The sequence below is a fragment of the Toxotes jaculatrix genome, chromosome 5 (genome assembly GCF_017976425.1).
Source record: "Toxotes jaculatrix isolate fToxJac2 chromosome 5, fToxJac2.pri, whole genome shotgun sequence".
Classification (NCBI taxonomy): Eukaryota; Metazoa; Chordata; class Actinopteri; family Toxotidae; genus Toxotes; species Toxotes jaculatrix.
Window position 1 is genome coordinate 4,651,929 of NC_054398.1, and position 72,089 is coordinate 4,724,017.

The 72,089-nt window shown below is 39.2% G+C and overlaps 2 protein-coding genes across 2 annotated transcripts; both read left to right on the forward strand.

The window, feature by feature from the left end:
* The first annotated feature begins 22,211 nt into the window (after positions 1 to 22,211).
* On the forward strand, positions 22,212 to 32,410 carry pskh1 (protein serine kinase H1). Its single transcript, XM_041037476.1, has 4 exons — positions 22,212 to 22,552; positions 23,252 to 24,085; positions 24,531 to 25,454; positions 28,277 to 32,410. The coding sequence occupies exons 2-4, from the start codon at positions 24,017 to 24,019 to the stop codon at positions 28,592 to 28,594; spliced, it is 1,311 nt and encodes a 436-aa protein (XP_040893410.1). The 5' UTR covers positions 22,212 to 22,552; positions 23,252 to 24,016; the 3' UTR covers positions 28,595 to 32,410.
* A 703-nt stretch (positions 32,411 to 33,113) lies between these two features.
* mbtps1 (membrane-bound transcription factor peptidase, site 1) lies at positions 33,114 to 56,790 on the forward strand. The gene is made up of 23 exons (XM_041037471.1): positions 33,114 to 33,269; positions 37,678 to 38,260; positions 39,649 to 39,912; positions 41,360 to 41,575; positions 41,785 to 41,895; positions 42,205 to 42,314; positions 42,592 to 42,708; positions 43,324 to 43,391; positions 43,917 to 44,019; positions 45,036 to 45,187; positions 47,534 to 47,695; positions 48,604 to 48,748; positions 48,991 to 49,179; positions 49,777 to 49,949; positions 50,105 to 50,220; positions 50,362 to 50,518; positions 52,387 to 52,511; positions 52,728 to 52,805; positions 53,061 to 53,201; positions 53,310 to 53,441; positions 53,780 to 53,906; positions 54,452 to 54,582; positions 54,967 to 56,790. The coding sequence occupies exons 2-23, from the start codon at positions 38,059 to 38,061 to the stop codon at positions 55,185 to 55,187; spliced, it is 3,240 nt and encodes a 1,079-aa protein (XP_040893405.1). The 5' UTR covers positions 33,114 to 33,269; positions 37,678 to 38,058; the 3' UTR covers positions 55,188 to 56,790.
* Positions 56,791 to 72,089: the final 15,299 nt, after the last annotated feature.

Here is a 72,089-nt window from a genome sequence, read left to right on the forward strand (position 1 = left end):
TTGCACCTATAATTCACACAATATAACGGGGATAGGGATAATGTGGACAGGCCAAGCACAATACACATACTGTGTTGATTAAAATGACAAATCTAACAAAGTTAAAATCCTGCCACATAGATTTCCACCTTTAGTTAAATGCACAGCAAACTGTAAAAAAAAAAAAAAAAAAAAAAAAGGAGCTAACCATAAACTCAGTGGAGATATTTAACCCAATTGTTGTCCTCTTCTCACTGTATTGTTGTCTTTGTGCGGCAGATGGTGATGGCTTTCTGTGCTCAAGGTTGTATGTAAGTGCGTGAGAGACAGAGCGAGAAAGAGAGATCAGATGTCTCACTGTGGTGTAAATTACCTTGTTGAATTTACCGTTTATCCACACAACCCAATGCACATTTCTTTGTTACTGATTAAACTGCTCCTTTCCAGCGCTTTTCAAACAAAACGTCGCTCTCTAACCTTATTTGTTTGTAGCGATAGCATGCAGTGTTGAGCTTTCTTTGCCTTTTTACGTGTGAGAAGCAGAATAGCAGGACTAAAGCCGGCGTGTACATGTATGATCTTGTGACGTGTTAACTCCTTTCGTGACGTGTTAACTTAACATACTTACATAACACACCTATCTGAAGCTGGGAGACAAAGAGAGCGCGTTCCTGTGTATGAAAAACATCCGAGCTGGCTTTAAAGCTGCGCTGCCGTTGCTTCCCAGAGAGACCCATCAAACAGAATGGAGATCCTGACATCTGGGATCATGGATGAAGGATGGAATTTTCCAGGGATGAAAACAGAAAACTACACAGGAGACGCTCTGTGTACATACTGATCACATAGCTGTATTTTTCTGTGGACAGTAATGACAAGCTCTGTATTGTATATTAGTGCATACTGCCGGAGGTCTTTTCAAATGGTGCAGACACAGCATTTTCTGCTTTCAAAAGGAACTTTGTAAAGAATTTTTGTATTTGTCCTTGGCTGTCTTTAATTATGTCTGCTTGTGTCACACTCTTTCCTCCTCCTTCCTTCCTTCCTTCCTTTCTTTGACATTCATGTCCCAGCTCTCTGCTTCTCTTACAGGTAGTTTCTCTTCCCCTCCATGCTTATATCCATCCATGTGTAGTAGGTTTTGCTACCTTTATAGAAAATCATTAAATTGGTGCTGACTGACTGACTAATTGAGCGTGTCCATATTGCTCTCTAATATTCAAATTAATGTTTCTGGGTAGGGAATTACGTGCTTGGGATGAAAACATGGTTAGTTACACTGCAAAAAAAAGAAAAGCAAAAACAAAAAAATACATTATTTTATCTCATAAAAATGGTCTCAATAGAGAATAAAAAAACAGGTTATTTACTTTCTCATGGAAGTTGAAACCCTGGTAGAGGTTGCGTGTTGTCCAAAGCAGCTTGGGTGGTTCATGCTCAGGTCTTACAAGTTGTATTTGGAGCAGTATTGTTTTTGAGTATTTTGCCCGAGACCTTGCTACAGACATAACTTCCAGTGTTCGGATTTGTCCACATCATCTAGAGCTCTTCAGTTTGACCGCAAGGCCAAGTACGGAATTTCATGAATGACAGAACTGCTGAAAAAGCACAAGACAAATTTAAACAGAGATCACTGGACAGCAAGGACAGATGTGTGCGCACACAAAAGGTTTCGTACCAAGCAAGGCCTAAATTACATGTTTTAAGCGTGGAAGCAGAATACCAGGTGTTGTTTGTTCAGCAGAGCAGAGATTTGTTTGTTCACCACTGTCAAAGTTGTGCACTCTTTTCATAGTTTTAACAGTTTATGTCTCCTGTATACACATTCCAAGTGAGAGAACAGTAAAAGTATTTGAATGTGAGCATGAAGTGAGACTGCACAAATCAAAGAGCAATTTCAGTTTGTTACAACTCAGGTTTTATTTTGATAGCTTTGACAGTCACTCCCACTGGTAATAAAAACATTATACTTAACAAGTTAATTGCTAAGATGTGGGAGAAAACACAAGCAGTCAGACAATCAGGTTTTAAACAAAGCAAGAAAGAAGAAAAAAGGTAAACAGCAACAAAATTATTATTATTATTATATCATCAGGGTTTACAGACCAACTCCCTGGTTCACGTCTGACCTACTGTACATACTGTTGGCATCCACTCAACACTGTTTACAATCTGTCTGATTACCTGGCTGCTTGTGTGTCCAACCCCATTGTGTTTTGTTGTAGCAGATTTCTTATGGCTTTTACAAGCAAAATACATTGTGTTAATGAATGAGCTTTAGAGGTGCTGGTAGGTGGAATCTGCATCCATGTGCATTATAACCCCCCTCACCTCTCACTCTTTTTAAGAATTTTCTTGTAGTGTCAATATTTTAAAACAAAGCAGAGTAAGGCCGACAACACCACAGGTTTGAGATTTGATTACAGAAGCTGCCTCCAAAAAGTTGTTAGATTTTTCTTTTCTCTCTCTCTGACATTTCATGACTCCAGATTAAAGCAGCACCAGGCAACTCAGCATGTTTGCAGCTCCAAATGGCTTGAAGAGATAAGTGTTTGAACATTTTGAACTTCAATACCCAGAAACCCTTTAAGGTGACATCAGTAAGCAGCACAGCATTCTCATCTGTGATGCTTTACACCAAAGGAGAGCAAAGTAATGAAGGCAGAAAAGGTCTTACACTGCTGAGTGCAGCTTTTTCTGGACAAAGCAATGCTCTCTCCGCTGTGTGGGAGTCAGATTGGATTTCACTCTTAAATTTTGATTCTTCATTTCCTGTGGACAGAAAAGTCAACACGTCCAACAGTAGAATTTTATTTGGGCAGACAGGAGGAATCGGCTGCAGTTTGCAGCCACTGGACACTCTTCTTTGTAGCAGCCATACTTAATGATTTATTTTCATAAATAAGGAATGTTTGTCGCTTAAAATGTTGTCTGGTTCACCTCCACACAGAATTCTGAGGTTTTTCTGCACCAGACATCATCAATTGGATTTGGCTTAAAGTGTTTCGGAATAAATCAAATGAAGTGAACTTACAGCATGTGCCTGACAATAATGAGTACCACCAGCTGAAAAAGAAATCATTCTGCTGCTTTCTGTAACAGCAGCTGAACATGAGCTCCAAAGCTGAACACATGGCTTTATTTGACTGAATCTTCTCTCAGGTTTTTTTTGTTTATTTTTTTCTGACAACTTAAGAATGTCCCACACAACATGTTGTGCCTTTTTCTTGAAAATAACTTCTAGGTTCATAGTTTTTCCCATGGGTTAGTGATTCAGACTGGATTCCAGGAACACTATTTTTGCACATTATGGCCATTATGTGAAATATGATTCAGGACACTTACACGCTGCCTCGACTCCTCATGTTCATGTAAAACCACCACAGGGATAGTTTTACCCCTCAGGCCTCCGAAAATATCTCCTGTGTGAATGTGGTAAGAGATGTTGTCCTACAGTGGGCACGCTGCCTCCTAACCTTTTGCTGCTGTTTGCATACAATGAGCCAAAGTGTAGTATAACTCATACATAAATCTGATCTATGGACATGCATAGAAATTACATTGACAGTGTACACTACCAGTCAAAGGCTTTACAACACCATTTTTCCAGTGTTTATTTAAATTTTATCAGTTCAAGTCCAGTAAACAACCTTAAATGGCACACAGGTCAGGAGTAAACTGCCCAAGGTAAAAATAAGTAAATAAAAAAAAAAAAACAATCATGTAAATCTAATAGAAAAAAGGCTGTTTTCAGGGAAACTGCTTATATTCCAGTTTTCCTGCAGCACTGGAGATAAATGAAGTCTTGAACATTAATGCAACAATTCCTACAAGTGACCCAAACCCTGTTTGTACAAACTGTGTTACTACACTCTCTAATGCATCATGAGGACAACACTGTACTGCAGGAAGTACAGGAGTATATTACTGTCGGGAGAGAGAAAAAGACAAATAACAGAGACAGACAGACAGGCTGGTCAGGTCTTCATCCTACAGCATGATAAGGACCTAAAATGATAGAAGAAAAGAAGATGATGGCTTCACATGATGGAGGAGCTGGCTTGGGGTGAACTGGACAGCAGATGAAAGTGAAATTTCAAAACGGGGAATTCAAGCCCCAGAAATTCCCCAAGTGCTGAGATTTATTTCTGGTCATTTAGAGAAGTTTTAGAGAAGGGAGTCCTTTCCTGGGTTTGCTGCTAATGCAAAAAGAAAGAGTGAGGGACGCAGTACAGGTGTGTGTGTGTGTGTGTGTGTGTTTGCGTGTGCGTGTGTGTGTGTGTGTGTGTGTGTGTGTGTGTGTGTGTGTGTGTGTGTGTGTGTGTGTGTGTGTGTGTGTGTGTGGTGTGTGTGTGTGTGTGTGTGAGACCCTCGTTTATCCCTGCACTGTACTTCATCATCACAGTGTGGTGTGAGGGAGTGAGAGTGAGAGTCTCAGGTGAAAGCAGGAGTTGCTCCCAGTTATTTGGATGGTTTTTTTGCAGATGAATATTTTATCACTGCCGGATGCCTCAGTAAACAGAGAAGCAGCAGCAGTTTATAGAGTGAAGATGAAGTCCCAGAGCTCCTCGGGTTTGCACAGTAAGTGCGTAAGCACGTGTAAACACACACTTCAATGGTCCAGGGCACTGACACACAAATACTTAAAGACTCAAAAACTACATCTTCACTTAAAGACACTGCGAAAGTGTTTGGATTCAGTATTCATGACCAAAGGTCAATTTTCTTCCTAGAGTTTCTTCTGTGTTTTCTGCAGACAATGAGCCACAAACCTCCAGCTCCAGTGGCCCCAGCAACATATAAAGCTTCTTCTCAGTTTTCTGCTTAGAAAACTGTGGGTAGTAATCTGTGTCAAAGTTTGTTATTTATTCATTTTGACCTTGAGGTGTAAATGTTTCCAAGCTCTCCTGCATATGTACAACACAGCTGTGAAACGGGTGATTATACCTACATAATGAAAGCCAACACGCAAGCTGTACTGTAATATGAATTAATTGTGCGAGTGTAAAAGAAAGTTAAAGCATTTTCAGGCACACTCAGACCACACTATTGTAAATGATGATTGAAGGTCATCTTTGTTTTCTCTGTTTTGTCCTCTTTTACTGTATTAATTACTTGTACAGTTGGGTTACAAAAGAAAAAAAAAATCTCAGTGTATTTCCTAATTGAGGCGTGTGCTTTACAAGGGAATTCACTGCTCTGATGAAACCTTCAGTTTTTTATACTGACAAATTTGGTTTGTTATTAAGATTGGCACATGTACAAAATATCTCTTGGATGGAGATATAATTAAGATCATATACACTTTGTCACAATCATTTCATGAGAAGAGGTAAAATATATTTTATTCCAACACTCACACCAACAAGCTCTTTGTAGTCACTGATTCATTTGTCACCCTTGAGCTCTAAAATAAGAAGCTAACTAATTACCTTTGCAAAATTTCTATAACTCACTCACACACATCTGTTTTATGTTATATATTATATATTTATAGATTTGATGAATATCTGCTAGTGAAATCAGACGAATTAATTACGCAAAGGTCTGTAAGGGACACAACAAATCTAATTACCCAGTTAATTCTAATTACCCAGAAATTACTGGCTGAACTTCTTAATGACTGAGCGTACAGGAGAAACCGCTCTGTGTCCTGCTGTTACAGACACAAAGACAGTGGGTGACAAAGCTTTTGTTGTCCATAAAATTTACTGTACATAAAATGGAGTAAAAGCAGACACTTATAATCAGCATGTACATAAATGCAATGTACAGTGGACACATACGTGTTGTAAGATGTCTAAGGACATGTCTAAGATGTCCTACCAGCAGTAATAAATAGGAAATAAAATATTAGCTCTAATACTACAGTTCTGCTTCTAAAATTAGGCCACTACTACTAAGACCTCTAATATGTTTTCTATGACTAATAAGACCTCTACAGCTGTTTATTTTATTATGCTCTCCTTAAAAATGGTACTATGCTCGTACAAAAAATAGAAACACACTTTTCTACAAAGAGCACTGAGTCTCGGTGTTTTCTCTCTGACAGGTGTTCATTTCTAGCATTGTTTTAGGAGCCTATTGACTGTGAATACATAGTAAACATTACCCAGCAAACAAAGCTGCCATATTGCTTTACAGCCCTGAGTAGTGTCTGCAGGTATTTCTCTCAGGTTGCATACAGCCCCAACAGCTTTTACCAATAAGACGAAGTATAGCCTGTATTGGCTTCACGACGGACAGTTTAAAAATGCAGCAAAAATCAATGCAGCACAAGAATTGTCTTTTTTAATGCCACCCATAAACATTAGCCACCGTGAGTTAACATTAGCCACCACAGTATACTGGTCATACAAGACCAAGGAAAACTGCAACAGCAAAACGTGAATGTGCGACAGTGCGTTTTATTGCTTATAAATGTAGCCTTTAACTTCTAAGAGAGACACTGTGTTATTTCTTCTTTTTTTTCCCCAAACAATACATAGACTTGCTTTAAACTACACCAGTGGCTCCCAAAAATGGGGGGCGGGCCACATAGAGCCACTGCAGGGAAAGCATGGATGACCTTGGGGAAAATACTGAGTGCAACAAAGCTGAATGAACATGATTTATGTAGGGAAAACAAACAAACAAGAGACTGCTGATGCCATCGTGCTGACCTTTATTTCTCTAAAATTCAACTTGGATCCTTTTTTATTAGTTGTTTTCCTTGTCATTATTATTGATAAAAAATTGTGGGGTGGGCATGTGAGAACTTTTTTTTCAGAAGGTGGGCATGCCAGAAAAAGTTTGAGAAGCACTGAACTACGCAAAAATATATGAAACTGTGGCTGCTTTCAGGTTGGCACATCAATAACTTAAAGGGACCACGCTTCAGAAAGAGTCCTTTTTTCTCATTCTGAACATCAATGTTCACTACGAGTGAAAGAGAAAGTACAAAGAAGAGAAATCTGTGAAGTAGAAATAATCAGAAGGTATTAAATTTACAGATGCCAGAGAGAGAGAGAGCAGCTTCCTCACTCCTCTCAGTTTATTTGCTTTTAAAACATCATTGTTTTATTGCATAGAGAATGAGAGCGTGAAGGAAGGATGGATTGGGCGAGTGTAGTGACAGAGAAAGCAAAGGGAAAACAGAGATGAAGAAAAACACATAGTGAGGAGATCTGAGGACTTGAAGGACAGATTATGAAGATATATGCAAGGAAAAAAGAACAGAAAGCCAGTGAAGGTTATTTTAATGAATGGTTATACTGGGGAGGGCAGAGAGAGGAGGAGGAGAGAAGAAAGCAAAGAAGAGAGGGGAGCGAGGTTAGGAAGAGAAGAGCGCGAGTGTGGAATGTTTAAGGAAAGACGGTTTCTTAAGAGATGCAGAAACACACAAACACACACACACACATATAAAGTGTCAGTGAAGTTGATCTAGCAGAGTAGTAATGGTCTGCAAGTGTCATTACATATGAGGAGGATTGATCCGATGTTCAGAACAGCAATCAGATAAGCCGCAGGAGATGTTTGTGTGTGTGTGTGTGTGTGTTAACATTGGGTTTCTCAGCTTGAAATGAGTGTTATGAACATTTACGTTCTGTTCATCTGTCTCGATTGGATGCACTTGTATGTGCGATGGGTTACATGAAATCGGACATGTGTGACGTGGAAGTGTGTGTGCGCGCGTGTGTGTGTTACCACTGCAGTAATCCCAGTGACAGCAGCCTTATTGCCCCAGCTGTGGCCTGACCTTTTCTCTAATTGACTCTAATCAATTGAGCTCTATCCTTTCTTTCACTGTGTTATTCCTCTAAATTTTGTCCTTGCAAAATCCTTCAACGGAACTAATTCATTTGACAAACACAACTCAAGCTCCACTTACTCTCTTGTTGTGTGGCTTTCGGTTGTGTAATAAGGTTTTCATCCTGTTAAACATTTTAGCTAGAACTTTTTTTTCTTTTAGCTGGAATTTTCAGAATATTGGGAAGTTGAAGCCGTAACAAAAAATCCTAAACAACAAGTACAGCAGGTAAACTGTGTACTTCAGAATATCCTGGATCATGCTGTTCATCTTTTGGTGGATGCAGTGCGTCACCCACATCGGCCTCATTGTGACTGGCTTCGTCTCCTGTTGATGTTGGTTTTACTTGGTCATTCCGCCTCCTCAGTGCCCCAGACTTTCCTGAACAGTTCACTTTTTGTCGATTCACTAAATATTTCATGATCTCTTTGCCCTCACACAGGGACAGTGCTATGAATTCTTTTTTGACACCATGATTCCTCCCAGTCAACTGTAATATTAAACTTTGGGCTCATAAATAGAGATGTATCTCTTTGACGGGTTCAGGTTTGGAGTACACAGACAGAGATGTGCGATTGCCTTCGAGGCAGATCTTTTTATCCTCACCAAACCACTTTCTGTTCTATCTCAGTGTTTCTTCATGAAGTACAGGAGAGGAAGCATAGCATGTACTGTATGTTATAGATATCCTTTCAATATATTCCTCCATGTGTTTCCCTTCAATGTGCCATTTTAATTTTCTTTTTTTTGTTCATGAGAACCTGGCACATGGGACATTTTTTCTGTAGTACTGGCTTCACACAGACCCTTTGCATCTGTCCATTTTGGGTGTTTGGCACAGTGAGGGTTGTTGGAGCTGGAGCGGTGGAGGTTATGGCAGGGTGTTTCTCCCTGCACAGAGACAGGTGCTTAATAGTAAAAATAAAAGTCAGGTTTATGTGACAGGACTGGCTGGCAGTGGATGCCACTGTGGTCAGCAATCTAACCAACATCTGTGAATGGTATACCATAAAACACACGAACATACAGTTATAGTTTTGTTCTTTTATGAATATTTTAATTAAACATGTAAATTTCGAATTCCCAAAATCTGAAACAAGTATCTGGTCACCACAAACAAATCAGAGAGGGACTTCTTTGGACTCAGTGCTCAAATGATATCGATCGTAACGTTCAGGCAGCTTTTAGCGCATAGACACACTGTAACTCCATTTGCATTTCCCAAGAGAAGGTTTGCAAACTTTACCTTCATGGAGAACTGCACAGCTGAAATGGCTTTCTAAATGGGCTCTGACCTTGCTTAGCTTTGTTGGGTGGAACAAAGTCCTTGCATCATGTGGTGCCTTCTTTTAAGTTTGGAACGATTTCCCTTCTTGGACTGTTATGTGTTATAAACATCTTGAAAAAGAGAGAGTCTAATTTGTTAAACTGAACATTCTGAGGTAATTTCACAGATAAATTAAGCCTAAATCTAGTACTGGACCAAACACATTTTAAATCTTCTGTCCTGGACTGAGCTTAATCTGTGTCCATGAAATCACTTCATACAGGCTATACAGTACATGACAGAATCTAACATGTGGTAACATGTGGCGTAGGCCTGCAGAAAAGGCCTACATAATGACTGACCTTACAAAACGTCATCAAACTGAAGAGACAGAACTACACTTAATTACTTAGGTGTCTGACGTGAGGGCAGCTGTGGACTAGAGGTTAGAGAAGCAGGATTGGAACTGAAACGTTGCCAGTTCAAACCCCTGCCAACTGGACCAGCACAGAGAAAAATGCGGGGGTAGTGAATGATTAATGAACAGAGCTTTAACCTTCCTCAACATCCATGGTTGAAGTGCCCTTGAGCAAGACACCTAACGCTGTGACTGCTCCCTGGGTATGGCTGCCCACTGCTCTGGGTGTGTTCTCACACTCAGAGCATGATTTATTTAGTGCTTTTAAGACGATCATAGTTAGCTACTTACACTTCAGCTAACTTACATTAACTTTGCTGTCCAATTCAAGACACCAGAAATGTTTTTAATGTTTGAACAAACAAAATTTGATTCACATTCAGAGCTCTGATTGTTGTCCATCTACGTGTGTCTTAGGAATGCAGTCCTTGGTTGTCCAGTTTGGTAGGTGGCAGTGTCACAAAAAAACAGGGTCCTAGAAATACGCTCCCAGGACTGCTGGCTGATGATTTTCACGCTAAACTGTGTTCATCAACCCCTGGCTCTAGCTTTATATTTAGCATACATACATGAAAATACTAGGAGTTGGGTACATCAAGACAAACAGCTGGTGGCGTTAATTCTCCCATTAGGTTTCATTAACTGTTGCAGATGTGAGAGAAATATGCCTTTATGTTTGTGTAATATGTTTATTTTGGAGAATGTTACAGTCATTTCGTTGGTCCATACAATTTCTTCTCTTTTCGGTGGAACCTCATTGTGATTTTTGGACTTGAATTTCTGCACTATAAATATTTTTATGTCCAAATTGAAAATGTCCATGGACACAGGTGAATGGAAACACACTTAACGCTCTCAGTCTTCCCAGCTAGCTCTTGGCATGAAAGCAAATACGCGTATTTCCAAATATGTCACAATATCACACTGTTTCTTTTAAATAGCCATCTACATCCCAGCTTAGCTTTTTTTTTTTTTGTCTCTGTCGTCGTATTTCATGCATGTTTTGTTCATATAATTTTTACTTCATTTTGTTTATGGTTAAAGCTTGACTGTCCAACTGCTGACATATGCTTTAGTTGCAGTATGTTACACCAGAAAAGAGGCCGTTTGATCAATTTCTAATGCTCCAAATCTCTGCAGACATTCTCCTATAGCTCTGTACGGTAGTTTTGAAGCATGATGCCTCCCCCACCCCCTGCCCCCAACCCCTCTCTCCCTCTCCCTCTTACTCCTGCACACACACATATGTTAGAAGTGCTGTAAGTGCAAGCGGTGACATTCACTGTGCTCCCCATCCCTCCTCTGGCGCTCACACTTGGAGCCACTCGATCCCTGATCAATACACTGCTTTTTCCCTGTTCACACACACACACACACACACACACACACACACACACACACACACACACACACAAGGTAGTACAGCTGTCCTTGTTAGGACATTTCATTAGCTTCCATTCGTTGTGGACACGATAAACCTAACCTTAACCATAACCAGTTCATGCCTAACCCTCCTAACCCTCACCTTAACATTTTACCCCCTAACCTTAACCAGGACCTCAGAAATGATTTTACCTCATTAGGACCGGGTTTGGGTCCCCATGAGGACTTCTGGTCCCGACAAGGTCAGCGTTTATAACACAAAAGCACGTATACACACACACACACACACACACACACACACACACACACACGCACACACACACACACGCACACACACAAACACATACACTGAACTGTGCCTCTGCTGTATCCTCTCTGCTGTGCCCATTCTCCACCATCTCTTCTACTTCTCTTCTTCTTCTTCCTTCCTTTGCTTTCGTTCATCTTATCATATCAGTAACAAAAATCTTCTTCACTTCCTCTGATAAGAGACATATTCTGATGTGAAATATCTGACAGCTGTACATCATGAGAGACGTCCTTCTTATGTGTGTTTGATGTGTATATGTTGTGTGTTCATTCGTTTTCCCTGAAAATCTGTAGACTGTAGCATTCTGCGTTTATTTGAAAGGTACAACAACAGATATAATGATCACTGCTGCAATCCAGGTACTCTGCTCAGCCATGGGGGACACAGCTGATCAAAGCAAGGCTGCTGGTGTGCATGTGTGTGCATTTGAGATCTAGTGTGTAAAACAAAAAAAATGTGTGGGAAATGTTTGTATGTGCACCTCTCTAAGTGAAAGTGAGTAAAAACAAAAAGAAGAAGAGAAAGGTTGAATGACAAAAGAGAGGAAAGATGAGTGGAAAACTCTGCAGTGTGTGGCAGTTTGTGTTCATGTGTGCGTGTGTTTGTGTATGCGTCAGTATAAGGTGGCTATGATTAATTTCCCTCTGTAGCCATGGCTCTAATTCCCGGCTGAGGTGGGAATGGTCCCTGAAAGAGTCCCAGTGGAAATCACAGTAGGCAGGCAGGCAGACAGCAGCTCAGAGAAACACTGATGAATTATCCATGGACAGAGAGACAGAGAGGGGTTGGGGGGGGGCAGAAAGAGAGTCGGGGAGAGGACTGGGGTGCAAAGCGATAGAAGGAGAGAAAGAGTGAGAAAGAGCGAGAAAGAATGTGGAAAATAATCAAAATTGAGATGGGTGGAGGAGTGCGAGAAAGATGGAGAGTGAGTGAGAGAAATTTGAGGGAGAGAACTGGAGCCAGAGAGTGTGTTTGCTGATGGACGGAGGGGAAAAGTGAAAGCTGTGTTTCCCCCCCTGGAAAATTCACACTTACTGGCGATCCACCCCCTCCGAGTGTGCGAATCCCTTCACTTCTGGATCAGTGCGTCGGTTTGGTTGTATCTGTTTGGAAACATAAATCTTCAGGTTATATCTCGGTACCAGCAGCTGTTCAAATGCCTGCAGCTGCCATTGAACAGAGAGGGAAGGACCACCCTGATACAAATTCACCTCGGAGAGCAAAGGTCGCGCAAAAATTGACATGCAGAGGTCGTGCCCTTTATGGAAGGATCTGCATTCATTACATTTCTCTGCTCGTTCATTCAGGATTGTCTTTTAGTTTCTCACCTGCATGTAATAAGTCAACTGAAGCAGGTTTCCAACAGTTTGTGACAAATTATAACTGATACACAAGAAAACCAAAATCTTTTAATGAAGAAATCATCACATATAATTGCACATATTATCATATTAGCCAGGTTAAAAAGAAGCAGATTTAGTCATGTATTGTGCTTAAGTACACTTCTGAGCAGGTGTTAAAGTGGGATTTGGCAGATGGGGGAACCCGGTGAGATCTGGTGTGTGTGTGTGTGTATGTATCTCGTTATTTTGCAGATTAACACATATCCAACCAACTACAACACTAAATTCTGCTTACAGGTTAATGCATCACTATTAAATCTGCACTAATCAATATCTTTTAATTAACAATGGATCAAATGTGTGATGTGAAACTGACGAACCCACAGAGACTTATCACCTGACTCTGCAGATCCCCTCAGCTCTTTGACGTGAACTGTAACTTTACTGTGCTGGTTCATCGTCACTGCTTTCATCAACAGCCACAGCAAACATAAAGAAGTAATCCCACTGTATGCCCTCACACCAAGCAGAAACCAGTTAGCAACTATCTGGTGGAGCAACTGTCATTTCCCTCAGAAGTTGGTGCAGAGAAAAACAGTCTTGAAAGGGAATGAATATCACACTAACAGTCGTCAGGAAGCTAGAAACACAACTCCTAACAAATGCTAATGTTGATCTGCTTCTCTTAATTGGAAAATAGGCAACTGTTTGCTAACTTATTAGTCACAACAACTGTAGAATGTGAGAATATATCAATGTTGTGTTTACAGCTTGTTCTGCTGCCCCCAAATAGATCAAACATGTCATACTTTTCATCTGTATGTGAGACTGGGACTCCAGTAAAAGATTAAACAGCGTGAAAGTAATTACAGTCACGATATAGACTTTTTAATGCACAGACAGGGATCAATTATAAAACTGTGTGTGGGCGCTCCTTCATGCATGTAACATCTCCTCTGTCTCAGAACTCATCTGGAAACACACATCGACACGAGCGTTGTTAACATATCTGCTATACATATTTCATTACTGCACAAGGTCTAATTTCTGTATTTTTTTAATATCCCATGAAAAACTGGCTGCGTTGATACCCATGATGTTTTTCTGTATAAAGTATGTGCATTTGTAAGTGAGTGTGCAGCATATTCGTGCACCTGATAGCAGCTTCTGTCATTTAGCAATCATGATGCACAGTGACATGAATAGAATTAAGCCACATCATCAACCTGCAAATCATTTCAAGAAAAACTATAGTTGTTTATGGCTCTCTGGATATTTCTGTTTGACCTAGAGTCCTTGGTTTTTGCACTGAGTGCACTGTTGAGCTTCATTATTATTACATTTGAAAGTAACAGACAATTTGTCATCACACAGTAGATTATGGATCTGTAATGAGGGTGTTACCCACACAGTTCCTTCAGAAGGTGCTCGCTGCCTCAAGCTTTTAGATATTGTCCAAATTGCACAAAAGATTATTATATTACGATCATTATCCCTGTAATGAACTCATAAGCTGCTTTTAATGTCTAATGACCAGCACTTAGAAGAGAGGGGCAGAGACTTTTCCCAAAATACAGGACATAAGGTATTTAGCTCTTCTGTTAAAACTCTGCAGATGTGACAGGAAGAAACATTACTGTTTGCCGTTGGGAATTAGGGTATGTTCTTAAAATTAGCCTAGAAGCTGAAGGAAGTGGTGAGTACAGGTGTGTCAGAGTTTTATTCCAGGACTTTCATGACAAATGCTTCACCAAACTATGCCCCTGACACCTCCTTATTTTGGATGTTGTCTCTCTCAGAAGATGCCTTGGTGGCCTGCTCAAATCCCTGACCACAAGTCCTCCGCTCCCTGAGTTATGTAGATGGGAACATGGATACAAAGCCACACCAACCAGTCTGAGTTTTCAGCCTGGTCACCATACTCTTCCTTTCTTACGCCTTGTCTTTCTCATCTTCCAATGGCACAGCGAGCCCTTGAAAATAAACAATCCTTTGACTATTGTGCCAGGATACTAGGTCAAATATCAGACTGGATTTTCTTTGCTGGGACTATACTGGCCAGGATTCACAATCCGTGGTTTATCATGACTGTCCTGATGTGTGCCTACACAATGACAAATCTCATTCGACATCCAGAGGCAGTGCTTCAGGTTGGCTCTTTTAAGGGCAGAATAATTCTCTTTTGTTTATGTATGGTCATGTGTTGCTGTCAGAGGCTTCACACCTCTATCAGCAAAGATTAACTTTGCATCCTCCCAAGATATATGTTAACACATTGCTGTTGCTGAGCGTGGATCAATGGAGAATTCAGCTGCTGCCAGGTTGCTTTAGGAAGAGACTGTCCTCACCAGAAAAACCAGTGTGGTAAAAAAAAAAAAACAAAAAAAAAAAAACCAAACATATTTTGGGAAACAGGCTTATTCTCTTTCTTGCCAAGAGCTAGATCAAAAGATTGATACAATAAATAAAAATAATACTAAAAAATAAATCTACCAACCAGTAACTCAGAGGCTGTCCTCTACTACTTTGTATCCAAATGAGTGTGTGCAGTGTAGAGCTCACAAATCAACATGCCTTTTGTTTAATCTGAACAAAACCCAGAGTCTAAAAACAAAGATTTTGTGATTTGACAGGAGGTTGCATTGCTGGCTTTGCACAATTGTTTTTCCGAAAACAAAAACGTCTCTCTTTGTCATGCAACCTCCATGCAAATTGCAACAGAAAATGTAGTATTTAGTATACATTCAGTGGGAAACATAATTTGTGACCGGGTTGCATTTTCTGTAAATGTAATGAAGATATGTTGTTGATTTACATATGTGGCAAGTTGCAGATATGTTTGTACTGAACGTATCAGTCTGATGTTCACAGGCAGCTTGTTTGTTTTCCACCAAAATATCCAATCTTGCAGTACAACATCCACTTGTAGTAACTGCAGCATTAATAAACATTTTAATGGTCGTGTTTGGGCACTCAAACGTAGGACTCAGCCCTTGGTTAAGGTCTGAGGAACATCATGGTCTGGTTCACAGTGAAAGCAGACACAACATGTTTATTTACATTTTATAAACAATGCTAGCCTCCCCTAACCTTCACCAAAGTGTTTTTGTTGCTTGAACCTGAGCGCAGACGGGACTGATAAGTTAATGCTCCTGGGTTTAGGAATTTATCCAACGTCTCAGACTCACATATCTCTTCAAAAGCAAATGGATAATGTCAAAAATGCATCATCAAGCAGAAGTGATGCTTCTCTCTTACACTTGAAATGATGAATAGTGGATGGAAGGCATGTTTATTTCCTACCTTCCTCCTCTACCCACAACTCACTTTGACAATTAACAGTTACTTAGGTTTTGGAATATAATTCTGTTTTACAATGAGAGTAAGACTGGTACGTCCTGAAAGTCGACTTTAAACATATTTTTGATGGCAGTCAAAAAAGTAAAAGAGATCAAGAAGATGTCTATGAATACATTAAACATGGAAATATCTTCTGTGTTGTTTGGCTTACTTGGTCAATTAATTTTCTATCCAAGCAGTTTCAGCATTGTTCTATTACATCAAAGATTCAGAAACAACTTTCATATCGGCTTGCTGCTGAAGTGTTTTCCCATGACATTCTGGTGGCAACCTTTTTTTTTGAAACAACCTTTTTTTTCTTCGTCATGCTAATAGAAATAATAATAATGGAAATAATAATTAAGTTTCCTTCGAAACCTACTTTCTGTGGCAGTTATAATCTGGGTTGCTATATGTACACTAGACATGTTATTGGTCAGTCTTCGCTCTGTGTAGGAACGTGGAATTCTGAACTGAAAAGACTGTACCTTTGGAAATTACCCCCTAGACAGTACAGAGAGGCGATATGATGGTGCCAATGTTTACAGAGGGTTTAAAAATTCAATTAATGGCTTATCGATGTTTGATAAATTATTCACTAAGGCATAGTTGTAACAGCAACTTTTGCATTGCCAAGTTGTGGAAAATCTTCCTCCAGCCTGATGCTTTGTCTTTTTAACAAGCTCTTTAAGACCTATCCAATAGACTGTTTTACCACTTACCTTCTGGAAAAGTACCGCAGGTCATCTGGGTAAAACTACCTTCATAAGCAGTTGAGTAACATTTAAGTAACAAGTGCAAGGCTGCAAAGCTGAGTAACAACTGCAAACTGGATGGATTGTCCCAAGAATCCTATATCAACCATTCATTAACATATTTCCAAAGATGACTACTTTTTTTACTGATTGTTCATTTCCACAGTCTGACAAACCAAAAATGTTCTAATGAATGGTTTCTAACTGATCTATAAAGCATCAGTCAAAGATTTATCAGCCATTGATAAAGCCATTTGTGGCAACAATCAGTAACTCTTTCAATTTACCCATGGGCGTGTGATTACTGTATTAAAATAGACTTGGAAAAAATCTGATGGCATATCAGCTGACAGTTACACCTTACACCAAGATTTGTGTGATTTCAGTAGTGTTGACAGATAATGTTGTTCATGCTGCACCATTATCTGACCTGTTCCTTCCTTGCTGCTTTCATGAGCCTCCATAAAAATCACAAGTCATCTGGTACACTGTAGAAAGCACAGGAGATAACTCCTTTAAAGTGTTGTTCTTCGTTTTGCATCTCTTATCATTTTGAGGGGTTTGTAGGGCAGTCAAGCATACCATGAAGATTCAAATGCCCGGGCCAAAGTAACAGTTTGCTGGCAGTGAATCACATTTGCTTTTACCTGCAGTGGAGTTTATATGAAATGCTCAAAATTACTCATTTAAGCAGTAGATATATCTGTAAATATATCTGAGTAAATGTGGTTCTTCTCTGTGCCTGTGGTTTCTGAGACCCCTCTGCTCTATTTATCTCTGTCTGCCTGTGGATCCCACTGTGCCTGCCTTTCTACTTCTCTGTCTCTGAAGCTGGAAGGTAATGAATTAACATCTACCTACACTGTAATGTCTAAGGAGTTCTTAAGCACTCCATCACCACAGTAGTTCCTTATTCACTTCTACAAAAGTGGTTTATCAAGCCCTAAGTTTAACTTGTGGAACTTGCTTCTTTTGCTTGAGGGGTATCTAAAATAGTGCTTTTTCACCTCTGCAAGTCATCCCACTTTCCAGCGTTGGCATTGGGCAGTAGCTGGTCCAAACTTGGTTGCATCTGTCACTGTGACAATGTCTACCTGTCACTCTGTTTGCTGGTCTATTTGCCACTCTGCCATTCAGCCCATCTTAACTGTCAGCATACAACTCCCATCTACCTGCTGTCTACCAGTCAGTATTTCCAGTATTTCTTTCCAGTCTTCCTCTGCGTCCACTTTTTCGCTGTGGAGGTCAGGTTGTAGTTTTATATGTATCTTTAGGTCATTTCAAAAGCTACCGATGTCCATCTGTTTGTTTGTAGTGTCATCCATGGGAGACAAAGGAAAACCCAGAATAAATGAGTTAAGAAACATAACAAATGGTGTGAAACAATTAAAAATTTGCAACCCTATCTGGCTCTGTTGCATGGATGAAAACGCTGATCAAGCCCAGCTGACCTTGATTCTGGATCAGGATGGTTTGAGGAAAAATCTGAAGTGCCTTTGAAAGAGGGTTTACTATTTGTCTCCTCCAGGATGACAAAGCCCCCTTTCATAGGGCACAAAGTGGCGTGAGGAGTATGAAAATGATGTAAATGCTATTCTTTGGCTTTCAAAGTCACCAGATCTCATCAGATATTGGACCAGCATTCTCCACCACCGTCAGAACCCACCTAGTTTTGGTGGAGGCCCGGTATCTTATTAAGACCCTTAACACTGTGTTTTATTCCTTTAATTTTTAACCCATCTGTGTATATTTATCTACTATCCATGTTGTATTTTCTACCATCTATTTGCTATATCCTGATGCAGAGTCAGTTGCATTAGTTGTTAGTTGGTTCAAACTCAGCCCAGTTACAATGTAAGTGTTTATCAAGTGGCGTTTAAATGCATTAATACATTTTAAATGGACTGTACCAGACAAAGTTCTTAAGCGGAGATTAGTTGCCATTAAATATTTAGACCCAGCAACTGCAAGGTGTAACCATTAGCTAACTGAACAAGATCGCCTCAACTGACTCAACTAACTTTAGCTCGCTAATACATGCCCCGGGAAGTGTTAAGCTTAAAAGAGGTAATGATGTGGTAGACACCTGACACTTTACTGTTTAATAATGATGTAACCTGCAAAGGTTTACACTGTTGATTGCTTCTGAGCATGTCTGTTCATAATGTTTAATGGTGCAGGCCAGCTTAGTAAATTACTAGTTTGAAACTAGCTAGTAGTTACTAAGAACTTAGGAAGGACTTTACTTTCTGTAAACGTAGTGAAGGATTCAGAAATAGCTGGTATAGCCCAATCTTTTTCTTATCTGTTGTTTCACCTATTGCAACTCATACCTCTAACACCTTTTGTCTCTCTCAACCCTTTTCTGTTACTCATTCTGTTGGCTTCTCTTTTTCCATGTCTCTATACAGTATTGTTTTGATGACAGTTGCAAAAATAAAAAAAATCTACTTGTGTACCTTTCAGCTGTGGGCACCTTAAACTTGAATTTTAAGGACACCGGGGACTTTGAATATGTTATGTCAGAAAAAATATTTCGATGGTGATATTGAGAAACTTCACAAACTACTGCAATAAAAAAAATGAGACACAGCAGAAGCAGTAACTTGTGGGCCATCAGGCAGACTATAAAAGTTAGTACCACAGGTGCTTCAGACATGCACAGTTCAACTGGGGACCAAATGAAAATCCTGCTGTCCCTGTGACATCAGCCTTGTAGATGCAGCACCCTCTGACAAGAACAGAAAAATCACTGTAATGTTCTCATAATATTCCCCTTGAAACTAATAGCTTGCCTGAGGTGGTCAATAATATCCCGTTGTATTTTGTGATATTTTTAGCTCCTTCTGTGTCAGAATAATATTCATACAATATTCCTTCAGGGAATTCTGCTCCTGCGGTAATCAATAGTGAGTTTACTATGACCTGATTTTACTGACAGCATATCAGCAGTGGTCTCTCTCTGTCTCTTTTTCTATTTCTACCCATGATTCTCTAGGGGAGTCCCCTGCTAGAGTGGGGGAGGGAAGGGGGTAAGAAACAGAAATAGCAATATCCTCCAACAAGGATCATATCTGCCACAGGATGTCATTTTCTAGAGTTTCTCCTCTTTCCTCACAGCACCGACCTGCTTGTAAATGCACACACACGCAAATAAAGTTGTCCACTCACTGTAAACTTACTAGATTATTCATCCTCTGCAGCCTTTACAGAAACACACAGAAACATGTGGGCACCCACTGGTACACACACAATTTAAAAATCTTCTTTCCCACACACACACACAAACACACAAATGAGGGAGAACCATCATGGGGATATTAATGGAACCAGAGACACAGACAGAGTCAATTGAGCTTTTAATAGAGCATCTCCTCTTCCTCTCTATGGATAAATAATACAGCAGTCAGCAAATCTAGATCTAATAGATGATATTGACCTTTGGGGGTGGGAAAGGGGAGAAACAGAGCTAGCAAAAAAAAAAAAAAAGAGAGTGGAGGAGATGGAGAGGAAAAACAGAGCTGGCAGAGTTGCGATGCACACGGATACACACAAGTGTCAATAGACGCAAAGCGCTCAGACAAAGCATCTTAATCAGAATGCGACGAAGTGGTGATCAATCACGAGGATGACGATGTAGCAGCGAGTTGCAGACCCGGAGAGGCCCTGACCTCAGCTGCACTGCAGATAGAGCAGAGAGGCTGGTTGAGCAGCACTGGCCCTCAGAGACTCTCTTTCTTTGCTTTTATCCTCTCGCTTTGTCTTTTCTCGTCCCCTCCGTCCCTCCTTACTGGCTGCATTGTGTCTTCCTTTCTTCCTCTATCTTTCTCTATCTCCCTCTTTCTATTTTGATTCCTCTCTGCCCCCTCCTCCTCCCTCCCTTCCTTTCTCCCTATATTTCTGTCTCGTACCCACCATCTGTCATCCGTTGTCTTCCTCTGTCACCCCCACCCCCCTCTCCCACTCATTTTCACTCCCTCAATCCAATTCAAGGAGCTTTATTGGCATCATAAGATGAATTTTACTGTCTCTCTGTCTCTCTTTCCGGAACATTTGTCTTCCTCTTAATTCTCCACTTTTAATGCTCTCCACAAAACTCTGCTTCATCCTGTACAGGCTGTACAAGTCGTGGTTAGTCAGCAGTGGGTCCAGTATGCTCTCACATCACATCAATACTGAAGTCAAGGCCATATATTCTTTATTACCTTGCTCATGAACAAGCAGGGTGAAACTAAATGCTACTCATCCCAGGCTGTTTTACAAGTATAGTGGAGGTATTAGTGTTGGGATGTGAAGAAACAGCCAGCCAATAAAATGTCTTAAAAAAAAGTAGCCCTACAGTCTGAGATGGCCTTGAAAGTGACTTTTATGTGTATAGTGACACCATGTGGAAAAGTCCTGTAACAGATTTAAACATCATTATGCTGCAGTGTGCTGATCATTCTGCAGGAACCACAGCCAAAATGTACTTTTTGCCCCGTCCTCTCTCTGAGAATGTATATCTTTAAATGGGTCCATAATATAGATTTTGACCGCTTGAAATATATTCAAAATCAAAACATATGCGCAGAAGCATAGGCAATTTCATACAACGTGAAACACATGTCTAAACATATGGTTGATTCCTATATTTATGATGTTTTTAGATCAGAGGCAGAGATCAGAGGCAGAGTGAAGTGGCTTGGTGGTGAATTAAAATGGCTTTACTGTGTTAGGAATTACAAAAAAGTGATCCATCTGCATGTCTGCACTGAATTAAGTGCCATGGTTGATCCCAAAGTCCTCCGAAGAACACCAGGGGTTCCTGAGAGTGTCCCAGTGGGAACCCACCACATAAAAGAATAACAAAGGAATAAAATATATTACACTACAGTCTATAATTTTCATGTTTTTATTTCCATATCATTCATATTTCACTCAGATGTCTGCAGATAGATATGTAGAACTAAGCTGAAACATTACAGATTCCTTCAGATGTTGTTACTTGAGGCATGATCATACCAAAGAAGGGTCAGATAAAAGTCATCCTGTATGAAACCACTCTAACCTGAACTTGAGAGGGAGCTGGAAACGTGCCTCCCTGACTTTCTAGTACTTTTCCAAGAGAGAAGTCAGCACTTTGTCGGAGGGACTTCTCTCTGTATCCAGGAAGTGACGGTGAGGACTTAACGGGGTCGAAACACGCCGAGGGAGGTCGTCCCGTCTCTACAAAAGAAGTTGGGTGGGAGAGGAGCTCTGTGAAGCTAGCCAGAGTCAGAGGGACGCATTCAGGAAGTTCAGGTATGGACTTTCAAAATAAAAACTCACAACCTGGGTAGTTGGAAAAAGAAAGCACTTCACGTATCCTGTGGCATGCAGCATCTAGAAAATGCATACAGGCTAAATTGTCTCTCCACTCTCTCAGATACCAGAGATCACATTAACAAAGAGTTGTGTAAATGCATTCAGAATACTCTGGATAAAAACACATTTCCCTTTTTTATGGCATATTTCGTGTTTTTTCTTAAATGCGTTTTGATCTACATTGCTTGTACCACCTAGAGAATGTGGCATATTTTTTAACGCGTTTTATTTTGAAAATGTAAAACCGGAACACACGTGTCACATTGTGTAGTTTGACTTCTCTCTGGCTGTGGGAAGGTGGTCCTGGTCGAAAAACACCGTCCAGAAAAGCAACCGACGGGGCCACTTTGCATGTTTTTGTGTAGCCCCCTTCGCCCTTTATAACATCGCCAAAACAAACCACGAAACTCCGGAACTGAGACTAAATGTTGCCAACAAACGAAGTGATGGATTTGACTTGTTCGTCCTCGGGAATAAAGTTTGGAAACTCCGAGGTGAAAATGGAGAGCTCAGCTGAGTGAGAGTGGGGTGAGGAGGCTGGATTTGGCAAAGTTGGGAGTCCTGCCCTGCTGCTAGCAAGCTAGTTAGCATGCTTAGACACTTCGCTGTCTCGGATTAATTATGAGGTGAGACTGAAAGTCACTTTCACGCTTGTAATGTCGAGGTTACTTGTTAAAGTTTTTATAAACCGTCCTGAATTTACCCAGTGTTGCCGAATAAAACGGTCAAATGTGTTTTTGGCCAAAGAAAAAACATTGACATGAGTAGGGCCTGGCCATTTTTTTAATCTTTACCAAACTGAATTGCAGGTTTATATCAAGTGTCTTACATACATTCACTGTGTCATGGTTTCTTATAATGTAAAACACTTTCCACGATATTTTGATGAACGTTTCCAGTTAATTTGTTGTAATCATGTCTGACAAAGTGCAGTAAGTTTATAAACATGTAGTACTCATAACTTCTAAAATATATTAAACAGACTTACAGCTTGGATACTCAGATGTAAGTGGTCATCTGTGTCAGCGTGGTTATTTCTTTCAGTGGCAGTTTTCTTGGCCATTTCAAAACATGCCTGTGCAGCTGTGATCATATTTTAGCTGAAGATTTCACAACATGGCCTCATCACTACAACTTCTACACAAACTATGATAGGTCTGCTTAGGTCAGTTGCTGCTTATGGACGGTGTGTAACTTAAACGCTAGAAGGCTGTTTCTGTCATTTCAGTATTCAGTATATACACGGACATAGCACCCATGTATTTGGTGAGCCTCACTGTGGATTCACTCAAGTTTCATATTTCTTTGTGTGTTCTGCGTTTCAGAGCTTCCCTCTGCTGGTATCCAGCCTGCGACTCTCCATGGGAGCTGCTTTATCTGACCGCTGCTGACGCTGCGGCTTCTACCGATGGATTGAAGCTTAGTTGATGATCTTATTTTCTGTGGAAGCTCTACATGAATCCTGAAGATGACATTGAATTTCTCCTAAAGGCAACCCAACTTAAACTTGGTTTCGAGAGACTTGATGCCCCAGGCGCAACACTCGCTTCCCTCCCCTGAGCAATCCTTTTTGTGCAGTGAGCTTCCATTCACACTGTGCTCATGCACTTTTCTCCACAGCAATCAACATTTTAAGCCGTCTGAGATGGGGCCCTGCCAGCTTCTTCAAGGGGCTTGAGGTTTCCCCCCCCAGCTGTCGACAGTGCCGCCTGGCTGTGTGTGTGCAAGACCCATCGGCACAGGTCTATAAAAGGATATTGCAGCAAAAAAAAAAAAAACAGCCAATGATAAAGTACTTGCTTGAGGAGTCGCGACACACAACATGCTAGCCAAAATGCATTCATGAACGCTTCGACTTTTAAAACTGGACTTAAGTGGATTTATTGGTTGTATTCATGAACTCTTGACTGCTGATGCCAGCTCACTGGGACCTGAGCGGGTGTAAAAGCTTTATTCATGAACCCTCTTTCTCAGTCTGGGTATAGCCTGAAAGTTGGATGCCCTGATTGTGTTGAATCAGCTGTTGCGGTGATGAGGCAGGGCTCCTGGTGGCCTGTGTGGCTGGCTGGGCAGTGGCCCAAGGTGATGTGATGGGGTGCAGGAACAGTAAGGTCCTCCCTGAGCCTCCAGGGGATGTTCAGTTGGACCTGGTAAAAAAGGTCAGTAAAAGACAATATTGTAACTACTAGTCATAATTACAATAATGTTACGACCACAGATACTGATGATTTTTCTGTTTATCAGTTAATCGTGTTGTCTCTGTAATCTCTAAGTGTAGAGTAACAGTTTGTCGACTCAGAAAGTGTTTCAGCCACATTTTTCATTCATCCATCTCACGTGTGTCTGACAGATATGCTTCTATTTCTGAGTGCTTCCAAAATGCAGGTGGAGCAGTTTAATACTGCCTGAACTCCTCCTGTGCTGCAGCTGCTAACATGCTGCTCACCCTGCACCTCCTGTGTAGCATCTATACATCAGCATTTTTATATATGTCAGTCAATTTAATCTTTCATGTCTTTCTCCTCAGAAAAGGATTCAGCTGTTATTGTTCTACTGTGATTTGTAATTTCCATCTGTGATGAACTCTGTTAACGTATTTTTCAGGTTGATCCTCCCCAACCCCCTCAGACAGATATCTTTAAGCACTTCATACGAGGGGATGGCACTGGAAGCAAGATGGGTGGGGCTGGCGGAGGGGGCGGTGACAAGGCTGACTCCACCTCCCCATATCAGGCCCAGGCACAAGCTGCTACTCCCACCGCTTCCGCCCAGCCACCCAAGGACCCGTCCGAACTGTCAGACCCTCAGCGGAAGAAAGTGGCAAAATATCGAGCCAAGTTTGATCCTCGGGTCACGGCCAAGTATGACATCAAGGCTCTGATAGGGCGAGGGAGTTTTAGCCGGGTTGTTCGCGTAGAGCACAAGAGTACGCGGCAGCCGTACGCTATCAAGATGATCGAGACCCGTTACCGGGAGGGGAGGGAGGTGTGCGAGTCAGAGCTGTGTGTTCTCCGACGCGTGCGCCATACCAATATAATCCAGCTGATGGAGGTCTTTGAGACGGCAGAGCGTGTCTACATGGTGATGGAGCTTGCCACTGGCGGAGAGCTCTTTGACCGGATCATCGCTCGCGGCTCGTTCACAGAGCGGGACGCCACCCGGGTGCTGCAGATGGTGCTGGACGGTGTGAAGTATCTCCACACTTTAGGGATCACTCACCGTGATCTGAAGCCGGAGAACCTGCTCTACTACCACCCTGGGGCTGATTCCAAGATCATCATCACCGACTTTGGTTTGGCCAGCAGCAGGAAGAAGGGAGACGAGTGTCTGATGAAGACCACCTGCGGCACACCAGAGTACATCGCGCCTGAGATCCTGGTGAGGAAGCCCTACACAAACGCCGTGGACATGTGGGCGCTGGGGGTGATATCATATATCCTGCTGAGTGGAACCATGCCCTTCGAGGACGACAACCGCATGAGGCTCTACCGACAGATCCTCAAGGGGAAGTACAGCTTCTCTGGAGAGGTGAGTAGTTAGAGCGCAGTGTCACACTTCTCTCTCTTTCTCCCCCTGACACAGACACACACCACCTCCAGCAGACTTCACCCATATTTGGACTACATTCCTCACACAGCATGAGGCTTTGTCAACGGATTTCCAAGAAGTTCAGCTTTTTCTGTTAGGTGACAGGGTTTTAACACAGACACTCACTTTTTTCACACGACTAACCCTTTGCATTTAACTCCTCATCTCAGGTCTATTTTTATCTCACGTACCTTTTACCTCACCACACTCACTCTCATTTATTTGGCCTCTCTAAGTCAATATGCTTTCCGTCTGTGTGTGCACAGTAATTTATGCTCTATCTGTGTATCTAGTTGGAAGAATGCTGAGTCGTCTGTTTCTTTGTTTCACACGCGGGATGTTTATGTTGCCAGTGAGCTTTAAAAAAGAGGCCCTTGGTTAACGTTTGCCCCACATACAGCAACTCCAGTGAAAATCATGGCTGACGGGTTTTGTAATATTCAATAAGGAGCAGTTGAATCATTTCTGTTTTTATGCCTCCGCGCTGGCCACAGCTGTGGCCAGAGGCTTAAAAATGAAGTCAAAATCTTCACTGCATATATTATGAGACTGGACAGGCATACAAGTGTGTTTGTGTTCACCTGATTAATATAAGTCAAATATTAAGTCTCCTTTTGGCTCTGTTTTTAGTCTCCACCAATCCCTGAGTGAAATATCTCTCAGCTCTTCAGCAGCCAAATGCCACAGGGCTGCGAGACCAAAACAATGATCGAAAGGTAGCAATGGACACGCTTGTGTTTGAATCAGAGCACAGTGAGATATATGACATGACTGTTAAACTGTATCACCAATATTCATTTGTGGAGGAAAAAACTAGACGGATCCTAAGAGTTTCTTTTTGGTGTTTGTCTTTATTTCAGTTGCTGGCAAAACCAGCCTTTTACCTAATGTTAATGTTAGGTTAGTTTAAGTTATGGAAACAAAAGACAGTCTCAACTGCATGTTGGAACAGCATTTTTTATATGAAAAAAATTACTTTGACCGGCAGTTTTCAACAGATGAAAAGATGTTACGTGTGAATGCTGCCTAACTTTGTTTAGCTACCAAACCATGTTAAATATTAACATTAATTCAGCTAAGGTATCTTTAAGGAATGCCAACTAATTAACGTGAATAAGTTAGCTAGGCTAGCTATTTCTTTTGTTGTAAAATAGGTTGCATTTAAAATATTCTCTCTGTCTGCTACCACTCGCTGTTGTTTTTACAGTCATTCTGATGTGTTGCCTAAATGCTTTATTATGTTCACTTAGCTTATGGCGTTCTGCGAAAACACTTAGGCGCTGTGCCTAAGACTTTCTATATACCCCTCCTGCAGAATTTTCTCATAAACAAACAAAGTCATGTTAACATTCAGTGTTTCTCACCAGCATGCATTGTGCGTATTCTCAAGGTCTAATATTGAATGCATTTCAATTTTGAAGAATAGTTTCAATCTGCCGTTGTTTGTGTGTAGGTTTGCTAGCTGGAAGTCATCTTCCTTTTTGCATTTGTGACCTATAGCTATTACTGTCCCCAACTGTCAATCATTGAAACAGAGTAAAATCAAGCACTTTTAGTTTAATATTCTTAAACTGCAACATGTCTTCTTTGATTGTGGGAGGGGGCCTTTGTTGAATGTCTCTCCCACTCATCCCCGTGTTTCCTGTGGCTTTCAAATGATCCCATAAACAGAATATTTAAAAGATATTTGCTGTATTCATCTGTGATTGTTTTGCATTGATTAAGTATTTTACAGTGGTTTTTAACATATCTCATCCAGTCATAAGTGAGGACTAGAACTGTTAATTTCATAAAGGGGTAACTTTATCTGCCCGGGACAAATGTAGTACCCTAGTATACTTACTGTGTCACGATGCGTAGCAGAGAGACCTGTGATGCTTTAGTTTAGTTTAAGAAAATCCTGCCCTGTGGGTAAATGAGAGCAGGAGCTGAGGTGGAGCAAGCTTTAAAGCATTTCCCTTGAGGACATGTGTCTTTACAGCTGTGATAAATAATGTTCACATTTACAGCTGCAGTCCAAGAATGAATCACAGCCCTGGACATTGTTGTAGGCGGAGGAGAAATGTATGTCTGAGGGTTATATATGTGTCATGTATCTTTAGCCAACGCTGGTGATTTACCTGCTGTGTGAAGGAGGGGGGATAAGTTGTCTACTTGGAGACTGAAGACACAGCTGGTTGCTAAGCAGGACATAATGTACAAACTCTGTGTGTGTGTTTGTGTGTCTGTCTGTCTGTCCACACGCACGTGCATGTGGAAAGGCATGCGGCGTTGATTTTCTCAATTCCTGTCTACGTACAGGGTAGAGTTTGACTCACTACCAGTAACTGAATAGTCATACTCAACAGAGTCCATGTGAGGGAAAGAGTCAAATTTCACTACCCCACACCCATCACTGAGGCTGACTATCAAAAGATCAAGAAGACACAGTGTGTAGAATAAACCAAACAGCGTAACACAAACAAACGACCGAACTTCTTGCCTGTCGAAAGCTCAAAGCACAGTCTTTAGAGTGTCCTGCAACCTGTCAACTTTATATAGCTCTGCTGCCCTCTTGTGTCCAGAGATACAGTTGACAAACTATTCAACTCCTGTTATTTTGGTCTATTTTCCTCTCACTGTCCAACACAGACAGTTTCTCTGATTTTGCCTGCGCCTCAGTTGGGCAACCTCTGGCTTACACAATATTGAGCACTGACAAAATTTCAGTGTACTCAGTTGGTTAGTCACAGTCTTGTCTTTTGTCTGTCTCCCGTCTGTAGCCGTGGCCCAGTGTGTCCAACCTGGCCAAAGACTTTGTAGAAAGAATCCTAACGGTGGACCCCAGCGAGCGGCTCACTGCCGGCCAGGCCCTCAAGCACCCCTGGATCGTCAGTATGGCCGCATCCTCATCCATGAAGAACCTACAGCGCTGTATATCTCAGAACCTCCTGAAGCGGGCGTCTTCACGGTGCCACAGCACCAAGTCAGCCCAGTCCACACGCTCCAGCCGCTCCACCAAATCCAACAAAGCTCGGCGGGTGAGGGAAAAGGAGCTGCGCGAGCTGAACCGTCGCTATCAGCAACAGTACAATGGCTGAAATGGTGGCTGTGACAGTCGATGACTGTAGTGGACCTTATACTTATAAGGGAAACAGCACAACAGTAACTGAGCTTTTTCAGTGACTTCCACTCTTCTAAGTTGCTGCCAGTGTTGAAAGCCAGAATGGCTTTAAGTCTCAAATCACTGCCTTAAAAAAGAAGGCAATAACTGGACTAAATCAGTGGCTACAAGCAAAAGTAAAATCAAGGTTGAACAGTAACTGATGCCAGTTGAGACAATAGAAAAAGTAAAAAAATTATCCATAAAGACAGTGAAATCAAGGAATGCCTTTGGCATTGTGTCTCCAGATGAGAACACAGAAGGACACACCAGTAAAGTATTGTACTGCAACGGTTACGTCATCTCTCCATCCATTCCTTCACCTTCTCTTTGGTGGGATGGTGCCTTCCACTCCTTTCATTTTGTCTTTCAATTCCTGTGTCTCTACATATTTATTTATTATTGTTGACGTGATTATTAGTCTCCATTCAAATGGTCACTGGATAATGACCTTCCACGAGGATCTGTTGAACAGAGTTCTGGGTACTGAAGTTTCTAAGAAGAAGGGGATACTTTTAGAAGTGGGGAAACCAAATTCCCCTCACTCATTCCTGATTAAAAATTGCTGTGAATTTATTATTGTACTAGTTGTACAGACCTTGTCTGAAGATATGGGTGATGGAAACACACTGCAACATGACCACACCCCTGAAGGCCAAAATGAAGGCATATTTTTTATTATTCAGTTCTAAGCTTATCTAATCTTGCCATTATTGCTCTGTTAATATTATTGTTCTAAAGCTGTCAAAAGATTGTGAAGCTGTTTTCTGTCAGTGTTTTAATCATAAATGTATTGGATAACAGGCTACACAGCCTTACTCCCAGTTATTTTACTTCACTCATGAAGTGTCGGCTATGAGCCTGTCCTGTTGTATAGCAGTATTCAAATGATTCATTAGACTTCAGAATGGTATGTCGCCATTTGAAGTGAATGGCACATTTTCTTAGAGCAGCAATAAAGGCAGAATTTTAGTCAGAGAGAGCTACTGCTGTTGGTTGTACCAGCTCTTTGTAAGTCCAAACTTAGCCTCGTAATAATGTGAGTGTATACTTAGTGGAGATGTACGTGAGTATAATGGGTTGCACCACACAAACTAGTTCTTAGTAGAGTAGAGATTAGTTGTTAGTAAATATTTACACACAGTAACTAACAGTTTCTAACAGTAAAATACGAACTGAATGAATTAACTGACAGAACTAATGTTAGCTTGCTAACATACAACAGAGGTAAAATTGAATATTGTTGACATGCGGCTGAACACGTCGCCATGATGCTGTTTAGTAATGATATTAAATGGGAAAATTTTACAAGAAAACATCATTATAGTCAGTATTTACACCCACCAACGTCCAAGTTGAACTGTTGAGTAGCTAATCAGCTGCACTCATTGACAAAACTAAACATCTGATGGTGTGTAAAACAAATAATAGATAATAATGAATAACATTGACAAATCTGACCCAACATAATATGAAATGCAGTTTAATTGAGACTTAAAATTACATTTTACAAAAATACCTTTCATTATAAAATGTGGCAAAAACAACAGACTAGGTAACCTAATGATTTTAGCTAGGTTAGCATAATCTGACCTTTTCCACTCATTCAAAACTGCGTGAATCCCACTAGTACAAATGCTTATGACTTTACTAGCAGTTGACTTACACTTTACTAATGTCTTAGTTTAAATGGTGCAGCCCTGTCACCAATTTGACACTGGCTAGTAGTTACTAAACATGGTTAGTAACTACTAGTTATTCACGGACTTATGAATAGTTGGTGCAACCCAATCCTGAAGACCTGCCATCTTTTCTAGCTAGCCTCTGTTCCCACCAGTCTCAGCCATTAGCATGCTGTCCAAGTAATTGTAAAATTTGATTTTTTTTTTTTTTTGACAAGGTGTTCAGTTGTTACTAGCAGGTGTAAGGGGTAGTAGATACCCATATAGCACAGAATATGGAGGGAAACTCCATAGCTAGTGGAACACAAGCTACCAAGGAACGGATGGGACTTTGGCTTTCAGTATTTTTACAGAGCCTGGGGGTCTGGCATTGCTCATTTTCTTCACCTTTCAATGGTTGCATAGTACAGTGACTTTAGCCTAGGCAAGTTGTGTCTGAATCATCCTAAATTTCTATACTCAAGACCAAAATGAAGGAAACCACTGAATATAATGAGGAGCATGTAGAGGTAAATCAAATTAATTCAATGCATATATTTTAAAAACATGATGTACAAATCCTAGCATAAGCAAATACACAGTCCTGTGCATAAGATTTTTGTTTGTTTGTTTGGAAAGATCAATTTTCCCAAGTGCACTTAATTCAAAATCAATTCCAAAGTCCTACGTAGAAAAAATCTCTAGTTGATCAAATCCCCAATATCAATAGTAAAGAAATAATTGTTTATAGTAACACTTTTTGTTCAGGCAGAGTAAAATGAACAATAGATGTGAATACTTGTTACGGTAAGGGATTGATTACAAATGATCTTCAGAAATTTGTTGTGTTTATTGATCATCATTCACAAATTGGTCAGAAAATATGATATTGGATTTTTTTTTTTTTTTGCCCTGAAGTAACACAATTCAAAAGATTCAGGGAAATTGATGGGTCTCATTTTCCTTTGTTTCATTTATCTTGCGAAGCACTTCATGTACAACGTTTAACTGAATTTTGTTTATTGGACCTGTTCACTACGTTTTTATGTGTTTGTCCCTTCAGGATACTCCCAGAGTAAATCAGATGGCACAGTGGGGTCTTTTGTTCTTTATATGAATATTTTGCTGTGATCTGCCCCAGAAGTCACAAAGTGTGCTGTTGTTGTGAACTTTTTAACACATACTGGAAACCTAACCGAGCCATGTCAGCTGACCTCAGTTTTTCCTTTCATTTAGTCTTTTGGCCTTTGCTTGTTCCAGGATGCTCTGTCATCTTTCTGATGCTCCTCTTTCCGTTTGCCTTGATGTAATTGTACCTTCTGGACTTTTTGTTTTCTTTGTCCCACTGCTGTCGTCTGATCTGATATCTCACCTCTTGGTGGGAGTAAATTGCTTATATCTTGAAGACTGTAAGTGAGACTTACATTAGAACTGGTATCGGTACACTCAAATCTTTACTCTGTGTACATTGAGACACTCTATCCAAATGTGTCTTTTTAATATCAAATTCAAATATGCGCTTGAAAGGTGGATTTAAAAAAAAATCATTTTTTCCTTCTTCACAGAGAAAATACCTGTGGGCATGTTTAAAGACAGATTTTGGTATCACTTAAAAGTATCATACTTTCTCCAACATAAAGTATAATGAGGTAGCCATAATTCTGGTCATTAGTTCACTGATTTCTTCTAAAGTATAGTGTCTTTGTGAAATAAACACTTTTAACCTGCTTTGAAATGTCAGATGTAAGAATCACAATCACAAAATAATTATTTGGACTCAAAGGAATTGCAGAGGTTGAATCAATCTGCAGCATTGTCGAGTGCCTGTTGTGTACCATGTTCAATGAATAACCAAATCAGTGCATTAGCAGTTTTGCAGAATGTCAGCACATTTTCATGTTTTTATATATACATGTGTGATTTTATATAAATGCTGTCCTAAATGAAGTAGCCAACTCAACACTGTTACCTGAAAACAGTTGTTCATCTTTTGTTATGTGTGTGTGTCAAAATGAATAACACTTTGATTCTTCTACCATTAACTTTTTTTATTTTTTTAAACGGTGAGATGTATGTGCCAATAAAACACCAGAACCTGACTTGCCAGATTGCATTTGGATTTTTGCACTGTTCTCTGAGAGAAGAAGGTTTGTTTTGTTTGTATTATATGTATTCTGTTTTAACTACACCAATGGAAACTGTGGAAGAATCATTTCACGTATAAATACTTTTAAATTTAAATTTGAAATACTTATTACAATCTTGCCACGCTGAAAACCATCATGGTTTGTGAATGACTCCAAAATACATTGTGGTGGTATTGAGTACAACAATTTATTGGGTTTGTATTACACCTAACAGTGAGTGAAAAAAAGCTTGTTAAATTTTGAAATGTGTCCTGGTACTGTTAAAAATACCGCTGTGAAGTTATGTATTGTAGCTGTCTGATTTACAGTTCTGCTTCCTGTCAGTAAACAGCGCCCACTGCTGGCAAAAACGCAGCGTGACCGGGAAGGCTGAGGCCCTTTGGGTTGCCAGGTGTGGTACCAAGCTTCATACACTGTGATTGTGCAATTGAAAGGCAAGTCGACAAGTGCAATTGAAAGGCAAGTCGAGAGTAATCAAAACAGTTTTATTACTTGAGTAATTGTTAAAGTCTCTCCGAAAACAAAATTGTAAAACAGTCGTCTCTTTACGACATCTATTATCCGAAATGTTTAAAGTAGCTAATTGTGTTTGGACTTTTAGGGGGATGAGTCGACCAAACCTGGCACCCCGTCATAACCAGACGTCAGTGGTCTGCGGCTGAAAGGTTTAGTGAGTTTGCTGCTAGCTTTTGTTCGAGGGGACATTAAACCAGCTACCGATTAGCTATCAACACGCCAATAATCGGAGTGTAAGCGACACACAGCTGCATTTAATACACACAAGTGTGAGACGTCGTTCAGCTCGGTGAGTATATTCAGCACACGAGCCTCCAGCACACACTGAAAAACACTGCTAAGCTAGCTAGCTAACGCTGTACATGTGATAGACTGCTTGGTCTAAAAAAATCCATTAGCATGTCTCCGTGTTTACAAAACCAGTTTCAGAAGACGAAGTGTAGCATTGGCGACACGAACTCGTGCTTTAACGATTTTCAGTCAACGTTATTTTCCAGCTGATAAAACATCTGCCCTCCCTTACGGATATTTAGCTGGACCCTCCACCATATGTCCGCTAATGCTGGCAGTGTTTATGCTGATAAACACTTCTTTGTGGCTTTGTTTTGTTGTGAAGTCCGTAGTTAAAACGTTACGTTTTATGATTCAGTCTTGTGAATAAAAGTTGTGCCCCACCAGAGAGCAGTAAACTGTTATTTACCATTTTGGTCCTATCGAGGGTGATATTGTGCTTCACGTATTTAAATCCTGCTAACACTAGACCCTTTATGCACCCACACATGTAAACAATAGGCACTGAAACGTGTGTGTATTTTATAGTGTGTTCGGTTTGCTCAAGGAGTCCACCGTGAAAACTACGTAGAACAAAATGAAGTCTGTTTCATTAGTGAAACATTGGAAGTTGTGCTGTTGTGAACCGTGCGCCCCAGTGAGACAGTGTAGTCTGATTCTTACATGTTTTTTTAATCAAAGAACAGCTGAACTTTACCTCCAGCACTGCATGTTTCTAGTATTCATCCCTGCTTTTGTGTCATTGATTTTGGAGGAGAGATGGCTACTAACCAAACTGGTATTCACACCAGATTTTTGCTTAAAGCAATTTTCTTCCATGCTGCTCTGCTAACATCCGAAGAACAGACTCCACTCACTGCCTGTAGACTGATAGCATGGATGTGGATCTCTCCTCTGTCCTCTGACTGGAGTTGGGGTCTTTTCTACCTACTAATCTGTGTTCGCCCAGAGGTTTGTGGCTAGGTGTTATGTTGACACAAGTGGCCCCAGTCTGTCTTTTACTGCCCTGCCCTAACCAGTGGGACTATTTTTACAGCCCTGAGTCTAAACCAGTAGTGATTAGCTGTATTGTTTTCTCACACAGGCAGGGATCCTGCCCCGAGCCGGAACTAGTGATTGAACCCCCCTCCTATCAGACTAGACCAGCCAGGGGCTTTTAATTAGATCGTCTACACTCATATCACTTGAGCAGACACACATCTGAATTTCTGTCTACTGTATCATTAAAACTAAGCAGGGGGAGGAATGTGACCACACGCACAACATGAAAGTAAAGAAGGGGATTTTGTGTAATTTCTGATAAATATTTAATTGTGTTTTTCATGTGCACCAGAAAACTCATGTGAGCCCTCTCAATAAGTGTCGTTATATCCTTCTTGGTTATTAAACTGCCACCAAAGATTTGTCACCAGCTTTGTTTGCTGTATTTTAGTCAGACAGAGGGAAACAGTTAACTCCTCTGCACTTGGGCACTTTCCAACTTTATTCATATTATGAGTAACTTGGTGCTAAAACTTGAGATAGAGACAACTGTGGAGCTTCATATGCTGGCTGTGATTTTTCACAAAAGCTCAGTTTTCTTCGTATACACATTTGAATTCTGCCACACAATGAGAACAATATTCTTTATCCATGAACCTGAAAGGCCTGCTGCTACGTAGTGTGAGTAATGTTTGCTGGGGTTACTATGGCCTCCATAGGGGAGACGAGGGCATCAACAGGAGCACCAGACGACGTAAATTATACTCAAGTGACTTCATAGGTAAAAGCAGGTTTAGATATCAACTGCACCATGGCACTGCACTTAATCTGGACTTGTTTATACTCTACTGTGCCATGTAAATCCGCTTGTTTGTTTGTGCTTCTCTGCTCATACTAAGTCATCCAACTGTTGTCAGGTGGCACACACTTATACAGTAAATGATGGGATGTTTAACTTGTTTTTGTTCTGTCATGGGAGTGTTTGATTGTAATGACAGCCTGACAGTGGAGTCATGACTGCCTAGATGAAATAGACTGTGGGTGTACACTCACACACACTGCTTACTGGATAGCTGCACGCTCAGCTCTGGAACATGTTGCGCACGTGCTCTGTGCAGCAGTAAAGCTTTAGCGGTCAGAGAATAGCTGCTGCACAGAGCTCTAGCAGGCACTGAGTGGGCTGTGTAAAGGCTTTTCGATGAAACCGGTCTCCAAAATGAGGATGGGTGGCTGCTGAAACTTAATAAAAGATGAATTTCATAAGTAAACAAAACATCCCCTGTATCTCTCTGGTGTAAGGTAGGACAAGGCTGTTAAAGGCCCTGCAGAAAGGGAGGTCATCTTATGTAACCTGGGCTGGACCCTTAGTCAGCATGGAGCTGGTTCGAATGAGCTCTTCTGTTGAGTTTGGCATATTGTGTGTGTGTGTGTGTGTATGTGTGTGCCTTTGTGTCTTGTTGGTAGCTGTGTGTCTGTTGATGTGTATTTTATTACTGAGTTGTCCAAGCCTGGGGCCAGAGGGAAATAATCCTGTACCTGCCCAGAAGAATTTCCTTTCTGATGCAGTCCACAGAGCTCTGTGTGTGTGTGTGTGTGTGTGTGTGTGTGTGTGTGTGTGTGTTGGGGAGTCATATATCACACACAGTTTCAGGTCCATTGAGGGGCAGTCTAGCTGGTTGTTGTTTTACTGGTTTGTGCTTCTGCATTTGAAACATGTATGTGCTGTACCTGTCTGCTCGGAGAGGTCTTTGTTCGATGTAGGATGGGTTTCCTTGCAGCATAAAAGTATTTTCTATGAGAATTTGCTTTAAAGCAGCTCGCTGGGTCTGTGGTTGGTTACTGGTGTCTGTTTCCGTATTAGTCCACGTCATGTCATCCCTGCAGGTAAGATAAAGTTTTATCTCAGTGTACGTGCTCTATCTAGTAACAGGGTTGGACCCTGAGGGCAAGACATGCTTCTTCACGAGTGGTTAAATGAGGAAGGAGTGGTCAGTACCACATTCTACATCTCTCTGCACCCAACGCCTCCCTTCCTTCCCCTTGGCACAGCAGAGGAAACACTCCTTTCTCTGAACACCTCATGAGGACATGGGAATAGAAACAAAGCCTATGGGATGTTGTGGTCGTAAACCTTGGTCATGTACAGTATATGACAAGAAAATAAACTCATTTGGGGTTTTTTTTTCCCTGCATGTGATTTGTGGCTCAGCAGCAGATCTCAAAAACAGAACAGTTTTTGATGAAATTTTGATAGACTGTTAAACCTGAAGCCAAGGAGCAGCTGAGTAGTTTTTGGTTGATAAGGATTAAGCCTGATTGATACATCAGGGCTGATATTGTCCTATTTGCATTGCATCTATGTTGGAAGATATGCAGAGAGAAATAACAGCAGTGCTGTAAAGTGCAGCAATAAATGTTTATAGGTTATATCGTTGTGTACTGTATACTGTCCAGACTGCAAGTGTTTGGATAAATAGTCTGTATATGATCTTAATAACACAATCTTCCTTTTACAAATGGAAAGCTGAACAAATAAGCAATAAAACACACACTTGCTCAAAACAGTACACGCAGGGGATTTGCTGTTGCAGCCTTATTTGGTCTGGTATGACCACTAGCTTATGTTGGCTAATGTTAGCAAATTTAAATATATGTTGATAAGTAACTCATGTTATTGATACAGTTTGCTGAATTAGTTACGCTTTTATCCTTGTACTACTGTTTCACTATGTTTTGGCATTTACTATCATGGAAGTGCCACTTGTGATTACTGAGACCACTGTTGAGCAAAAGTTAGCACAGGCGGTCTTTGATGTTTTTGTTTTACATGGGTTTTCTTTATTTCTATTCATTTGTATAATGGCTTGATTTCCAGTTACTGCTTTCTTACACAGTATTTACTGTGACTGATATCTCTTATTATAAATTTATCCTCCAACTTACAATATCCACAGCGTTGCCAAGCATTTTTTATCTGGTGTTTTTATGTAAAAACCATTATCGGATTATTAATGGTCATTGTGTTTTTCTTATTCTTAAATAGTGATTGTTGGGTACTGGCTTCAAAACACTAGTATATTTGGGCTCGTATGTGGCTCTTGGATTTCTGCCATCAAATGCAGATTGTTCTGCAGCCACAGCTGTGAAACTAATGGAGACTTATTTCCAGATTCCGAGCGTGTGTGTATGCAGGGTCAAAAATCAATTTGCCATTAATCTGAAGTATAATCTGAATTGTTTCTGGGTGTAGAAGCAAGTTTGAAAATTGTTCAGTGCTTGTAGATGTTGATCTACAGAGTACCTTCTCGTTCCAGTACATTGTATTTGTTCTAAATTCATTTACTTCAATATAAATATCAATGAGCTTTGTTCTAACTATTCATTTGGTTTAATTTGTCTCTTTTTCTTTTTAAAAATAAAAACAGGACTGGACTGCAACTCTCAGTTGGACACCAGCATATTCCTCCATCACTGCTCCCGCACACTTCCCGTCCATCCACTGCTCCTACTGGTTGCCTCCTCTAGTTCTCAACATGGCTACTAGGTTCCTACTCTGGCAGTGCCACTGACCTCCACCCTGGACTACCACCATGGAGAGAAAACGCAGAAAGAAATTAATTTAGCTGCTCAGGCTGTTTGCAGTATGGACTCATTTTTAGAGCTAAGGACCTGAAATGCTCTGTCCCAACCCCTGACCCTGATCCAGGTTTTAGCTGCTCATTTTTCATCTGAAACAGCGTACCTGCTGCATACCTAGTTTAAAGGGCCTGGTCAAACCGAAGGTTTGCGCTACTTCACAACTCAAAATGCTCCTGGTTCCTGTGTGGGCGTCCATGCTTGTGGGGCTGCTGTTGGGCTTCCTGCCTGTGGTGGGAATGGAGCCAACGGGAGGGACCAGATCTGGTTCGGAAGACATCCCCAACTCAGACCCCCTCCCATCGACATCTGGCTCCAACTGCTCCCAGTTAACCCTCAAGCTGGAGTTTTCCTCAAAGGTGGTGGAACATGGTAAGAAATTATTCAAACTGATGGATGTGTTTTTATTTGTGTCTTTATAAACTGCGAAAACACCTCCCGAGTTCCCACAGGAGTTTGTATGTTGTTCTATGGGGTGTAGTCAGAAATTTAGCTAAATTCTTAAGCCAGGGGTAGTTATATCCTAATCACATTTTTTAACCTCCTCCTGATACTCTGAGTCAGCGCAAACATTTTTTTTAACTTGCTGTCACCTGCTGAATTGAAAAAACAGATGTAAGATGTAAGGAAATGCTTGGGATGTTGTTGAAGAAGATATAGAAGGAGATGAAAGGCTGAAACTCAGCATCAGGCTGTCTGGATCTTTTTCGACTTACTGAAATGCATTAATTTAGTCCATCCTGCAGTTTGTTGTTTATATAAGAGACTCCACAACAATGCAAGTGAGAGATCAGGGTAACGCAACACAAGTCATAAGCAATTAGGTTGGTACTTAATATGTGCCTTTATCCACTGAATATCAAGATGCTGTCCCATCTGTTTTCAGATGATAATAGAGTCACCTTGTCACGTCCTTATTTTCATCTGATCCAGCACAGTGGAAATACTAGCAATGCCAGCGAAAAAACATTACCTTTCACTAAAGTATATTCATTCAAAGTAAGATCATGCATACAGTTGTAGTGCATACAAGAAGATGGTGGTAATACTGAGAGATTAATTCATTCTGAAATAAAGGTTTAGGTGCAGGGAGAGTCCGTCATTTGTTTCAAAACTGTCACAGTTGTTCAGAACTTAGCAGACTTAGTGTCTTGGAGAGTGACCGAAGTAGAACTGTAAGGAATTGTTTTACCTTTATCTACAGGAGCTCTGATGTGATGAAATATGAGCCTATCATCATATCTTTGTGTCAGTCACATCAAATCATAATCGCAGCAGTGTAGGTGTTGTTCTAAGCTCAGCATATAGCACGCCCCATCCAGCTAAACTTCACAACTTGCGATTCAGGTTCTGCTCTCATTCTTTAGGATTTGGTATAGTATAAATACTCAAAGGAATTAAAACCTAACTAGTTTTTCCTGTGTGGAAAGCAGATCAACAAATGGTTTCAGTCAATCATCTGTGTCATCGTCTCAGAAAGGAATCAGGAAGGAAAACACCTGATACCATATTGTTCAACACGCACTTGTTTTAATAAGGATTTCTCACATTATAACACTTTATGGATTCTAGAAGAAATATTGTGTTTTTTTTAGCATTTTAGGGCATTTTTCTCATTTTGTTTTGCTCAGGCACTGCTTATTGGTCTGAATGTGGGCTAAAAAAGAGCTTGAACCTCCTTTATTTAGACTGTGGGTCCAGTGAATTATTACCCAGTGTCCTGTCTGTTTTTAAAACATTCTCCTTCTCTATCTCCCCAGAGTACATCGTAGCATTTACAGGGTATTTCTCGGCCAAAGCTCGCAGCCTGTACATCAGCAGCGCCCTGCGGAACGCCGGGGACCGAGCACTGGAGTGGCACATTGTTCCTAGAGAAAACCCGGCTTCCGACTTCCCCAGCGACTTCGAGCTGGTCCACATCCGCCAAGCTTCACCCAGCAGTCTGCTGACCTTGGAGGACCACCCTTACATCAAGAGGGTTACGCCGCAACGCAAAGTGTTCCGCTCACTAAAATACATTCCCTGTAAGTCGGTGTGGTTTTATTGTGAATAAAAAAGCATCGCAGTGTCTCTAACTTTGGCACGCTCACCCAGGAAATGCTCTGAAAAGAACACTTCACAGAATATCTCTTTGTTTGGTGAGTCAGAGGGTGCATTTCTCTCTCCACTGTGTTTGTGGTGGGATTGTATATCTTAATGTGAAGTGCAGGCCAACTTTGGGGTGTTGATGCCGGATAGTGTGTGTGATGTTGGGGGATGGGAGGGAGGACAGAGAATGTCTGTGTTTGCTCACCCTGGGAGGGAGTAGGTGAGTCAGTGTGGTGGGGCTTTGCCTGCACAGGGGTGCACGCCCTGTGCCTGGCACTGGATGAAAGACTTCACTGTGCCCCCAGTCTGCATATTCACAAGCACTATCGATACGGAGGCCGTGTATAGAGAAAACTTTTTTGTCCTGGGTTTCTTCAGAAGAAACAAGGAAAAGTTTTACATTTCTTTGTAAAAGCTTAAACCTGAACAGTCTGAAGAAGACATTAGACATAATGCAGAGTGGACCTCGTCATGATCAGCTCAATAAGTAACCAGATATTAGGTTAATTCATGAATTGAATTGTGGGAAGATATCTGGAATGCATGTGGCAGCATGGGTGCGTGTTAGAAGTGAACATCAGCTTTACATTATGTGAACAGATTTGAGAAACTAATCAATGGCATACCTAAGGCTGTAGTGTGGAGCTTGTAATGTCTTGTTATCGATGGGGAGTATTTGGATTGAAAAACTAAATGGAAACCAAGAAGTTGTGACTGCCTGAGGGGCTCAATGGTTGGAAAGTGGCCATAGCGTCTATTTTTTACTCAGCCCCCCTGGGAATGTAGATTTCTCTAGATAAGGCTTGAACTTGCATATAGAGTGGAGTATCTGTGAAAGCTAAGCCCTCGTTCACTGTGTTTGCGTTGCATGAGTTAATTTGTGAGAACATGAAGTGGCTACCTAATGAGGTAATTAATTGGCAGGAACGATGAGAGAAAACCTCTGCGTTTCACTGCAGTTTTTAAAGACATAAAACGTCCCGCAGGGCTCTGCTGCCTGACCTAATGATAATTTGTCCTGTCCAAGGAGTCAAAGTGTGACAAGATTGGCTCAAATGAGGCTGGTGTGATCAGCCTCGCATCACGGCTAAGAGATGGAAGGAGGGAGAGAGACAGAAGAAAGAGATGGACAGAAAATGGGAGAAATTACTTGAAATGAGGGATAAGCATGATTAAGTTCACAGAAGATTTTACCCTCTGCAGGAGGGGCTGAACTGGCAGACAGCAGTAACAGGGCACACTGATGAGTGGGTATTCTGCCGCTGTCGTTATTTAGATTGTCCATAATGACAAGAACTGAATGCTGCATGTAAAAAGCCTTTTGCCATTTCAGCTTTGCTCTGCTGATAACACAGTTGCTTGTGGTCTGCCCCCCCCCCCCAGCGCCTGAACCTGCTGCACCCTGCAACGCCACCCGTGGGACGCAAAAATGGCAGTCGTGGCAATCATCCCGCCCTTTCAGACGAACCAGCCTGTCACTAGGTTCAGGTTTCTGGCATGCCACTGGACGCCACTCCAGCCGGCGTCTGCTGCGGGCCATCCCCCGCCAAGTCGCCCAAATCCTGCAGGCAGACGTACTCTGGCAGATGGGACACACCGGTAAGACACTGACTTCTCGGCTTCGAAAACATCTGCTTTAAAATATCATAACATGTGATGGAAACTTAATGACTACTACTAATAAAATAATACTAGTGATAAATAAAAATGTTCTTGGTCTTAGTAAATATATGGGTTGCTGTAGTAATTAGTGGCACCACATTTGCTATAAACAAAACAGTTTTAATCTCTCCCTTGTGTGTTTGCAGGTTCTGGTGTGAAGGTTGCAGTGTTTGATACAGGCCTAAGTGAGAAACACCCACATTTTAAGAATGTGAAAGAGAGGACCAACTGGACTAATGAGAAGACACTGGATGATGGTGAGAAGGAAGAACTTAATGATGGTGATGACAAAGGTTGATGTTGGTGGATGTGGTGGAAGCCCAAGTAGCCTGAGGTTGCATTGGAAATGGTAGGCTTTTATGTCTGGCTTAAGCACTGAGTGTGTGTGTGTGTGTGTGTGTGTGTGTGTGTGTGTGTGAGAGAGAGAGAGAGAGAGAGAGAGAGAGAGAGAGAGAGAGAGAGAGAGAGAGAGAGAGAGAGAGAGAGAGAGAGAGAGAGAGAGAGAGAGAGAGAGAGAGAGCAAAAAAAGAGACAGATAATGATCAACCTCTTGTTCTGTTTTTCAGGCCTGGGTCATGGTACATTTGTAGCGGGAGTGATAGCCAGTATGAGGGAGTGCCAGGGCTTTGCCCCCGACTCAGAGCTACACATCTTCAGAGTGTTCACAAACAACCAGGTGCGTACATGCTCTGAGCATACCAATCAGTAGTGTGGGAAACATATCTTCAAAAACTGGTTAAAAGTATTAATCGTAAAATAAATAAGAGGCCAAACAAATATACACTAAAGAAGGTAAGTATCAGTCTTATCTAAATCTTATCTTACACTGATAACACTTATACTATAGCAAACCTTTTTCAAAAGTCAATAATCAAATTCTGGCTCATATAAGATTGAACTGTGCTTTGGATGCATTGGAGAATGTCATGTATTTGTCTCTACTCACCTCTCAGGTGTCGTACACCTCATGGTTCCTGGATGCTTTCAACTACGCCATCCTGAAGAAGATCGACGTTCTTAATCTCAGCATCGGGGGGCCTGACTTCATGGACCACCCCTTTGTTGATAAGGTAATAGAGCCGCACACAAGAATGATACAGGCACATGGTAGCATTTGGCCAACTTTGACTGATACTTAACCAGGTTAACTGTGAGCAGATGTTCTGATGTTTGTCTGGACATATAAATAGTCCCCAACCCGCCCTTCCTTCCTCTAGGTTACACCTTATACACAATGTGGTAATGAGCTGCAAAATAAGCAGGTTAAGTGTTAGTGTAAACAAGTCAAACCTGGTACACAGACACGTGCATGGCAACGTTTGAACTCTGTGAAGTGTTTTCTGCTCACAGATGAGCACAAAGACAACGTGTCATCTGCTGCATTAAACACTGAATGTTAAAATGTCTAATTTTGTCTTCGCAAACTGTCCGCCGGAAAGCTTTTCCCTGATTAATGGGGCGTGTAATGAATGACAGGAGTGTGGATCAGCATATTATTAAGATTTATGTGTACAGTGTGAAAGAAGCAGTCAGAGCACTTGTTGTGTTGGACCTGTACCTCTGGAAACCTAACTGGCAAAGGACTGAAGTCCACTTGAGTCAATGTTTCTGTACTTTGTTCTCTATGTGATCTTATTGCTGTTCCCAGTGAACTAAATCAAGTTAGTTTCTTGTGTGATTGACAGGTGTGGGAGCTGACTGCCAACAGAGTGATCATGGTCTCTGCTATTGGCAACGATGGACCTCTGTATGGGTACGCTAACCACTTCCAAAACATGGCATATGCTTGTAAAGACAGACTTTTGATGGGACACCTAATCGAAAAATACACAAACTGTGATCTATAACCATCTCACGTTTCAGTGGATACTATAAGGTTAAAGTCCGTAATACAACCAGAGATAAAGATACAAGTAGCAGTCAGTATTTTGTGGCCATATTGTGGGTCTTTTCCTGATTTCCATGTGTTCTCATCGTAGAAGAATTTCTCTGCTGTTGTTTAATGAAATCCTTGTTTAGTTGCACGAAAATGCTGACTTCCACCAGACCACTTTGACCTTTTTAATTATCTAAACAACCCCCCCGGCCAACTGGGTTTTAGGACCCTGGTGAACATCTGCTGACTCTTCCTCCTGTAAAAAAAAATATAATTAAAGGACAAAACAGGAACAAGACACTCTTTGTTTCATTGCACTAACATGTTGTAGTGCTGAGATGGAAGTGTGAACTGTTCCTTTAAGGCTTCTAAAGTAAGCTAAAGTCATTTTCTCTCTCTCAGCACCCTGAACAACCCAGCAGACCAGATGGATGTGATTGGGGTTGGAGGCATTGACTTTGAGGACAACATCGCCAGGTTTTCCTCCAGAGGCATGACCACCTGGGTGAGTTACCGCAGGAACACACACTGCGTCCCATACAGAAGCACAGCATATCATTTATCAGTTTTAGACCAGACATCTACCCTAGAGATCTACTCTCCACTTTTTGAGCTAGTCAACCATAATGTAGGTTCCTGATCCCTCATCCACATCCAATCAGCCAGTTACTGTAGACTGTCTCTCTCTCACACACACACACGCACACACACTCACTCAACTTTTATTATCTGTTGTAGCCTAAAGCAGACATCTACTTTGGGATCTGATTAAGACTTAGCTCTCTGATCCAGTCAGTCTCTCTGGCCTCTGAACCACTGTCAGTCAGCCATGAAGAGGACTTCACTCAGCCACTCTGCTTTCCAGCCTGAATGCATCAAAAACATTCAAGATCTTCTCTCTCTCCCTCTTTTTTTTCTTGTCATTTTCACTTTCTGCTCAAACCCTAGCTTCTATTTCTGTAGGGTACATGCTGCTGTCAGTCATCATCACATATACAGTGAACAAACGATGTCTGCGGCCTGTATTTTAACAGTAGCAGAGCTAAAGGAGAGTCATACAGTGGCTTTGAGCTGGCTCTCTGATTAGAGTGTGACTTCATGGTGTAGGCGTAATGACATGAACTGAAACATACTTTTAAGTGTGTAAATAAGAGCTGGTTTAATTTTTGAATTGCAGGTTTAGTCCTTGCTGTCCAGAATACAACTGATGTATGTGTATAAACATGTATGTGGCAAAAGACACTCAGTTTAAGGCAGTGGCACAATATACTCTAAATGGACAAATAATAATTTTCTGTATTTAGGCTACTTTCTGTGCTGCTTTACATTTTAAAGCAGCCTAAGAGCACTGTTAATTACATAGATTAAAATTATTTAAATAGGGAAAACAATTAGCAGGTGAATCTTTCTGCTGTTCCTCAGTGTCTTCATCCAACCACCCAGCCTTCCAGCCCCTTTTCAGTCAGTCTCAGATTTTTTTTTGTATGCCATCTTCTATATCTGCATCCCATCTCTGTGCAGGAGCTGCCAGGGGGCTACGGCAGAGTGAAGCCTGATATCGTCACGTATGGTTCTGGTGTTCGCGGTTCAGGGATGAAGGAGGGATGTCGCTCTCTGTCTGGCACCAGTGTGGCCTCTCCTGTGGTGGCCGGTGCTGTCACGCTTCTCGCCAGGTCAGTATCATGAACTGAATTTATCCAAGATGTGTTTACCATGAGGTTAGTTGTTAAGATGCAGATGTGAGTTGTTAATGGTGATTTGATTTTGTAATTAATTTCATGTCAAGACATACACCTTTTTTTCTGATAATGTATGTACATTACTTCTGAGGGGTTTACCAGATGGTACTTTTGCCTTGTTCTTTCTGTCCTGTTTCTTCTCTCTTATTCCTTTCTTTAAGAAATAAGCTAAGTGACTCTGGGCATGACAGTGTAGGTCTGCTGGTCTCCTACTTTGCTCCACACAAAGAAATCTTGACAGCTATTGGATGACAATAGTCACATAGTTTTGTGTAGACATTCATGGATCCCAGATGATGAATCTTAATGATTTTGGTGATCCTCTGAGTGCCACCATGAAGGTGGCATGTTTGTTTTCAAATCTCCTGGATTACCATGACATTTGATAAACACATTCATGTCCCCCTCAGGATGGATTTTTATAACTGTGGTGATGGCTTTATTTTTCTTCTATCACCATCACCAGTCAGATTTAATTTGTAAAACCATTTTAGTTTGTGCTCAGCTTTGGTTTAAGACCAAATACCTGCAAAACTAATGATGTGTTTTTAGTTCTCTGGTTGGAGAGCAGTCAGACTAATGATTAGAAAATCCAGAGACCTCATTTATAAAACTGTGCTTGGAATCCATATCGAAGGTTTATGTGCGCACAAAAGACAGAAAAGGCATGCACAAAAAAAAAAAAAAAAAAATTCAGATTTTCTAAACTGTGAACACACACTTGTGCATGCTGTTTCCACTTTTATAGATCATCATCAACTAAAAATGTGCGCACGTGGGAAAGCTTCATATTCCACCCACTACATGCCCACAATTAACCATAAATGCTTAACCCTACTGATATACTCAGTGGAAGACGGCATATAAGTGTTCCTCTCGTTTTTTTTATTATAAGCGATATATGAGTGCAGGTAGTGCAGAAGTGTACAGTGGGGCAGGAGGAGGCACACAATGTGCGACAGCCACTGCTGTGTCTTCAGCACATTCTGTGTGCCTTGTGCCCCTGGCAGCGTGACCATGTGTTCACTGAGTCAGTTTGCACATAAAATACAATTTTTTTTGAAAACTAATTAAAATTGCTCTCGGTGAAATATGCCCAGGAGTATTAACATTTATTAAAGTCTACCAACACACTGTTCTCCAGCTGTATTAAGCAGTTTTATTCAGCCTCTGTTTGTTTATATGACAAAGTGATGTTTAAATGTGGTTGATGGGATAATGAATCAGAACAGCACCACACTGCAGATTGGACTGTAACTGTTCAGTGATTCATCAATAAGTGAAAATGTAAATAGTTATCATTTTGGTTGTCTTGTATCTGGAATACAAGACAACCAGACATGGAATAATTGGTGTCTTTCTACAAGCACTACATAACACTGGCCTTAATATTTATGATAAAGTGAATATATTATTATCATAATTTGATATGAAGTGAAATGAAATGAAATGTAATATTAGGATCCTTATATAATCCAGACTGTAATTAATTACCTCACATTGCCAGTTGCCACAGTCTCCAAAATGTTCATGTGCGTGAGTCTGGGTTTCTGTACTAGTCCACACATCAAGTTTGTTTTTATATATCCCATCTTTTCTGTGGGTTCTAGCATACACACGTTTCAAGCCCAATTTTGTGCATATGCAACAGTTAGAAATGAGGCCCCAGCTCTCCACAGATTTAAAAAATGAAAACATGAAAACATGTCATTTGTTGCATGGAGACTCACTGGAGACTCTGCTGAGTAGCTGTAGATAAAGTGTGGAGCTCTCTGAGGCTCTCCTGTGGTGGCTGATTGGATAACACTCCAAGTCAGTGTCCAACTGAGACTGCTGTTACAGCTGACCTGTAGAGGAGCCTGACATCAGATGACACATGCAGTATAATACTGAAGCTTGATGCAGTTTAATTACCTCCTGCGCTGTAATCCTACATGAGCAGGCAGTGAAATGTGTCCCAGAGGAAGGAGGTGTGCCACTGATTAATGTCTGGTATTATTCTCAGTCTGTCAATATCCCGTCTTCACACGGTGAAAGCCCTCTTGTTGTGAAGCTGTAACTGAGCCGATTTGTGAGCTCATGTTGCTGAGTTAAACATCATACCACCCTTGTTGACAACAGGCACCTCTCCCCTCTCCCAGGAGAATGAGACACACACACACTCATCAGCCCACCCTCCTTTTTTCCTCCAGCGCTGTTCTGAATTAAAAGATGAGAAATCTGACACCAGCAGACTTCGCATACAGACACTAACCCAGCCTGTCCTCCTCTGTCCTCCAGCACCGTCCTGAACCGGGAGTTGGTGAACCCAGCCTCCATGAAGCAGGCTCTGATCGCGTCGGCCCGCAGGCTGCCAGGGGTGAACATGTTTGAACAGGGCCATGGGAAACTAGACCTGATCAGAGCCTATCAGATACTCAACAGCTACAGACCTCAGGCCAGGTAAATGTCTCAGTGCACACAGATACAAAAATGAGCACCGACAGGCATTTGACACAAGTTTGTGGATGCAGAAACCCAAGCACCCAGAAAGACAGGCAAAGTCTGTTCCCCAGCTACACTCTTCTGACAGCGTCCATAAATGTCTCGCTCATGTAGGCGTATACCCGACAATTACCTAACACTGGAGGAGACCAACCCTGTGCTGTCACAGCCTTCACTCGTGGGAGGAATAGGAGGAGCTCACACTGACAGAATTGGAGTTGCCCTTTAAGGGAATGCTCTACTCAAAATCCTTCTCTTGAGCATCAAATACTGCCCAGCTATCGGCTTGAAATGTGGATTGGAAAAGTTTCCAGCTTTGCTCCTTTGTGGAGGACAGCAGCAAGAGTTAGTGTCAAATCACAACAGTTACAGTGAATTCCAGTGTCCAAAAAAAAAAAAGACATGGAAAAATGGATCACTGGTAAAAATGGGATTATGCTGCGGAAGGATTTATATAAAATCTGTATCAAACATTCTGCAAGAGTTGAACCAATGCATTGATCTATAACCAGAAGCTAATATCAGCTGGTCTGTGCCGTCAATGTGATGTATTTTGTTACTTGTATGGTCAGCATTTCACTCGTTAGATGAGGGATACCTCTGATAAGAATTCAACACATCCTTTTTATTAGGTTTCACACAAGTTTACATGAATAATATCGTCTTGTGTTTTCTGATGTTCTATGTTGTTTTTCAGATTTTATTCTACTGTCCAACTAAATGCGGTTTAAGGGGATTTTGAGTCCCTATGTGATCTGTACCTGGATAAAGACCTCTGATACTGTGGCCTTTGTATTTACACCTTGTATTAATCAGGGCTTAATCAGAATTACACATTATCTTAACGTGTTCTTGTCTCTTCCCAGTCTTTCTCCCAGCTACATTGACCTGACAGAGTGTCCATACATGTGGCCTTACTGCTCTCAGCCCATCTACTATGGAGGAATGCCCACTATCGTCAATGTGACCATTCTCAACGGCATGGGTGTCACTGGCAGGATTGTTGACAAGGTGTGTGCACACAAGACAACACAAATAAAGAAAAAACATGTTTCAGGTTCCTGGATTTAGACTGTGCTTAACAAAGAATGGTTGATTTACTAAAAATTATTTTCTCAAGTGCTGGAAGAAGGACATGTGAAGGACAAGTTACATCCTTGACTGACCTGGTTTTGAATCGTGATGTACCCTGAGTGGTTAAAAAAAAATCATCTTGCCTCTAAGTCTTCTAAAGGTTGCTCTTTCCTGTTCAGCCCATCTGGCAGCCCTACCTCCCTCAGAACGGCGATCACATTGATGTGGCCGTCTCCTATTCACCGGTGCTGTGGCCATGGGCTGGATACCTGGCTGTGTCCATCTCTGTGGCCAAGAAAGCAGCATCATGGGAAGGGATTGCTCAAGGTCATGTGATGGTCACAGTGGCATCGCCTGCAGAGAATGATGTGAGTCACTCAGCAACACCTGAGCGCTGTCTTACTGCCCGCTTTAGTTTTTTCTGGAGCAGTGGTTCCCAGACGTTTTTGTCCGACGTACCTGCACATGTATATCTGATGAGCTGCTGCCTTTTGAGTGGAAGGAGCTTAAAATTTAACCATTTATCGAGTGTTTCATCTATCTATTTTTTACTGTTTATCTGTTCTTTTAACTATTTATTTCAACCACTCCCACAGCCATTCAGGTAAAACCTATTTTGACTTTCCTGCTAGCTTCCTAACTTGTTTTCATGTGCTCTCAATGACAACACATGGCTTTAATGTTTTACAACTGACTGAGGTTGGTGGCATACTGGTTAATGACAATACATTTACAAAAGGTCTGCATCACACACAATGTATAAGCCTGTTTGTATGTTTATGTTCTAATGAAATCATAATTTCAGTTTTTTTAAATATTAGTTTAGCGACAGTCTCTCCATGTGAGGTGTACATGGAAACTACAGTACAGCTAGTTGGGAATCATTGTTCTTTCATATCTAGCAACGTGTACTTAATTACTCCACTTATGACCCAAACATCTTCTTGACCTTTGACTCCTTCCAGTCTGAGGTGGGCGGGGAGCTGACCTCTACAGTCAAACTGCCCATCAAGGTGAAGATAGTGCCAACTCCCCCACGCAGTAAGAGGGTCTTGTGGGACCAATACCACAACCTGCGCTACCCACCCGGCTACTTTCCCCGAGACAACCTCCGTATGAAAAATGACCCTCTTGACTGGTGCGTGTGTGTGTGTGTGTAGATGTTTATTTGATGTCTGTTTTATTTTTCATTAAACTAATCTTGTCCCCCATCTCTCAGTTTGATGTTCTTGTTACATGTTTTGTCCTAAATCAACTCAACTACAGTGTTTTGGGTTATTTTTATGTTTAAAGGAATGGGGACCACATCCACACTAACTTCAGGGACATGTACCAGCACCTGAGGAGTATGGGGTACTTTGTTGAGGTCCTAGGAGCTCCCATCACCTGCTTTGATGCCAGCCAGTATGGTAAGAAAGCATAGACTTAACAATCATCAACAGAAGTTGGAGATTTCTACTTTAAAATGATCAACGCAGCTGCATTCAGTTAATGAAGCCTTTTCTCTAAGAGTGCTGATTGCTTATGATTTAGCCTTTGTGTCCCTGCAGGCACACTGTTGATGGTGGACAGTGAGGAGGAGTATTTCCCCGAAGAGATCACCAAGCTGAGGAGAGACATCGACAACGGCCTGTCACTTATCATCTTCAGCGACTGGTACAACACCTCAGTCATGAGGAAGGTCAAGTTCTACGACGAAAACACAAGGTACTCAACTCTCTTTAAAACTACTCTTATTATTGACCAGCAGCAACAACACTGGCTAATAAAAAACGCCATAAAAATCAACTTCTTTAGTCCCAATAACCCAGTAACAGTCATCAAATTCAGATTTGCTGAATCGTGACAGGGGCACAGAAATAGCTGACATCACCTTTTTCAGGGTTTCTACTCTTAAAAATATATTAATTAGTTTCCTCAGAAACACCTTAAAAGGTCTCAAAAAGTCTTACATTTAATTTCAGAAGTTTCAAATATTTGCTCGTACCTGCCGTAGGGACCATCTCACCTGTAACAAACACTGCCTCTACCTCTAACTACAGCAGGGAAGGTCATAGTCTCATAATAACAACTGTTGAGTTTAGCAAAAATCTGAATGAATTCATCACTTTATTCCACTTGAAACAGGTATCAAATTAAAGAGTCCTACATTTAACTTGATGAACACTGCAGAAAACCTGCTTCTCTATGAGCCCCGCTCACTTCAAACCAGTGAGAAGAGCACAGAGAAAAAAAACGAAACGCAGAAAAGCTCTCAAGTAAAATAACCAAAACTTGTTACAGCTTTGGCACAAACTAGCATGGTCAGGTTGGATTGTGTCACTCATGGTAAAATGTATGTAGAATAAATATATAAACAGATAATAAATATATAATATATGAATAGTAAATAAGCTTATTGAGAAAATAAGTTTTTGTGGACTTTTTTTATAAATTGAATTATTTTATAAACAGCAAAAACTGGAACTGACTGATCAGAATCCTGTTTATTAAAGGTTTCTGGTCATTACATTTTCAGATCAGGATTCTGGACATCACTGCACTGCAGACCATTTTTAAAAAGTGTAAAACTCTACTAGCACTGATCTTTAAAAAAAAAACGCAGCCGCAGCCATTCCAGACAAATTCAATAAGTAATGCAGAGTGTTTTTTGATTGATTGTGTGAGTTGTAGGAACTTGACTGGTATTGCAGTGCACCAGTACTTTAAAGTTCTCTTCAACTGTGGTTTCTCTGGATCTATTTCTTTAAAGTGATCTATGTGTCCTGTTCCTCCATTATGAGACAGTTCAATGATTAAACAGCCATTACCCCAACAGTGCTTTCAGTTGGAGCTTTATCATGTTATAATGAAAGCAAGATAAACTGCGTGGTGTAGTTAACAGCCCGCTGCATCACAGTTTCTGTCCGGCGCTCTCTGTGCAGTGTTAGACTCTATTTATGCCCCCTCGCTCTGTAATAGATGCAATATATCATGATTTCTCAGAATCAGACCTCCTCATGCAGAGCTAACAATTACTCACCACTCCTTGCCGCCCCATTCATATCCCACCCAAGCTGTCGCACAATATCCACAGGATTAAAAGTCTTAAATACAGTTAAATATAGTCTTTGCAGCTTCAAAATGTTATTCTGAGTAATTCAGTTTTAATTGAACGGAGATGGTTCTTTTGAGAGCTGTTCATTCACAGCTGCCTTTTCTGGACATATTCATTCAGATACACAAAACTGAATTAGGAACTCAACCTGTCACTGTATGAATGTACTGCTGTTGAAGTTTCTTTACCTTATTGTTCCCGTGTAATTTTTTTTAAAGTCGTCATTTATATCTTTATGAAGCGTGCTGACAGTGTGGAGTTATTTTCAGCCAGGTGGTGTTGGACTTAATCTTTCACGTTTGTTTTCTTTTATCAAGCCTCTGCTTGTGTTGGCTGTCAAAATGAAAGTGAAGTTTGGTTCAGTTTGTGTAACCTTTGGGCAATAGTGAATGGTTTCTTGATTGTTAATTGTGTGTATTCATGTATTTACTGACTGAATGAATTGTTGAGGAAAGGATTTTCTCGATGTAACCTGCAGGCAGTGGTGGATGCCGGACACAGGGGGCGCTAACGTACCAGCTCTGAACGACCTGATCTCTGTGTGGGGGATGGCCTTCAGCGACGGGCTGTATGAGGGAGACTTCAGCCTGGCTGATCATGACAGTAAGGAACACACACACAAAATCTTCTTGTAGCAGTATTATTCATATTTAGTCATCTTTGGTACATTCAGTTTTTAGACAGTTAAAAAAAATTGGTTCTCTTTCTCTCTCTCTCCCTCTCTCTCTCTCTCTCTCTCTCTCTCTCTCTCTCTCTCTCTCTCTCTCTCGCTCTCTCTCGCTCTCTCTCTCTCTCTCTCTCTCTCTCTCTCTCTCTCAGTGTACTATGCCTCAGGCTGCAGCATTGCCCGTTTCCCAGAGGATGGAATAGTCATTGCCAAGAACCTGAAGGACCAAGGTACCAGCACCCCTTTTAGAGTATTGAACCCAGCTTAGTGTAGCACAGTGCTGGCCGGTGGCCATGCAGCCTTACAGGCAACTTTTTAATCTGTGGGTCTTTAGTTCAGATGTAACGCTACACTCTGTGTGTGTGTGTGTGTGTGTGTGTGTGTGTGTGTGTGTGTGTGTGTGTGTGTGTGTGTGTGTGTGTGTGTGTGTGTGTGTGTGTGTGTGCGCGCGCGTGTGCGCGTGTGCGTGTGCGTTGTTTTCACAGGTCTGGAAGTGTTAAAGCAGGAGACAGCAGTGGTAGAGGGAGTTCCCATCCTGGGACTGTACCAAACGCCATCTGACGGGGGAGGTCGTATCGCCCTGTACGGAGATTCTAACTGTATTGATGACAGCCACAGGCAGAAAGGTAATCTCTCCTCAATGTGTGAATGTTTTTGTATTTTCTTATACTCAACAACATGTACAGCTGAGCTGATTGAGTAACATTGGGTTGCATTTGATATCTGTCTCTCAGATTGTTTCTGGCTGCTAGATGCTCTCCTTCAGTACACCTCTTACAGCATGACCCCCCCCAGCCTCAGCCACTCCCACAGCAGGGTAGCACCTCCCACTGGCACCGAGCGCCCACTGCCACAGAGACTGGAAGGTGAGGAGGGAAATTACACAGTGTATTAAGACAAGCTGTTTTTCTGCTCTTATTAAACCTCTCTGCAAAGCATCTTGGAAATCTTCTTCTAGATGAGCACTGTTATCGCCAGATCATTAAAATATAGATATAATGGGGCAAATCTGTATTTAATTATCTATACACTCACTCTCAATCTTAAATGACCCCAGTGATGTGTGCTTAAAGAAAAACTACTCAGCCTCCATCAAATAATTCCTCTCTTTAAGTTTTGTTGTTTCTTCCTTTTGTCCTCTCTTCCTTCTTTCTGTCCTTTCCCCCTTCCTTTCCTCTATCCTTCCTTCCTTCTTTCCCTCCAGGCAACCATCTTTACCGCTACTCCAAGGTTCTGGAGGCTCACTTGGGAGACCCTAAGCCCCGCCCACTACCAGCATGCCCCCACCTGTCTTGGGCAAAGCCACAGCCAGTCAACGAGACAGCCCCCAGGTAAGACTGATGACTGACACTTGTTTTACCAAGTGTTTCATCACGTCTACATCTGAGAAACAGATGGTCATCTGAAGTGCATTTCCTATTGCATTCAGTTCTGCACTGTATTTCTGTAATGTGGTGTTTGTCTTTACCATGACTCCCTCTGTTCACGCTAACTTCCCGCATGTCGTGTTTCTCAACAAATCCAGGGAATAATAACGTATTTCCCCTTTGTGCACACTCTAACATTTGAATAATTTTTCCCTCAGTCAGATCACGATATAGAGGCATGAATGTGTCCCAGTCGAGGGGAGACATATTTCAGTGACACAGTGATACTTTGAAGCCGTTGATTTGCACGGTCTTGGATTTCTAACGGGGAATTAGTCCCTCCTGGCAGCAGCATTCTTTTTCCAACCTGTCACCAGAGTGAATCGATGCATAAGCGAGTCAAACGCATGATTGAAGCAGACTGAACACATATTTCTACACACTTTCCTTGTAGAATTTCTCACCCTCTCTCTCGTCTCTTTCTTTTCGTGTTCCCGATGTGCTCTCAGTAACCTGTGGAAGCATCAGAAGCTTCTCTCTGTGGATCTGGACAAGGTGGCTCTGCCTAACGTGAGGGCGTACCGTCCCCAGGTCAGACCTCTGTCTCCTGGAGAGAGTGGGGCCTGGGACATCCCTGGAGGTGACACACGGTTCAGAGTTATTACTGACTTTGGATATGGATATGTTTTTTTTGTACACAGCAGTGGACAATATCAGCTGCTTTGCAGCGGAAATTGTATTAATATTAGATAAATTTGTCACTTTTTGATTTTAATTTTACAACATTTAGTGTCTGTGTTATTCTAAATGTGGGAATGTACAAAAGGACAAACTTACCATCAATATAGCTGATTGGTCTAATTTCCCTCCAGCATAAAGGTAGATAGACAAAGATAATGTGTCAGTATGTATTAATTAATATAACTGGAGTGTATGAAAAATGAAAGAAAAGACTGCAGTATATGAGATAATGGTGATTATTGATGAAGCCCCATGTGACTGACTTTGCTCCTCCCCCCCTCAGGGATAATGCCTGGTCACTACAACCAAGAAGTGGGTCAGACCATCCCTGTCTTTGCCTTCCTGGGAGCAATGGTCGTCCTGTCCTTTTTCGTGGTCCAGCTTACCAAGGCCAGGAGCAAACCCAAGCGCAGGAAACCCCGCATCAAACGGCCCACGTACCTCCAGCAGCAGCAGCAGCAGCAGCAACAGCAGCAGATCACTGGGAAAAACCCCACAGTCTGACTGGGCCTGCTTTGACTGGAGAGCTGGGTTCCACTCCAGTGCTGCTGAAAGGACAACTTATTGTGTTGAAAAGCAGCCTCGGAGGATTGTAATGAACTGCTGAGGCAGACGTCTGACTGTTCCCTGAACTCAAACCTGCCGGTTGTGAACAGCTTTCAGGTGTCTGTTGGACGCTGAAACAGTTTTTTGTGCCTCTTGTCTGTTCAAGGCTGTCTGTGAGTGTTTGTGTGTTTGTGGACTAATGAACAGTATTAGACAGTGTTACACACATGATGTAAAACACACAGTATACATCTGGCTCTGAAAAATGCCTGTTTCAGACAGACGTGTCGTCAACATTTCCCTCTCTCTTCTTTGACCAAACTGTTTCTTTATGAATGAAATTTGTATTTTATATTTATTGAATTTGTTCGTACCCTGACACACACACACACACACACTCAAATACATTACATACTGTGCACACATAGAGAATGAAGCGGTTGGCATACACAATGACAGAAACACGCGCCACACACATGCAATCGTGTTTCCAACATGAGGACCACTGGATGATCAAGCTGTCTTCTCCTCTGTCGTCGGTTTTGTAAGTCCTGCCCATAACTGTTTAAACTCACCGTCTTTTCATTGTTTTTTGTGTTTTCTATAATTAATGAACTCTGGCCCGGCATTCTGTTGATACCCTCCTTCATGATCTCATGGTCAACAAAAGTAGCATTGACAGACTCGTTCAAATATATCTCATCAATTAAAAAAGCATTATCAAAGTGATGTGATTTCTTATTTATCCATGAGAATGTTGTATTTGTCATATGCATTGTTAATGCGGTTGGTTTTGTAGTAACTCAGATTTGTAAGATATAAAATAGCTACTTATTCTTTGTCTCTAGAGAATGAATCCCAGGCACCTTTGTTACCCATAATGCAACTCAACCACTTTATTATACAACTCTTATACACTTTATTATACAACTAACCGCTTTATTATACAACTATTTTCACATCCACGCGGAGACCTGTAAACACGCTTTTGATGTGTAGCATTGGTGGAATTCGTCTTGAATCGTGCAGATTTGCTCACATAGGTGAACTAAACTTGAACTGATTTCATTTAAGTTCAACTTTGGTGACCTTTGGCACACATAGTTGTGCCCCTTACTATTGTGACCCTTACTGCAGACTATCTTGAAAATACCGATCTCTGAGGGAATGTAGAGAACTAGAAAATCCAAAACAACAAACAACAAGCCATAAGTAGTCTACCACAGTGTCGTTCTTGATATGATCACCAGACTATGCCAAAAAAAATATTGCATTCTTTTATTTTTCTAAATTCCTACAAATTGTGGCTTTAATAATACGACTGTCGTGACATTTGCAGACCACATCTATGTACTTTAAAAGAATATCACTTTTGAGTTTTGTGGTTCCATGACCTGTTGAAATTGTATTTTGCTTTTTGTTTAATCCAACAGTTTAAAGTATAATGTGCACTTCTGCCTTTAAGGACCAGGAGAAGAACTTTTCCATCTGTTCATATAACATAACTCAGTCCTACAACTGTGTGCCCTGCTTTCTATTTTTTTTTAATCTTCTGGCAACAATAATTTTCTTTTCTCTTGTTTTTTTTTTCCCCAGTGGATAAAACGCAAATCCATGTTAATCTCAGAGAGTCTAGTCAGCAGCTGTGATCATGAACACATCTTCTGCCACTAAAAACAAAAAAAACAGTGACTTCAGTGGTTGTTTCAGTGTGTTCAGATTGTGCCAGCAAAATGTGATCAGAAGAGTGGAACCATTCTGAAGATAATGAAGGTAATTTTGAGGTTTTGAAGTGAACATTTACTCAACGGTGAACAGGTGTGAGGTGGCAGGAACCAAAGGCAGAGAGAGATGTTTAATGACGTGCAAAAAGGTCTGCAGCCAGAGCTGAACTGGGAACATTACAATTACGGTACATATGTTCTAACCACCAGGACCCTGAAGATTTACAGTTTTTTTCAAGGAGACTTTGCAGTATGCATGTAGACTGAATTAAACAGTTAAATGAGAAATAGCTGTTGCTTAGTCAGCAATAGTAATCAGTTTTAGTCTTTATTTTTGCTGCAGTTTTGTGAAGTGCATCGCTGGCATCTCAAAGAGGTGATAAAACCTGCCAAAACATTTGGCTACAGTCGCCACAAGCACTTCACCATTAAACACTGAATAAAAAGCTGAGGATAAACTTGACATGAGCTAATTCCTTTTCATGCTGCAGGATACTAAAATGAATTCAGACTGTCTCCTTGATAGACTGTTGAGAGGAAATAATTGCATTCCTTTCTGTGGAGTAATTATAGATTGAATGCACTAATTCCACCTCACTCATGGGTTTAGTATTGGTTATGGGCTGAATTCAGTGATGCAGGTTGATTTCATCAGAGGCGATGTGCGTCGGTGTGCTCGGGGGTCTCAGCTTTGGCTCCTTATCCGAGCCTAATAGGCCAGATCAGCCTGTGAATCTGTCACCTGTCCTTTTGGATGACGACCCCACTGGAGAGCTAATCTCCCCCGAACCTTGGGAAACTTGGAAATAACCCCGGAGCCAGCTAGCTGCGCTAACAAGATTTGGGAAAGCTGGTGGTGAGTGGAGGTCACATGCCCTCTTTCCCTCCAAGGTTCCCAGATGCCAGGATTTCCTGTCGGGCCAATCAAGTTGCCTGCTCACATCCTGGACAAGCAGTTGAAAGAGACACCGCGGTGGCTCCATCATCATATGTCCTACCAGCCCGTACCTCTCCCTGTCCACTTTATCCATTAATGCCTGTGTCAGCATGAAAGGCTAGCTTCCCTTTCTGTCTCACCTGTCCACATGTCCCACTCTTTCATCAGTCCTCCTCCATATCGCCCCTTTTTCCCCTCATTGCCAAGACTTAAATGTGATACTGGCTATGGACTGTGACTCTATGTACAGATTTTATGTCAGTCATATGATAGATATCGAGGTACTTCATTCTGGGCCAAAGTGCTCGATCGGCTGACATTACCATACCTGGACTCACGTTGCTAGCATTGCTAATATAGAGCATTTGTTATCTCTTGTAGATTTAGTCCACCAACTGCCACAATGACGAAGTGTAGGACTTAGACTTGTTTTGAGTCTTGTTAGTCTTGACTCTGGGCTTCATAGCCAAGACTTGAGACTTGTGACTTGCAAAAAAAAGCAGCTTTGTCTTTTATAATTATAAACAGAAGGGTTATGAATGCAAATCAACAAATGATATCCCACTTCAGTCCGTGTCCTTGCTTTCCTTGAGAAAGTTGGCTTTAACCTAAAGGATACAGTCTGTTAGCCGGCAACTGTATGGCAGGAAATTGATTTGTGTAGCTTTCATTTCATGAAATTAAAAGTCAGAAATCCAGTTCACAAGTGAAATAAGGTGATGTTTTTGTTGTTGTTGTTTTTTTACTTTTGTACCATGAAATCAATTTTGTGCATGAAATTTACAAGTTGATGTGACCACTTCTCTGCTATTCAGAATTGTCCATTCTGTTGAGTAATTCTGGCTGCTTCATGTTTACTTTTCCTTCAAGGCAAGACAGGCTTGGAGAAAGAAATCGTGAAAGCTTTTAAAGAAGAAGGAAGACTGTGAGGGAGGACAGGAAGAAAAAATTGTACAAGCAGCAGTGCCATCATTTTTCCACTGACGGCAATAAGTTTTTGTAACTCTCCTCCTGGAGGATAAATAGCAGAAAACACTGATGGAAAGGCCTTTGTGCTGCACAGAGACCTCTCACATGATTTCTCACACCCAAGCAGAAGCTAAATCTTGTCTGAAATGAACAATAAATGTAAAACCCTACCTCACCCGAACTCCTCTACATTACCCTGCTGCATGTCAAATATAGCTAATGTTTTTAACCCCTCATTTTCACAGCCTGAAATGTAATCAGATTGGTTTCATCACGAATCAGTCTAAACTTTTAAAAACAATCATGTGACTGTGGGACTCTCTCAGCTGCTTCATTCTTTGCTCCAAATTCTCTTACATCTGATTTTCACTGACTTCACTGCATGTGATGGCGTGGCCAGCCTGGACACAAGACTTTCTGGCCCCACACAGACCTTTACCCCCACCTCACCTCTCTGACGCCCTTCTCATACCTTTTCAAACTCCTCCCCATCCTCCGCTAATTCTCATCATTTGCTTTCTCTTTCCCCTCATTTCCTTTCTCTGTTATTTCTCTCTCTGTACTTTACGTACTTTATAAATCCTCATCTTAGCTGTTCTTTGCTGTTTTATCCGGCTGCCTCATCACTTTAACGTTCTGTTCTTTTTCCCCTCATTTTCTTCTCTCTGACTTTTTGACATCACCAGATCTGACAGTGAGCCCCAAACACACTCACACACACACACACACACACACACACACACACACACACACACACACACACACACACACACACACACACACACACACACACACACATTTTCACACATCAACATTTTCCGAAAACATTTTTAAGAAATGTAAGGAGCCAAATTCAATATACTGGCCACTGATTAGAAGTTTGCAAGAAAACTGACCATCAATAAACACAAACAACTGCAAAAGAGTTGTGAGAGACTATGGACTTTATTTATTTTTCATCTATAAAACGACATTTGTTGGCATATTTTCATGCCTTACCCCCATGACGTGTTTTATGACATTTTGAGGTCTTACTAAAATATGACTTTTTTTTGGCATTTTTTGACGACTTACGGCCGTATGACGTTTTTGATGACATTTTGAGGTATTACAAAAATATGACTTTTTTTGGCATTTTTTTACGCCTTACTATACTATGACGTTTTTTAGGACATTTTGAGGTCAAAAAAATTTTGACTTTTTTTGGCCGATTTTGACGCCTTACTATACTATGACGGTTTTTATGACATTTTGAGGTCAAAAAAATTTTTGACTTTTTTTTGGCCAAAAAAAACGCCTTACTATACTATGACGTTTTTTAGGACATTTTGAGGCCAAAAAAATGTTTGAGTTTTTTTCACCTATTTTGACGCCTTACTATAGTATTACGTTTTTTATGACATGTTGAGGTCAAAAAAAATTTTGACTTTTTTTGGTCGATTTTGACGGCTTACTATACTATCACGTTTTTTATGACATTTTTAGGTTAAAAAAATTTTTGACATTTTTTCACTGATTTTGACGCCTTACTATAGTATGACGTTTTTTATGACATTTTGAGGTCAAAAAAATTTTTGACCTTTTTTGGTCAATTTTTACGCCTTACTATACTATGACGTTTTTTATGACATTTTGAGGTAAAAATTTTTTTTGACTTTTTCTGGTCAATTTTGACGCCTTACTATACTATGACGTTTTTTAGGACATTTTGAGGCCAAAAAATTTTTTGACTTTTTTTCACCGATTTTGACGCCTTACTATAGTATGACGTTTTTTATGACATTTTTAGGTCAAAAAAAATTTTGACTTTTTTTGGTCGATTTTTACACCTTACTATACTATGACGTTTTTTATGACATTTTGAGGTCAAAAAAATTTTTGACTTTTTTTCACTGATTTTGACGCCTTACTATAGTATGACGTTTTTTATGACATTTTGAGGTCAAAAAATTTTTTGACTTTTTTTCACCGATTTTGACGCCTTACTATAGTATGACGTTTTTTATGACATTTTGAGGTCAAAAAAAATTTTGACTTTTTTTCACTGATTTTGACGCCTTACTATACTATGACGTTTTTTATGACATTTTGAGGTCAAAAAAAATTTTGACTTTTTTTGGCCGATTTTGACGCCTTACTATACTATGACGTTTTTTTGGACATTTTGAGGTAAAAAAAAAATTTGACTTTTTTTCACTGTTTTTGACGCCTTACTATACTATGACGTTTTTTAGGACATTTTGAGGTCAAAAAAAATATTGAATTTTTTTGGTCGATTTTGACGCCTTATGACATTTTGAGGTCAAAAAAAATTTTGACTTTTTTTGGCCGATCTTGACGCCTTACTATACTATGATGTTTTTTATGACATTTTGAGGTCAAAAAAATTTTTGACTTTTTTTGGCCGATTTTGACGCCTTACTATACTATGACGTTTTTTAGGACATTTTGAGGCCAAAAAAATTTTTGAGTTTTTTTCACCTATTTTGACGCCTTACTATAGTATTACGTTTTTTATGACATGTTGAGGTCAAAAAAAATTTTGACTTTTTTTGGTCGATTTTGACGGCTTACTATACTATCACGTTTTTTATGACATTTTTAGGTTAAAAAAATTTTGACTTTTTTTCACCGATTTTGACGCCTTACTATACTATGATGTTTTTTATGACATTTTGAGGTCAAAAAAATTTTTGACTTTTTTTCACCGATTTTGACGCCTTACTATACTATGACGTTTTTTTATGACATTTTGAGGTCAAAAAAAATTTTGACTTTTTTTCACAGATTTTGACGCCTTGCTATAGTATGACGTTTTTTAGGACATTTTGAGGTCAAAAAAATTTTTGACTTTTTTTGGCTGATTTTGACGCCTTACTATACTATGATGTTTTTTATGACATTTTGAGGTCAAAAAAAATTTTGACTTTTTTTGGTCGATTTTTAAACCTTACTATACTATGACGTTTTTTATGACATTTTGAGGTCAAAAATTTTTTTGACTTTTTTTGGCCGATTTTGACGCCTTACTATACTATGACGTTTTTTTTTGGACATTTTGAGGTCAAAAAAAATTTTGACTTTTTTTCACTGTTTTTGACGCCTTACTATACTATGACGTTTTTTAGGACATTTTGAGGTCAAAAAAATTTTTTACTTTTTTTGGTCGATTTTGACGCCTTACTATACTATGACGTTTTTTAGGACATATTGAGGTCAAAAAAATTTTTGACTTTTTTTGGTCGATTTTGACGCCTTACTATACTATGACGTTTTTTATGACATTTTGAGGTCAAAAAAATTTTTGACTTTTTTTGGCCGATTTTGACGCCTTACTATACTATGACGTTTTTTTATGACATTTTGAGGTCAAAAAAAATTTTGACTTTTTTTGGTCGATTTTGACGCCTTACTATACTATGACGTTTTTTATGACATTTTGAGGTCAAAAAAATTTTTGACTTTTTTTGGCCGATTTTGACGCCTTACTATAGTATGACGTTTTTTATGACATTTTGAGGTCAAAAAAAATTTTGACTTTTTTTCACTGATTTTGACGCCTTACTATAGTATGACGTTTTTTATGACATTTTGAGGTCAAAAAAAATTTTGACTTTTTTTGGCCGATTTTGACGCCTTACTATACTATGACGTTTTTTAGGACATTTTGAGGCCAAAAAATTTTTTGACTTTTTTTCACCGATTTTGACGCCTTACTATAGTATGACGTTTTTTATGACATTTTTAGGTCAAAAAAAATTTTGACTTTTTTTGGTCGATTTTTACACCTTACTATACTATGACGTTTTTTATGACATTTTGAGGTCAAAAAATTTTTTGACTTTTTTTCACTGATTTTGACGCCTTGCTATACTATGACGTTTTTTATGACATTTTGAGGTCAAAAAAAATTTTGACTTTTTTTCACAGATTTTGACGCCTTCCTATACTATGACGTTTTTTATGACATTTTGAGGTCAAAAAAAATTTTGACTTTTTTTCACAGATTTTGACGCCTTACTATAGTATGACGTTTTTTATGACATTTTGAGGTCAAAAATTTTTTTGACTTTTTTTCACCGATTTTGACGCCTTACTATACTATGACGTTTTTTTGGACATTTTGAGGTCAAAAAAAATTTTGACTTTTTTTCACTGTTTTTGACGCCTTACTATACTATGACGTTTTTTAGGACATTTTGAGGTCAAAAAAATTTTTGACTTTTTTTCACAGATTTTGACGCCTTACTATACTATGACGTTTTTTTGGACATTTTGAGGTCAAAAAAAATTTTGACTTTTTTTCACTGTTTTTGACGCCTTACTATACTATGACGTTTTTTAGGACATTTTGAGGTCAAAAAAATTTTTGACTTTTTTTTCACAGATTTTGACGCCTTACTATAGTATGACGTTTTTTATGACATTTTGAGGTCAAAAAATTTTTTGACTTTTTTTCACCGATTTTGACGCCTTACTATACTATGACGTTTTTTTGGACATTTTGAGGTCAAAAAATTTTTTGACTTTTTTTCACCGATTTTGACGCCTTACTATACTATGACGTTTTTTTATGACATTTTGAGGTCAAAAAAATTTTTGACTTTTTTTGGTCGATTTTTAAACATTACTATACTATGACGTTTTTTATGACATTTTGAGGTCAAAAAAAATTTTGACTTTTTTTCACTGATTTTGACGCCTTACTATACTATGACGTTTTTTTATGACATTTTGAGGTAAAAAAAAATTTTGACTTTTTTTTCACAGATTTTGACGCCTTACTATAGTATGACGTTTTTTATGACATTTTGAGGTCAAAAAATTTTTTGACTTTTTTTCACCGATTTTGACGCCTTACTATACTATGACGTTTTTTTGGACATTTTGAGGTCAAAAAAATTTTTGACTTTTTTTCACCGATTTTGACGCCTTACTATACTATGATGTTTTTTATGACATTTTGAGGTCAAAAAAAATTTTGACTTTTTTTGGTCGATTTTGACGCCTTACTATACTATGACGTTTTTTATGACATTTTGAGGTCAAAAAAAATTTTGACTTTTTTTCACTGATTTTGACGCCTTACTATAGTATGACATTTTTTATGACATTTTGAGGTCAAAAAAATTTTTTGACTTTTTTTCACCGATTTTGACGCCTTACTATACTATGACGTTTTTTATGACATTTTGAGGTAAAAAAAAATTTAGACTTTTTTTGGCCGATTTTGACGCCTTACTATACTATGATGTTTTTTATGACATTTTGAGGTCAAAAAATGTTTTGACTTTTTTGGGCCGATTTTGACGCCTTACTATACTATGACGTTTTTTTATGACATTTTGAGGTCAAAAAAAATTTTGACTTTTTTTTCACAGATTTTGACGCCTTACTATACTATGACGTTTTTTTGGACATTTTGAGGTCAAAAAAAATTTTGACTTTTTTTCACTGTTTTTGACGCCTTACTATAGTATGACGTTTTTTAGGACATTTTGAGGTCAAAAAATTTTTTGACTTTTTTTCACCGATTTTGACGCCTTACTATACTATGACGTTTTTTTGGACATTTTGAGGTCAAAAAATTTTTTGACTTTTTTTCACCGATTTTGACGCCTTACTATACTATGACGTTTTTTATGACATTTTGAGGTCAAAAAAATTTTTGACTTTTTTTCACCGATTTTGACGCCTTACTATACTATGACGTTTTTTATGACATTTTGAGGTCAAAAAATTTTTTGACTTTTTTTCACCGATTTTGACGCCTTACTATAGTATGACGTTTTTTATGACATATTGAGGTCAAAAAAATTTTTGACTTTTTTTGGTCGATTTTGACGCCTTACTATACTATGACGTTTTTTTATGACATTTTGAGGTCAAAAAAATTTTTGACTTTTTTTGGTCGATTTTGACGCCTTACTATACTATGACGTTTTTTATGACATTTTGAGGTCAAAAAAAATTTTGACTTTTTTTCACTGTTTTTGACGCCTTACTATACTATGACGTTTTTTAGGACATTTTGAGGTAAAAAAAAATTGTGACTTTTTTTCACTGATTTTGACGCCTTACTATACTATGACGTTTTTTATGACATTTTGAGGTCAAAAAAAATTTTGACTTTTTTTGGTCGATTTTTACGCCTTACTATACTATGACGTTTTTTATGATATTTTGAGGTCAAAAAAAATTTTACTTTTTTTCACCGATTTTGACGCCTTACTATAGTATGACGTTTTTTATGACATTTTGAGGTCAAAAAAAATTTTGACTTTTTTTGGCCAATTTTGACGCCTTACTATACTATGACGTTTTTTATGACATTTTGAGGTCAAAAAAATTTTTGACTTTTTTTCACCGATTTTGACGCCTTACAATACTATGACGTGTTTTAGGACATTTTGAGGTCAAAAAAAATTGTGACTTTTTTTGGCCGATTTTGACGCCTTACTATACTATGACGTTTTTTATGACATTTTGAGGTCAAAAAATTTTTTGACTTTTTTTCACCGATTTTGACGCCTTACTATAGTATGACTTTTTTCATGACATTTTGAGGTCAAAAAAAATTTTGACTTTTTTTGGTCGATTTTGACGCCTTACTATACTATGACGTTTTTTATGACATTTTGAGGTCAAAAAAAATTTTGACTTTTTTTCACTGTTTTTGACGCCTTACTATACTATGACGTTTTTTAGGACATTTTGAGGTCAAAAAAAATTTTGACTTTTTTTGGCCGATTTTGACGCCTTACTATACTATGACGTTTTTTATGACATTTTGAGGTCAAAAAAAATTTTGACTTTTTTTCACAGATTTTGACGCCTTACTATAGTATGACGTTTTTTATGACATATTGAGGTCAAAAAAAATTTTGACTTTTTTTGGCCGATTTTGACGCCTTACTATACTATGACGTTTTTTATGACATTTTGAGGTCAAAAAAATTTTTGACTTTTTTTGGCCGATTTTGACGCCTTACTATACTATGACGTTTTTTTATGACATTTTGAGGTCAAAAAAAATTTTGACTTTTTTTGGTCGATTTTGACGCCTTACTATACTATGACGTTTTTTATGACATTTTGAGGTCAAAAAAATTTTTGACTTTTTTTGGCCGATTTTGACGCCTTACTATAGTATGACGTTTTTTATGACATTTTGAGGTCAAAAAAAATTTTGACTTTTTTTCACTGATTTTGACGCCTTACTATAGTATGACGTTTTTTATGACATTTTGAGGTCAAAAAAAATTTTGACTTTTTTTGGCCGATTTTGACGCCTTACTATACTATGACGTTTTTTAGGACATTTTGAGGCCAAAAAATTTTTTGACTTTTTTTCACCGATTTTGACGCCTTACTATAGTATGACGTTTTTTATGACATTTTTAGGTCAAAAAAAATTTTGACTTTTTTTGGTCGATTTTTACACCTTACTATACTATGACGTTTTTTATGACATTTTGAGGTCAAAAAATTTTTTGACTTTTTTTCACTGATTTTGACGCCTTGCTATACTATGACGTTTTTTATGACATTTTGAGGTCAAAAAAAATTTTGACTTTTTTTCACAGATTTTGACGCCTTCCTATACTATGACGTTTTTTATGACATTTTGAGGTCAAAAAAAATTTTGACTTTTTTTCACAGATTTTGACGCCTTACTATAGTATGACGTTTTTTATGACATTTTGAGGTCAAAAATTTTTTTGACTTTTTTTCACCGATTTTGACGCCTTACTATACTATGACGTTTTTTTGGACATTTTGAGGTCAAAAAAAATTTTGACTTTTTTTCACTGTTTTTGACGCCTTACTATACTATGACGTTTTTTAGGACATTTTGAGGTCAAAAAAATTTTTGACTTTTTTTCACAGATTTTGACGCCTTACTATACTATGACGTTTTTTTGGACATTTTGAGGTCAAAAAAAATTTTGACTTTTTTTCACTGTTTTTGACGCCTTACTATACTATGACGTTTTTTAGGACATTTTGAGGTCAAAAAAATTTTTGACTTTTTTTTCACAGATTTTGACGCCTTACTATAGTATGACGTTTTTTATGACATTTTGAGGTCAAAAAATTTTTTGACTTTTTTTCACCGATTTTGACGCCTTACTATACTATGACGTTTTTTTGGACATTTTGAGGTCAAAAAATTTTTTGACTTTTTTTCACCGATTTTGACGCCTTACTATACTATGACGTTTTTTTATGACATTTTGAGGTCAAAAAAATTTTTGACTTTTTTTGGTCGATTTTTAAACATTACTATACTATGACGTTTTTTATGACATTTTGAGGTCAAAAAAAATTTTGACTTTTTTTCACTGATTTTGACGCCTTACTATACTATGACGTTTTTTTATGACATTTTGAGGTAAAAAAAAATTTTGACTTTTTTTTCACAGATTTTGACGCCTTACTATAGTATGACGTTTTTTATGACATTTTGAGGTCAAAAAATTTTTTGACTTTTTTTCACCGATTTTGACGCCTTACTATACTATGACGTTTTTTTGGACATTTTGAGGTCAAAAAAATTTTTGACTTTTTTTCACCGATTTTGACGCCTTACTATACTATGATGTTTTTTATGACATTTTGAGGTCAAAAAAAATTTTGACTTTTTTTGGTCGATTTTGACGCCTTACTATACTATGACGTTTTTTATGACATTTTGAGGTCAAAAAAAATTTTGACTTTTTTTCACTGATTTTGACGCCTTACTATAGTATGACATTTTTTATGACATTTTGAGGTCAAAAAAATTTTTTGACTTTTTTTCACCGATTTTGACGCCTTACTATACTATGACGTTTTTTATGACATTTTGAGGTAAAAAAAAATTTAGACTTTTTTTGGCCGATTTTGACGCCTTACTATACTATGATGTTTTTTATGACATTTTGAGGTCAAAAAATGTTTTGACTTTTTTGGGCCGATTTTGACGCCTTACTATACTATGACGTTTTTTTATGACATTTTGAGGTCAAAAAAAATTTTGACTTTTTTTTCACAGATTTTGACGCCTTACTATACTATGACGTTTTTTTGGACATTTTGAGGTCAAAAAAAATTTTGACTTTTTTTCACTGTTTTTGACGCCTTACTATAGTATGACGTTTTTTAGGACATTTTGAGGTCAAAAAATTTTTTGACTTTTTTTCACCGATTTTGACGCCTTACTATACTATGACGTTTTTTTGGACATTTTGAGGTCAAAAAATTTTTTGACTTTTTTTCACCGATTTTGACGCCTTACTATACTATGACGTTTTTTATGACATTTTGAGGTCAAAAAAATTTTTGACTTTTTTTCACCGATTTTGACGCCTTACTATACTATGACGTTTTTTATGACATTTTGAGGTCAAAAAATTTTTTGACTTTTTTTCACCGATTTTGACGCCTTACTATAGTATGACGTTTTTTATGACATATTGAGGTCAAAAAAATTTTTGACTTTTTTTGGTCGATTTTGACGCCTTACTATACTATGACGTTTTTTTATGACATTTTGAGGTCAAAAAAATTTTTGACTTTTTTTGGTCGATTTTGACGCCTTACTATACTATGACGTTTTTTATGACATTTTGAGGTCAAAAAAAATTTTGACTTTTTTTCACTGTTTTTGACGCCTTACTATACTATGACGTTTTTTAGGACATTTTGAGGTAAAAAAAAATTGTGACTTTTTTTCACTGATTTTGACGCCTTACTATACTATGACGTTTTTTATGACATTTTGAGGTCAAAAAAAATTTTGACTTTTTTTGGTCGATTTTTACGCCTTACTATACTATGACGTTTTTTATGATATTTTGAGGTCAAAAAAAATTTTACTTTTTTTCACCGATTTTGACGCCTTACTATAGTATGACGTTTTTTATGACATTTTGAGGTCAAAAAAAATTTTGACTTTTTTTGGCCAATTTTGACGCCTTACTATACTATGACGTTTTTTATGACATTTTGAGGTCAAAAAAATTTTTGACTTTTTTTCACCGATTTTGACGCCTTACAATACTATGACGTGTTTTAGGACATTTTGAGGTCAAAAAAAATTGTGACTTTTTTTGGCCGATTTTGACGCCTTACTATACTATGACGTTTTTTATGACATTTTGAGGTCAAAAAATTTTTTGACTTTTTTTCACCGATTTTGACGCCTTACTATAGTATGACTTTTTTCATGACATTTTGAGGTCAAAAAAAATTTTGACTTTTTTTGGTCGATTTTGACGCCTTACTATACTATGACGTTTTTTATGACATTTTGAGGTCAAAAAAAATTTTGACTTTTTTTCACTGTTTTTGACGCCTTACTATACTATGACGTTTTTTAGGACATTTTGAGGTCAAAAAAAATTTTGACTTTTTTTGGCCGATTTTGACGCCTTACTATACTATGACGTTTTTTATGACATTTTGAGGTCAAAAAAAATTTTGACTTTTTTTCACAGATTTTGACGCCTTACTATAGTATGACGTTTTTTATGACATATTGAGGTCAAAAAAAATTTTGACTTTTTTTGGCCGATTTTGACGCCTTACTATACTATGACGTTTTTTATGACATTTTGAGGTCAAAAAAAATTTTGACTTTTTTTTCACCGATTTTGACGCCTTACTATACTATGACGTTTTTTATGACATTTTGAGGTCAAAAAAAATTTTGACTTTTTTTGCCCGATTTTGACGCCTTACTATACTATGACGTTTTTTATGACATTTTTAGGTCAAAAAAAAATTTGACTTATTTTGGTCGATTTTTACACCTTACTATACTATGACGTTTTTTATGACATTTTGAGGTCAAAAAATTTTTTGACTTTTTTTGGTCGATTTTGACGCCTTACTATAGTATGAGGTTTTTTATGACATTTTGAGGTCAAAAAAATTTTTGACTTTTTTTCACCGATTTTGACGCCTTACTATACTATGACGTTTTTTATGACATTTTGAGGTCAAAAAAATTTTTGACTTTTTTTCACCGATTTTGACGCCTTACTATAGTATGACGTTTTTTATGACATATTGAGGTCAAAAAAATTTTTGACTTTTTTTGGTCGATTTTGACGCCTTACTATACTATGACTTTTTTTTATGACATTTTGAGGTCAAAAAAATTTTTGACTTTTTTTGGTCGATTTTGACGCCTTACTATACTGACGTTTTTTATGACATTTTGAGGTCAAAAAAAATTTTGACTTTTTTTCACTGTTTTTGACGCCTTACTATACTATGACGTTTTTTAGGACATTTTGAGGTAAAAAAAAATTGTGACTTTTTTTCACTGATTTTGACGCCTTACTATACTATGACGTTTTTTATGACATTTTGAGGTCAAAAAAAATTTTGACTTTTTTTGGTCGATTTTGACGCCTTACTATACTATGACGTTTTTTATGACATTTTGAGGTCAAAAAATTTTTTGACTTTTTTTGGTCGATTTTGACGCCTTACTATAGTATGAGGTTTTTTATGACATTTTGAGGTCAAAAAAATTTTTGACTTTTTTTGGCCGATTTTGACGCCTTACTATACTATGACGTTTTTTAGGACATTTTGAGGTCAAAAAAAATTTTGACTTTTTTTCACCGATTTTGACGCCTTACTATACTATGACGTTTTTTATGACATTTTGAGGTCAAAAAAAATTTTGACTTTTTTTGGCCGATTTTGACGCCTTACTATACTATGACGTTTTTTATGACATTTTTAGGTCAAAAAAAATTTTGACTTTTTTTGGCCGATTTTGACGCCTTACTATACTATGACGTTTTTTATGACATTTTGAGGTCAAAAAAAATTTTGACTTTTTTTGGCCGATTTTGACGCCTTACTATACTATGACGTTTTTTATGACATTTTTAGGTCAAAAAAAATTGTGACTTTTTTTCACAGATTTTGACGCCTTACTATACTATGACGTTTTTTAGGACATTTTGAGGTCAAAAAAAATTTTGACTTTTTTTCACCGATTTTGACGCCTTACTATACTGACGTTTTTTATGACATTTTGAGGTCAAAAAAAATTTTGACTTTTTTTCACTGTTTTTTACGCCTTACTATACTATGACGTTTTTTAGGACATTTTGAGGTCAAAAAAAATTTTGACTTTTTTTGGCCGATTTTGACGCCTTACTATACTATGACGTTTTTTATGACATTTTGAGGTCAAAAAAATTTTTGACTTTTTTTGGCCGATTTTGACGCCTTACTATACTATGACGTTTTTTTGGACATTTTGAGGTCAAAAAATTTTTTGACTTTTTTTCACTGATTTTGACGCCTTACTATACTATGACGTTTTTTATGACATTTTGAGGTCAAAAAAAATTTTGACTTTTTTTCACAGATTTTGACGCCTTACTATACTATGACGTTTTTTATGACATTTTGAGGTCAAAAAAAATTTTGACTTTTTTTCACCGATTTTGACGCCTTACTATACTATGACGTTTTTTAGGACATTTTGAGGTCAAAAAATTTTTTGACTTTTTTTGGTCGATTTTGACGCCTTACTATACTATGACGTTTTTTATGACATTTTGAAGTCAAAAAAATTTTTGACTTTTTTGGGCCGATTTTGACGCCTTACTATACTATGACGTTTTTTATGACATTTTGAGGTCAAAAAATTTTTTGACTTTTTTTGGTCGATTTTTAAACATTACTATACTATGACGTTTTTTATGACATTTTGAGGTCAAAAAAAATTGTGACTTTTTTTGGTCGATTTTTAAACATTAGTATACTATGACGTTTTTTATGACATTTTGAGGTCAAAAAAAATTTTGACTTTTTTTCACAGATTTTGACGCCTTACTATAGTATGACGTTTTTTATGACATTTTGAGGTCAAAAAAATTTTTGAATTTTTTTTGCCGATTTTGACGCCTTACTATACTATGACGTTTTTTATGACATTTTGAGGTCAAAAAAATTTTTGACTTTTTTTGGCCGATTTTGACGCCTTACTATACTATGACGTTTTTTTGGACATTTTGAGGTCAAAAAAAATTTTGACTTTTTTTCACTGTTTTTGACGCCTTACTATACTATGACGTTTTTTAGGACATTTTGAGGTCAAAAAAAATTTTGACTTTTTTTCACTGTTTTTTACGCCTTACTATACTATGACGTTTTTTAGGACATTTTGAGGTAAAAAAAAATTGTGACTTTTTTTCACTGATTTTGACGTCTTAC

Excerpts from the sequence above, each read along its gene's own strand:
- pskh1 (XM_041037476.1), top strand. The coding sequence starts at position 24,017 with ATGGGGTGCAGGAACAGTAAGGTCCTCCCTGAGCCTCCAGGGGATGTT. Across the intron at positions 24,086-24,530 it reads AGTTGGACCTGGTAAAAAAG|GTTGATCCTCCCCAACCCCC; the intron begins GTCAGTAAAAGA and ends CGTATTTTTCAG. Across the intron at positions 25,455-28,276 it reads AGTACAGCTTCTCTGGAGAG|CCGTGGCCCAGTGTGTCCAA; the intron begins GTGAGTAGTTAG and ends TCCCGTCTGTAG.
- mbtps1 (XM_041037471.1), top strand. The coding sequence starts at position 38,059 with ATGCTCCTGGTTCCTGTGTGGGCGTCCATGCTTGTGGGGCTGCTGTTG. Across the intron at positions 39,913-41,359 it reads CTCACTAAAATACATTCCCT|CGCCTGAACCTGCTGCACCC; the intron begins GTAAGTCGGTGT and ends CCCCCCCCCCAG. Across the intron at positions 49,950-50,104 it reads AAAAATGACCCTCTTGACTG|GAATGGGGACCACATCCACA; the intron begins GTGCGTGTGTGT and ends TTATGTTTAAAG.